We start from the raw sequence: 72,089 nt of genomic DNA on the forward strand, positions 1-72,089 counted from the left end.
AGCCTGGTTCTCCTGTTGCATCATCTTCTGAGTGATTCTCACTAGCTGGAATAAGGTTCGAAGAGCAGTTGCCTGTGCTCCTACTGACATTCTTGTTTGAGGTCCTCTGCTAGTGGCTGTCTGGTCCTCAAGAATGGCTTTCACTCTTTGATCCAAAACACCTTTGGCAGCTTGCAGTTGTACCAGAACTTCCTTGAGTTGGACCCTAACATCCTTCATGCAGCGGTAAGTTGGTTTGTTAACCAACAGAAGTTCTAGTTCTAGAGCTAAAGACCGACAATCTACAGTAGGCTGTCTTTGCTAGTGTGGGTTTGCCACTTTATCATCAGCATTAAGTATCCATACCGGAACTCGTTCCAACAACTGAACTGTACTGGGATGCGCAGGTAGTCTACAAATTTCTTTATCATGCAAAGCAGCGAATTTCCAATGGTCTACCATTTCCCTGGCTCCCACATATAGTCTTTGAAATCTTTCTAAATCAGTCCAGAGAGCATCATCCTCTAGATATTGTTTGGTGATGGAGGCTTGTTGATGTCTCAGCTGCTTATTCAAAGTAATGAGCTGCACTGAATGCTGATGATCAGTCTCACTGGTCCCTCATCCTGAACCTTCATTTTCCATTTAGCCTCTCTGCTGTGATGAGACTGATCAGTTGGCTGATTCCCAGTGTTACTGGGCTGCTGCTCTTCAGTCTGCTGATGACCCAACTGGTGCTCTTTATCCTGTCCTTCCTGCTGACCCGTAGTCTGGTCTAGCTGGTCTGGCTGTGACTGGCCTCCTTCATCTGGCCCTGTCCCACCAGTACCAGGTCCTGGAGGTGGAGATGGTGGTGGGGCATCATCATCATCCTTTGTATACCCAGTTTCTTGATCATCCTCCTCCTGATCAGCTCCATCTTCTTCATCTTCTCCATCCTCATCTGGGGAAGTCTGTTGCTCAATATAATCCATTATAACTTGGTTCATTATAGCTCTGCAAACTTTCCATCAAGGACTTTAAATTTTCTAAGTCAAAAACAACATTGCCTGCGGGGTTTAAAATTTCAGACAAGCTATTGTAGATGTATCTGTCAGTCAGCGAACTCTTCACAGCTGTATGGTGCAATAGCAGCTTTCTGAATTTTGCCCGCTTCATTCTGAGCATCGTTTCAGCTCGCTCGACAGCTCTCAGTGTTTCATTCCTTTGACTTTTCATGATCATAATTTCAGACTCAACTTTAGCTAACTTTTTGTTCAACAACTCCTGAGCCCTTTCTGATTGAGCTTCCAGTACTCTGTGTTGTATGTTCTGCACTTCCTGGGCTTTCTGGAGTGTTGCAATCTGATGTCGTGCTTCTGCCAAGTCAGCTTTAAGCTTTTTGACTTCGTCTTCTGATCCAGCAGCCTCCGCCAATTGTCCCATACAACTGACAATGGTATTCCAAGAAGACTGTATCAGAACTGAACATCTGTCTTTGACCGTGGTTGGATCAGAATCAACAGGTTCATATATTGCCACAGGAGCCACATAGGGTAGAGTAGCATAATCAGTTGTGCTGAGCGAAAGATGCCCTCTCAATTTCTGAGTTTGCATTTGCTGCAGCTTATCCTTTTTTACCAGTTGCTGAGGGTTCCCAGAAATGGAAAGAACTTCTCCAGAGAAAGTTGAGGACGCTGGACCTTTCCCTTTGTCCAGTTGACTCTTGCTTTGTCCACCGACTGGTCTGGTACCTTCTCCTCGTGAGACTGGCTTTACCTGATCTTTCCCAGAGCCAGTAGCAACTGTATGTTTGACAACTGATTGATCAGGCACAGTTTTCTGAGTAAATTGCTGCTCAGTTTTACTTTTCTCAGCTTTCTTAGTGCTCACTGCCTTAACCTGGCTTTCTATTTGCTTCAAGAACTCACTGCTTTTTGTCAATGTAATTCTTGGCTTCTTTGAACTGCCAGCTTCCTCTACAGTGGCTTTCCTTTTCAGGTCATTGGAAATCGTTTGACTGTCTGTGTCTTCGTCGTCCGAGGACAATTCAATCTTCTTTGGTTCAGAAATGGGCTGCTCACTCCAAGCTTGCTTTACCTGCTCATTAACATCTGCAGCAGTAGCCCAATACAAGAATTTCCAGACATACCATGCCTTGAAAACAGTTTGAGATTTCAGCTTGGCAGTCTGTTGAAGTACATTATGTGAGAGTATTTGACAAAGGTTGATATGGACTTGTGGATCCAGTATCTTGGCCAACAGCATAGCAAATAATTTCTCTGACACATACGTTGGGTTATTCTTAAGAATGACTGCTTCAACTACAAACCTATAAGCAGCGGAGGCTTCCAGACCTGCTACTGGAACTCCTTGAGCACTTGCCTTGCGCTTCTTTCTAGCTGTTTCATCCTCCTTTAGAGCAATACTTATTTGCTGCGCAGTCGCCACAGATGGTTTGGGCTCATTAGGCATCCGAAATGCAAATGCAATGGCTTCTGGTGTCACTGACACCTTCCTATTATTTATCATAGCACTGCTAGTGTCAGCATCAAAGGAATCGAGAACTTGCTTAATGATATCTGCATCAAAAGCAATCCTTGTAGCTTGCAACACAACTCGCAGATCCCAGAGTTGTAGCAGAGTCATTGTGTGATCAGTAAAGACATAGCGTTGGATTTTACTGTATGGAAGAACAGGAAGGCTTGCCTTTGCCTCAACAACTATAGCCTGGGTTTCTTCAAGAGTTTCCTGCATCTTCTCTGAGCGTTTCCTTCTACCCATACACTGTGAGGTCGACGACGATGAAACAGGTGAAGGTGAAGAGGACTTACTTGTGTCAAAGCCGTTCCCTGGTGTCGCTGGTAAGGCTGTCTGACCGTCAGCTGTCTCATCAGAGGTCGAAGTTTGCAGCTGTAGTGAAGAAACCTCGGAGCTCGGCGATGGCGAATGGTTGACAGGAGGAAAGCGTCGCGCAGGAGATTTATGAGGAAAAATGCTAACTCTCCTTATTGTTATACATGTTCGCGCCATAAAAGCTTCACCACTCGCCGCTCCTAGACTTGTGTGCGCCGTTGCTGTCGTGGCAAACATGCATTGGACAAGACTGCAACCCATCCTTGTAATAATTACCACTGGCATATCACTTGACTGTTGGCCACTTAAAATTTGGAAAGTGTGTCCATACTGGTTCTGAACTGACTCCCACTCTGGCTGGACTATACTGGTACTGGTTCTCATGTCAGCCTGATCTGGTTCTTCTGGTACTGGTTCTAAAGCTGGAACTGGTTGCACATGGAAAAGACCAAAAATGTCTGATTCCGGTATCTCTTGATCAACAACCTCCAGTTCCTTAGTACTTTGTTCCAATCCAATTTCTCTGGTCTCTGAATAATAAAGTTTGATCTTTGCTCCATTATATATTCCCGGCAACATCAGTCCAAATAAATCTTTCAATCTGACTGTGCCATTGGAGAAGACCCAATCGACCTCAAAAGGTCCTACCCAGGCAATCTTCAAATTTGGCTTCTTTGGACCCAATTTAGAGTGATATAGAAGCACTAAGTCTCCTTTCTGGAATTCTTGGACTTTAATTCGACGATCATGCCAGTGCTTCCTTCTTTGTTGAACAATCTCCTGTTCCAATATAGCTCTTTGCCTGAGTTCATCTAACTGCATTAGTTCATTCAATCTTTTCTTAAGATTATGGTTGAAGTCTAATCCATACTTCACAGCCATTCTTAGACTGGGAATTACGAACTCCATAGGAACCACAGCTTCAGTACCATACACCATTCTGAATGGTGTCATTCCAGAAGTCACCTTATAAGTTGTCCTATAAGCCCATAGAGCAGTTTGAAGCTTCAAATCCCATTGGTCTGGTTTCTTTTGCACCACCTTAGTAAGAATAGTCTTAATTGTCTTATTGCTACTTTCAGCCTGTCCATTGCATCTGGGATAGTAAGGAGTAGATTTGCGATGCTTGACTGAAAGCATATCCAATAGGATTTCCATAGTATCGTTGATAAAATGTGTCCCTTGATCGGTCACAACTTCTACTCGACATCCATATCGGCAAACAATATTCTCAAACAGAAACCTTGCACTTGACTTGGCTGTGTTGTCAGGAAGAGCCTTAGCTTCCACCCACTTGGTAACATAACAAGTAGCCATCACGATGTACTTGTTTTTCCTGGGAGTCACCTTCTTAAAAGATCCCATAAAATCCAGTCCCCATTTCATGAATACTCCCAGTGGTTGTATCGGCATTAAGGGAGTCATGTCTGCAGCTGTTGGTCGGCCCATTCTTTGGCATATGTCACAGGTTTTACAAAAGCTTCTGACATCAGCAATCATTGTTTGCCACCACAGACCTGCTTGCAGAATCTTCTTGTTGGTCACTTCGTTGGAAAAGTGTCCACCAGACTCGCCATTATGTGCTTTTGAAATAACTTGCATTCTTCCTTCCATAGGGACACATCTTCGAAGTATACCATCCACACCTAATCGATAAAGTACTCCTCTGATGATGGTAAATTTCAGGCTTTTTATGATCAGAGTTTTCTTCTGATTCTGTTTCCAATCCTCTGGAAAGGCACCTTGGGAAAGGAATTGATAAATATCATACCGTTCAGGATCCACTAATTCTTATGCTTCTAACTGAAATAAATCAGCATCCACTGGCTCATCTCTCAGAGGTGATTCTGAATATCCTTCTGTACTTCTGGAGAGAAAGTCAGCTCCACAGTGGTTTCGGCCAGGCTTATGGAAAATTCTGAATTCAAATTCCATAAGGAACATCATCCATCTTATCAGCCTGCCTTGAATAATAACTTTGTTAATCAGAAACAGAAGAGCTTGATGATCCACATAAAAATAGAATAACTTCCCCAGTAGGTAATGCCTGAACTTTGTAGCGCTAAAAACCATTCCGAGGGCCTCTCTTTCAGTAGTCGTATAGCCTTGTTCAGCCTGACTGAATCTCCGACTAGAAAAATAGACCGGATAGTCTGTTCTGCCATCTGGCTGAGCTAATATTGCCCCCATTGCCAATCCCGAAGCATCTACATGTACATGGAAAATAATATCCCAATTCGGCTGCCTGAGGATTGGTTTACTGGTAATGGCTTTTTTCAAATTCTGGAAACTCCCCTCACACTCAGCAGTCCAATTGAACTTACTAGTCTTCTTTGTAAGCTCATATAGTGGTACTGCTTGAGAAGCAAACTTGTGTACAAATCTTCTATAGAAATTCACATACCCCAAGAAAGAACTCAACTCAGAAGCAGTTTTGGGTGCTTTAGCTTGCTGGACACATTGTATTTTGTCATTGGCCATTTCTATTCCATTGCGGGAAACCACATGTCCCAGTAGCTGTCCCTTCCAAACCAGAAATACAGATTTGAATGAATTCAAACAAATCCTTTTCTCCTGACAGCGTTTAAAAACCATCTCTAGGAATAGAAGGTGTTGTTCCTCATGTGAATAGACAGTGAAGTCATCCATGAAAATGGCGAGGAACCGATGAAGAAATTCATTAAACATCTCCATCATACACCGCTGAAAAGTAGCTGGTGCATTGCACAGGCCAAAAGGCATCACCAGATACATGAATGCTCCCCACTCAGTGATGAAAGTGGTCTTAGCCCTATCTTCAAGAGCAATCTGTAACTGGTTATAGCCGCTATAACCATCCATGAAGCTATACATCTCATATCCTGCGATCTCATCAAGCAACATATCAGTAAAAGGTAAGGGAAATGGATCCTTAATGGTCTGGGCATTTAGTTTCCTATAGTCGACACACACTCTTAATTTCCCATTCTTCTTAGGAACGACGACTATGGGAAATAACCAATCACTGCTTGCTACTTCCATAATGAACCTAGCCTTGAGAAGATTGTCAATCTCCTCCTTGACCTTCTTTGCATAGTTGGGGTTCATCCGGTATCTTTGCAATCTGACTAGCCTAACATCCGGTTTCAGTGGTATTCGGTGCTGACAGACTTCAGGATCTACTCCCTTCAAATCTGTATGTTCCCAGGCAAATACATCTTTATAATTCTGGAACATTTTCCGTGCTTTTTCCTTCATTGCCGGTTTCAGGTGTTTGTTAACTTTGATCATTCTGGGATTCTCCTCTGATCCCAGGTTCCACTCCTCCACTTCCTGATCATCTGGAGCAACCAGTTTGGTCTACCTCCTTTTCGTTTGGTCGATTCTTCAGCGTAATCCTAAGAAGGTCCATTCATTTCTGAATCATTATGCTGATCCAGTGGGTACTCTTCAGAACATACTGGTTCTTCCATTATACCAGTATCAGCTGGTTCCTCCATTCTTCTAGTTAGCTGAACTGTTCTTTCCCCTGTATTGACTTCAGTAAACTAATCAGGGAATTCTCTTCTGCTTGTCAGCTTGCTGTTTGTTCGGCAGGATTGCATTCAAATCAATTTCTGCCAAAGGAAATATGTTCATAGCTGCTAGCATTCGCTCAATTTTCTTAGCTCGGTATTTCTGACACAACTCCTTCGGTCTCAGTTCCTTTTTCCAGATCCTGGTGCTGTTGGTCTGGATTTTGATTTTGCCACTAGCCCCTTCTATGGTTAAAGTTTGGTTTGCATAGTCATGAACAACATGTGCTGTTCTTAACCATGGGAGGCCTAGTGGCACTCCATATGCTCCCTGCACATCCAAGACTAGGAAACTGGTTTTGAATTTCTCCTTCCCAACTCTTATCTGCATGTTTTCAATCATACCCGTCGCTTGTACGACTCGATGATCTGCCATTCTTACTTTGAATGGTTCTGGTTTCATGTTAGTAATACCCATTCTTTGCTGAAGATGGGCTCCCATTATGTTGACTCCTGCTCCTCCATCCAGTATGACGCTTGAGAGAGGTTCCCATTGCTTCCTGAACTTATAGTCTACCTGAATAAGTGGAACTTCATCATCCCGGACAGAGCCGTCAGGTCCACTGTTTTGGCCTCTGCCTCAGTCTTCCTACGTTGTCTGATAAAGTTGGCCATCTCAGGTAAGGTCTTTCTTATATCCTCCAGCTCTACAGTCAGCTTCTGGATTATATCATAAATTTTTACGTGAATTTCCTCTCGCTCCTGGTCAGACTGATTGTTAGAGCCTGAAGAACTAGTGTCTTCACACTGCCATTCTTCTTCAGCAGTACTTCTACTCTTTCCTTCCACTCCCATTTCATCAACTAGTCCATGTACTACAGTCAGCATGGTCTCTGTCTTGGCCGGTACTGACTTATCTTTATCAGTCGATTGGGCTGGTATCTTCTGAATGACTCTAGCTTCGGAACTTTCTGGCTGCTCTGGCAGCTTCTTAGCTAAATCCTCTGTGATTTTAGCTACTAGTTCCCACTGCTCTTGCCACTCATCTACCACCTTTTCTTTACCTTTGGCCTTCCAAACTTACCTTTGTTGGGCCCACTTGCTGCTGTTAGAATTGACTGGTACTTCTGAAATATCTGGGATTTCTTCAATGATCACTCCCTTGCTCCTGGTAACTACCCTGACTAGGACTGGCTCTGGTGCCTTAGCCTCAGTAGCAGTCGTTACCGGTGCATCTGGACATTGGGCTGCAAAATGACCATACTTCCCACAGGTATAGCAATTCATGCTCCTGGTCTGGAAGTCGCCTCTTCCTCTTCCTCTGCCCATTCCTGGTTTGTATCCGCCACGTCCTTGACCAGTACCACTAGTACCTGGTCTCTCTTCTTGAGCTACTTTGATTGGTTCTGCCTTCACTGGTTCAGTGTAGGCAACCACTGATAGATCCTTTCCTTTCTTGAAATGGTGAATTCTGATGCCACAATTATTCCATAGGTGACCAAAGCCCTTGCAGTAGGTACATTGTGCACATTCAGTGCAGATGTGGTCCTTGGATTTGCATCTGGAACACCAAGTCTCCATCTTTCGGACCGGTTGTCTTGTGTGGCTCATTTCTATAATCTGCCTAGCCATTTCTTCAATTTTCTTGGTCCATGATCCCTTCTTTGATTTCTCCTTTGTCCGTTCATTGGAGCTGCTCTCGGAGCTGCTGGATGTTGTACTTGAATCAGAAGCTTCAGTAGCCGAACTACTGCTACTGGTCCTTCGCTTCTTGTGGCTCTTTTCTTTCTTAGCCTGCTGTTCCAGTTTTAATGCTCGCTGGACTAGATCATTGAATTTCTTTGTAGGGGCTGGTACTTCTTGTTCTCTAAGCTTTTTGCTTCTGAACCCATTCAGAAACCATGCCCTCAATCTCTTCTCAGACGACGATTCTTGCAGTGGGTGTTCTCCTAAGCGAGGAAATGCGAAGGAGAAGCACATGAGAATCATCAAGTGCTGCACTGTCAGTGGAAACAAGAGGAAGGCCTAAGGAGAGGTTCAAAAACCAAAAGGGTCGTGATCATCGCTCAAGACGGAGCAAGTCACGCACAAAGTCAGTTCTTGAATGTTGGAACTGCGTTAAGAAGGGCCACGTCAAGAAGGATTACTGGTCTAAGAAGAAGAAGGAGTTGGAGTCTCAAAACAACAAGCCAACATCAGAGCCAATGTGGCAGGTAAAGTAGAGCAAGATGCTGTAATTCTCTCATTAGATAATGTGTCTAATTCCTGGATAGTAGATTCCGGGGCTTCATTCCATGCGACACCACACAAGCAACATTTCCAAGGTTACACAAAGGTAATTTTGGGTATGTATACTTGGGAGATGATGAGCTTGTGAAATTGTCGGCAAAGGTACAATTTGTGTCAAAACTGCTAACGAAAATGAATGGAAGCTTAAAGATGTTAGGCATGTTTCTTCCCTTCGCAAAAAATTGATCTCTACAGGACAACTGGACGATGAAGGTCACAACATTGCACTCGGAAGCAAACAATGGAAGATATCAAAGGGATATTTGGTGGTTGCCAAAGGAGAAAAGGTTGGTACACTTTACTTGTGTATTGTTAGCACGCAACCTTCAGCTTGTGCAACAACTACAGAAGTCGACAGTGCGGTGTGGCACTACTAGCTTGAGCATATGAGTGCCAAAGGAATGCAAATCCTTCAAACAAAGAAGCTTCTACCAGGTTTGAAAGAAGTGGACTTAGAGTTCTGTGAAGATTGTGTTTATGGTAAACAAAAGAGGGTAAATTTTCAAAAATCTGGAAATGAAAGAAAAAATAAAAAACTTGAGCTGGTGGCTCATTGTACTATGTAACATTCATAGATGATGCAACTAGGAAAACATGAGTTTATGTAATGAAGAATAATTCCGATGTCTTTTTTACATTTCAAAGGTGGAAAGCCTTTTGGAGAATGAAACACGTACTAAGGTTAAAAGCCTTAGATCCGACAAGGGAGGCGAATATTGCAGCCAATCTTTTGAAAGCTTTTGTGTTAGCAATGGTATTTGGAGGCAAAGAACAATCCCAAGGACACCTCAACAAAATGGCATTTTTGAAAGGATGAATAGAAAAATCATGCAACGAACACAAAGCATGCAGCTACATGAAGGTCTACTGCTTGAGCTTTGGGCGGAAGCTGTAAGTACGTCTGTGTACTTAATCAATCGGTCACCCTCAACGGCATTGGATGGGGGAGTTCGAGAAGAGGCATGCATTCCTCAAAGTGTTTGGGTGTGAGGCTTTCATGACATAGATAGAAGCCTAAGATCAAAGCTAGATGCAAAGTCCAAAAAGTGTTTCTTCATTGGCTATGGAGAACGTGACTTTGGGTATCGCCTATGGAATCCTGAAGATGATAAAATCTTAAGGAGTAGGGATGTAATTTTTAACGAAGAAAATAAGTACAAAGATTACTTGGAAAGAAAACAAACAAAAGAAACAGGTGATGAGTACATGGAGCTTGAGGACGGTGAAAACTCAAGGACTACAAACAGTGACAATGTGCAACAACGTCAACCAAATGAGGAGCTTCAACCTATTCCCCAAAGATCTACAAGATCAAGTAGACCTCTAGAAAGGTTTGTTCCTTCCTTCAACCATCTCTTGAATCTCAGATTCTGGAGAGCCGAAATCATACGAAGAAGATATGCAACACGAATCCAAAGAAGAATGGATGAAGAGCATGCAAGTGGAGACGGACTCATCACATCACAACCAAACATGGGAGTTGCTTGAGTTGCTTAAAGGTAAGCGGGCACTTCAGAACAAATGGGTGTATAAGCTGAAGGAAGAAGAAGGTGGGAAGAAAAGGTACAGGTCTGGGCTTGTGGTAAAAGAGTTTTCTCAAAAGAAAGGTATTGACTTCAATGAAATATTTTAACCTATTGTAAAAATGAACTCAATTAGGATTGTCTTAAGCCTTGTGGCTGCTCATGATCTAAATCTTGAGCAAATAGATGTAAATACGGCATTCCCTCACGGTGACTTGGAGAGGAAATTTACATGCTTCAACAAAAGGGGTATGAAGTAAAAGGCAAGGAGAAAATGGTTTGCAGATTAAAGAAGAGCTTCTATGGTTTAAAGCAAGCATAAAGACAATGGTACTTGAAGTTGATGCAACAAGGTGGGTGTGAGGTGGTGAGAGTGAAGCAAGGCGGGAGCTCCAAAAGGGTATAATCCCTTTGTAACCTACTTCTTGTTTTGAAGTACTAAAGCCATTGAGTGGCTGCTTTCCCGTGGACGCTGCCCACATTGGGTGAACCACGTATATTGTGTGTAGTCTCTCTCTCTCTCTACTTTATAATCTCTTGTGTGTGTAAATTATCTCTCTCCATTAAGTAATCTACTCAATTATCTACTAAGCTACGTCATATTTCCTAACAATACACTCCTAATTGTCTCAAGCATTGATAAGTTTTTGTGGATGAGAAATGAAATTTTAAGTCCTGATTATGTGCTTCCAATAAGTAGGCATCATATTCCTTCGGAGATATGCATACTCGTAGGATACCGTCGGAGCCTAGATTATATAAACGTTTGCCAATCAACTGAAAGTTCTTAGCTTGCCGAATCGTTCGTAGTTTATGGTCTTGGTGAGTCATATTGAATTCTCCGCCGCGTGATAGTAGGCTTACTATCTCTTGGGACCACTTAGGTACCACTTCTACATTGAAGCGATATGCATCAGGGATATCATTGTCTACTCCCTCTGGAGCTTCTCCATTTGGCAATCTAGAAAGGTGATTTGCTTGCAGATGTGTCTTCCCCTTTTTAACCACTACAATAAATTCAAAATCAAGCAATATGATGAACCATCTTACAATTTTTCCTGTATTACATGGTTTGTTTACAAGGTATAAGAGGGCTTGATGGTCCGTGAAAAACACAAACTTATTTGCAAGGAGATAATGTCGAGTTTCTTAACATCATAAATGATTCCAAGCCCCTTTCTTTCGGTGGTGGTGTAGTTATTTTTAGCATTGTTGAGTTGTCGGTTGGCATAGTAGAATGGGAAATCCATAGTTTCGTCTTTTGGTTGAGCCAAAATACATTCTATAGCAAATGCAAACGCATCAATATGAACGTGAAAGATTTTTTTACAATCTGGTGCTTTTAGCATTGGAGCGGATATGAGAGTATCTTTTAATTTTTTAAATGATTCTTCACACTCATATGTCCATTAAAAGATCACTATAAGTCTATACAGAGGTTGGGTAATGATTGTATACATGTGTATAAACCTCCTGTAATAACCACAATGTCCCATAAAACACTATACTTGCTCTATATTGATGGGTTTAGGCATTTCAATAATCACTTTTATCTTATCCAAATCCGTGGATATGCCATTTTGTGAGACAATATGTCCTAAGATTTGTCCTTGTCTGACCTTAAAAACACACTTTTTCGAATTAAGACAGATCCTATACGTCCTGCACTTATTGAATACTTTTTTGAGGTGTTCTGTATATTCCTCTCTTAGGAGAGAGTGTACACATGGGTCATCCATATAGATTTCCAGGAAGATCCTCAAGTATTCTTTGAAAGCATGTGCCATCAATCTTTGGAATGTTGCAGGTGCATAGGTCATCCATGACCTATGTGTACACAAGAGAGAGTGTACACATAGGTCATCCATATAGATTTCCATGAAGATCCTCAAGTATTCTTTGAAAGCATGTGCCATCAATCTTTGGAATGTTACAGGTGTATTCGTCCAACCAAATGGCATGACTCAATATGCAAATATGCCCCATTATGTGGCAAATGACATTTTATATTGGTCCTCAGGTGCAATTGCAAGTTGGTTGTAGCTAGAGAGTCCATCCAAGAAGGAATATGCAGGCTTGCCCGTGACTCGTTTAAGGACATGATTATTGATCGGTAGGGGATAATTATCCCTTATCTTGGCTGCATTAACCTTTTTGGGATTGACACAGACTCGGAGTTTACCATTCTTTTTGGGCACCACAACGATTGGAGATACGCAGTTGGTGTGTTCTATCTCATAGATGAACTTTGCTTCCTTTAGCTTAGTGGTTTCTTCCTTGATGGCTTAGCAAAGGTGTCATTGTATGTGTATGGCCTTGTTTGCTAGGCTTCACATCAGGTTTTAAGGGGATAGTATGCTGGAATATTGTAGGATACACTCCCTTTAAATTCTTATATGACCATGCAAACACGTCCTTGTATTCTTGGAGAAGGCTTACGAGCTCCTCTTCCTCTTCTTGACTCAAATTGGTTGCTATATAGACTGGTTTCGGGTCCTCTCCAGGTCTTGCTAAGTCTATCTTCTTTGCATCCTCTAGTCTGTCATATGACTCATTCTCACATCGTTCTCGTCTGGGCAGTGTCAATAGTATCTTCTGTCTAGACTAGTGAATTTCCTATAGTGGGAGGGTACACTCATGTGGTTGTCACTTTTGTCTTTTTCATCTCCTCCACTTTCCAATTCAGTTGTACACACTTCCCTTAGAGTTTTCTTGAGCTCTCGATACTTTTTTTTGCGCTCAACTTTGGTCCATTTTGGTTCTCCTATTTCGTTCGGTTCTGTTTTTGCTTTCTTGGGTTTAGTTTCATTTTCAACTTCTGAGTTTATTTTCTCACATCTCTTGCTCTGTCTCCTGTCCTAGAGTCTCGATCCCGAGAGAATTGGCTTGAAATTTTGTTTCTAATACAATATTTGGCTTTCACCAAAGATTAAAAGTCTATTTTGTTCCTCAGGCAATGGGTTATCTCTTGCTTCATATGCCGTCTTGTTTTTCTTGTAGTGTGCCTAACTTCTAGGTTTTTGATTTAGAAAATCGTAACACCCCACCTTTGCTATCATTTCCTCTTGCTCACTAGAGTTGTTAGAGCACTCATTATCTGCATCGTCGTCTCGTTCAAGATGCTCTAGAGAGTTGTAGAACAACTCCCCATTCACCTCTTCCTTGTGTTTAATTTTTCATGGTTGTCTTGAGATTCATTCACCATCATCATCGTCTATTAAAGCAACCATATAGTATGGAACCACATCGTAACCATCCTTGTCACAAAACTTCGTCATCGGTTCCTCTGTAATAGCACACACATCTAATGTTGTTGGAATATGCATCCATTCTAAGGCTTCTAGGGACTCCTCTGGGAAAGGTTCCGGAGTGTATTCCTTATCCTTGATAACTCTTTTTAGAATACACTCTTCCCGCTTTAAGCTTCCACAATGGGATGCCCCACACATCCATCGTTCCTTAGGTTTACCTAACCAAGCTAGAAGCTCAGATCCTACTAGCTAGTAGAATCAAATTCCTCTATTGGGGTTCAGTTCACATCTTTTTAGCTATGGTCCTCAAGGTATATTCTCGTAGTGGTTTCCATGTGCCTAAGGTATATATGATTATAGCCCCAATCTTGGACCATATTTAATTGTTGCATGAATGGTAATCCAAGTATTATGTCGTAGTTATTATTCTTGCCACAATCCACTATTGCAAAGGTATGCTCATACTCAATTCCACAACACGTAACAACTACCTTTCTAGGAGCCCTATGGGTCTCTCCATATAACAATTTGCAAGTTGCAACTTCATTCTGGTGATTCTCAAAGCGGATTTTCCCCATTTCTTCCATACATCCTTGGTCTCAATTAATGGCTACACAAGCTCCACTGTTAAGAATTGCCATGGTTGTGACACCTTTGAACTTGACTGGAAGCGTGGTATTGCCATCTTCCCCTTCACAGTATTCTCCTAGTTTAAGGATACTGATTGCATGTTTAGTTGAGGCTTCTCTAATTCTCTGATCCCTTCCTACATTGGTGAAGTCAGATCCTTTACCGTAAATTTTTCTAGGCATTTTCCTATTGTAGTCCACGTGTGAGGTCTTATTTAAAGAAGCTCGGTGAGAGTAGCGGTACAAGCCACTAGAGTAGACAATCTGGTTATCAACCCTTGGGAGTCCACCACCTTCCTTGTGAAGAGTCTCTATGATGGTACAACTTTCACATTCGACTTTGCTTCATGCTCTCCCATAAGAGGGTAAAGTTCTCACAAATATAGGTTGACTATCCAAAGATCTCACAGATCCCTTGTCCCCCCAATACAAGTGCATCTCCAGGTCTGCTTGAGGTCCCGCCTCCAATTATTCAATAGGAGGAAGAAGGACATCTCTTCCCATACTGATTTGGTTAACCCTTTCACTCAATTTATTAGACTCATTGGCTTCTCTTATCTGCTTCCAAAGCTCATTCAAGCCATCGTCCCCTCTATACATTTCCGGTATGATAGGTTGAAAACCTTCAAACTCTTGATTTGTAGTGTTCATCACTATCCCAGGTCTTTTGATCGATTTCTCCAATTCCAGTTCAGTTTTTGGACTAATAACTGTCTTTTTAGATTCATGTGTTGGAGAGGTTTCTGGTATTGATACTGGAAGTTCTACCCACTTCTCTAGTTTTCTTGCCGTTGGCTCTAGCAAGGCTTGGGCTGTTTGGATCATCCTTTGACACATTTTCAGTCTTTATTTTTCTAGCTCTTCATAGGGGTGTCATCCATCTTTGTTCTTGTGTTTGGTTGATTTTAAGCCTTGCTTCATTGGCCTTCAAGTCTAGAGGTTTGTTTACTTTCTCAACTAATACAGATCCTCCCAATCCCGCACTTTTTGATTCCCTTTTCCTCTCAGGTTCTATGACTTTTGGAGTTTCTAGTTTCTGAATATTTTGACTCTCAAGCCTTTCCAATCTGTCTTTGGTTTGTTTTAATTCTTCCGCTATGGTCGTATGTTCTCTTTCCTAGCTTCCACCTATGCTTTCCTAGCCTTCCATACGTTTCGCTGGATTTTCTTTTCATTCTTGGTTCTTCAATTACGGGTTCCCTTGAGCTTGTGCTTGTGTGATAACCTGAATATGTACTATCGTTTTGTTTTTCAAACCACTGCTTGAAGGAATTGCCTCCAAGTTGTTCAAAGTTGTTTTAACTGCTTTGTTTAGATTTTTTGGACAATCGGTGATCAAATGATTGATACCATAGTCTGGACAATACTCATTGACTCAGACAATTTTTGTATGAGGATAGTCTTTCATGAGGTGGTCACCTCCACAGTTGCAGCATGGTCCCGATGGTTGTCGTGGTGCTCTTGGAAATCCCCTGTGTTGGTAATCAGGCATCAATCCACCTAATCCTTCATTGGCTATGAAAAAAATGCTTCATGGTTCTGGCGCTCTCAGCTCCATGGTTCAATCATGCTTAATGGTTTTGGCACTCTCAGTTCTTTCGGTGGGTAATATGCAGGACAAGCCATAGGTCCACTTGACTCTTCATAATATACAGGTACAGACACTAAGGCTTGTTCCTTTGGTTCTTCCACAGTGGGTGTATACCTCACACCTATCGGTGTTGCTCCTGGGAGTGGTGGTTGTTGCCCCAAAATTGGTTGTGGTCTTTCAACCCCTACTGGTCCTTGTAGATTCCTTGCCATATATCTAGGCATTGGTGGTACTACCCTTATTGTAGTAGCACTCTTCAATTGCATGATTCATCCATTTCTGTTCAATGGCACACCACTTTGGTTGCTAGCCTATGGCTTAGCAAATGGGCTAAGCCTCTTCAGAACCTCCTCTATGAGTTGCTCTTGATTTGCCAATGGATCACTTCTTTGTGCTGATTTTGTGGCCCTAGTTCCACTTTGTTGAGATGATGAATCATCATCTCTATCTTTTTGGTCTCCATCCTTGTAGATCACACAATTGTCTACCAAGAATAAAGCCTCCTTGGTTAACTCAGTCAGGGTGGGGCTTTTCTTCATATGCAAATTCTTTTGAAGGTTTGTATTTCTCAATCCCTAGATAAATATCAACATGAGTCTAGATTGAGTAGGTAATTCTTCCACCTCAGGCAGAATTTTACGTATTGTTTCAGCCGTAAGGCTGCTTTCCTGGCAAATTCGCCCTCTTTCTGCTTTGACTTTATGGATTTGTGAGACCATATTGTGGGCTATCCCTCTTTGAGACAATTCCTCCACAAATTCATCAAATACTTCTTGGATGGTCTCAAAACCCTGTCTTTCAATAGAATCAAACCAGGTGGTGATGGCTTCCTCTAAGGTGAGTCCAAATCTGGTAAACTGTGTATCAAAGTCCTTGACCTTGTCTGCTCGGATCACTCTCAAGAATGTTGCCACGTGGTCTCTAGGGTCTCTTTCCCTTGAATATTTCTTGTTAACCCATTTTGGACTTGAGAAGGTCTAACACGTATGTTATCTACTAGCCTTACTGTAGAATTTCCTGATCCCTCTCCTCTTACAGGTTCTCGTTCATGTCTTGATCTGACATCAAATGCTTCTTCCAACCCGTATCCTCTATAGGTTCTATCAGCAGGTGGTTCCACTGCAATCTTCTTTCCATCTAGATTCTCTCCATATAGGGGAATCATGCTGTGGTCGGCATCGTCGTCAGTCCTTTTCCCTCCTTGGGACAAGAGTAGAATAAGTGGGATTGGTGATACTATGGGGGTCACATATGATTTTGTTGTGAAAGGGATTTCTCCTCTATAGAATTCCTATTCCCTCGTCACTGTTGGACGCAACCATGATTGCAAAGTTTCAAGATTTGGGGTTAGATATGAAGGAAAAATTGGTGTTTCAACCACTCTAGCTTGACTAGATGGAAACCTGGCAGTATCCTTCACTTCTTCAAAGGGATTTCTAGACTTACTAGGGGTAGGGTTTGGGCCTTGAGTTGCCACTGGATCTATTGGAATTATTCCATTGCCTATCGATCATGCTACTTCCACTTTTTCTATCGGCGCATACTCTTGTCCATACTTGTCAACACATATTATGAGAATCCCTTCTCTTGATTTGTACGAAAACAAGAATAAAGTTTTTCTTGTGCTTAACTTAAAGGCATAGGGTCCTAGACACCAAAAATATATTTTGGCCCTACCATTCATGTACTCGTAGATTCCTATCACTCCTTGGTTTGTCACTACTTTAGTCACCTTCTTGTCAAACACCATGATGTCGTTAGGAAAATCTATCCGAGGAGGCATTTCTGTCATCTCAGAAACCATCTTCCCTTTCACAACATTGCTCCTGTATTTGCTATAATTCTCCGGGTCCTTAACAATGAGGTAATGTATTCCCTCATTATCACGGAATTTATTGACTGGTTTTTCCTCTATACATATGCTTTTACGTCCCCTTGCATTGGAATATACCAAAGCTCCGTGGGCATTTGGTCCTTCTAAGTAAAGGATTGTATACCTTGTTGTCCGAGTGGGGTTCCTAGAGGTGCTACCTCCTCCCACTTGGTTCTGTTGGTTAACAGTGATGTTTTGGTCAGCCATGACGTAAATAGACAGCTCTGAAGAGGTGTCAATCCCACTACCACCCTCTATAATTGGTGCTAGTGGATCGATTCTTTCTTGGGGTCACACTCTCCTCAGTAGACACTAAGCTGGTCTGGTCTCCTAGTGATCTCCGGTCTCTTTGGAGATTTCTACTTGATTTCAAATACATCAATTCTACTAAACATACAACTATCAATCCAAACCTTTTACCTCAAAAGTTTGCTCGTAGTCGTTCCTTGTTTAGGCTAGTCTTCATTGCTCTCTAATTTGTTGACTGTTTGTACTTCAGATTGCTCTCGACTTGTTGGACCTTGTTGATGGCTATTCATATAAAACTTTGGACTATTCAATGTTGATTAGGATGACCATGCGGGTAATTTCCGTTCAAAAATTGTTTTTTGGAGTATTGGCTCCCTATATATGTTCTTCACAATTATTTGAATTGACAAAGGGGGAGCTAGAGTTAGTTGGAAAACTCTGACAGACTCAATCCAACCACATAAGTCTTGAATTTGGCCCTTAGACATTATACATGTATGATGTCTATGTGCCAGATTCAGCTCAAATTCAAATATCAGGTTCTCCTTGATGTATTAAGCCTCAATCCAACTTCCTTCTGTGGTCTTAACACCTGGAATGTGGTTATATCCTCCTAAAACTGTCCGAACATTTCTCAATTCCTCAATAGGTTTTCTAAACCACAATATGACTCAAATTAGGTGAAACTAGGTCATTAAGTTTTCCTTAAGGTGTTAGACCCTAGTTCAACCCTAAAGTCAGCTTTGGTCTCTAAATATGCCCTTGAGACATCATACGTGTATGATGTCTATCTGGCCAAAATGAGAAGATTTTCACTCTAGAGGTTCTCTACCATGCAAGCAATTCTCATAAGCTTTTCAAACTCAGTTTCAACACTTTTTGTGCTAGATATGAACAATGCAGTCATACACTTGCCTCAAACCGTCTTTTGGCACTTTTTAGCTCCAATAGTTCTTCCCGCTTGATGAAATTGGTTCTCTGTGCTCATTATCTGCTATAGATCACAAGGGTATGCTCATATGCACAATTTGACTCAATTCTGACCAAAAAGACATTATACGTGTATGATGCCTTTTTGCCCTAAATGGAGTTTTGTTTCTACCACAACTTCCCCTTGATATGTGCAACATGCATATGTGATCACACCCAATTTTGGATATTAGAGTTGTACAATTTCACTACTTTTTACCCACTACGAACTTTCTGAAAAGAGTAATATGCACTAAATTCTTAACTTATTTGCCCAAATGAGATGAAACTTGGTGAATGTGCTCCACACAATATGCAGAATGTGAGATGAAGTCAAAGGTTCAATTTGATTGCTATATCACCCCTTGAGACATTATATGTGTATGATGTCTACTGATGGGTTTTTGTACAGATTTTACTCACAGGCTTCCACAAGTTCTTAGCAATGATTTTCAAACATTTGTACCAATTTTTATGCAAACAAATGTGCTCAGAATCACAAGCTCCCTAGTTTTCCATTTTTGACTTTTTGGCTTTTGTCTTTTGGGTATCAAGGGTTGGTCAAAGCCTTGGTCTCAAGTTGCAATTAGGGTAAAAAACCCCTCTACAACACTCTGGTGTAATCTGTGTTGCCAAATTTGGTCTACTGTTATGCCCTAAGACATCATACATGTATGATGTCTGTTGATGAAAAATTACAGTTTTCTCACCCAGATCTCTTGCAGATGTATTCTTTTATGCCCAGCACCACCCAACCATGTTCAATCAACCACCGGTGCTTGTTTATTGCATTTCTCTTCCTAAAATTCACTTCTTAAGATTACAAATGCAAACAAGCAAATTTATTCTATGATGGTGAGCTCTAGATCTCAATCACAAGTTCTACTTACCCTACGCCTACACATCCTATGGGGTTTTTGTATTCATGAGTAGAAAAACGCTGATGGGGCTCGAGCAAACACACCCAGACACAACACTCGCTCTCTTTCCCGTAGCCTAAGCGGGCACACTGGGTGGTTCTTATAGAAGAAAACCCCTTACAACAAATGAGCTATCACTCTTGAGCACACAAAGATGGGACTCCCTCTCTCTCTCTCTCTCTCTCTCTCTCTCTCTCTCTCTCTGTGTGGACACACCCACAGGCTACAGACCAAGATGGACCTCATGCTCAAGCTTTATACAAAACAACATTTGTGCTTAAACCGAACGCATACTACGAGGCATATTGAGACCAGAAATGATCAGAATCTACATAGAAACATTAACTCGTGTGGAAGGAACTTTAAGCTGAATGCTTGATTGCATGGGCGCTCTTTGATGACGAGCCTTGGACATGTCCTTCTACCAAACGTCTAGCCTTTGATCTGGCATTGCAGCCTGCTTTCCTCAATTGAAACTTCTCCTGAATAGCTTCTCGATGGTTCCTCAGCTTCTTGCGGCGCTATGAGGTCCCCCCCTTGTAACGTGATGAGAGCCCCTTCTCAGTCTCGACTGAACTTGCCCCTTTGTAATTGCCTCTTGTGAGCCCACGGCAAAGCCCTTCTCACGATTTTTTACTGCTCCTCGAGCTTCCTCCCTTTGAGGATTATACTCCAACTGAAGCTCTCAACCACTGATCACCTTCTACCTTCTCTCAAGCTCTCTGCTCCACCTTGCGAGCTGCCCCCTTCTCGGTATGTAATGAGAGCCGCCCTTCGACCTTGCCCTCCCAGTAGTAATTGCTCTTCGTGAGTCCGTCGCTCAAGAGAGCTCCCTTCTTTACTTCAAGCTGGCCAAGCACCTGCAGCTTCTGGCCCAGAAGTGTTCTCAGAGCCCACCGTTTTCCCTTTGAAACTCTCGGCCACCTCACTCTGCAACTCCAGGCCAGTCCTTTTATAACTGCAATTGGCAAACCCTCCTACAACCCGTTTTCAGCCCTTTTAATTGGCGAGCCCTCCTCTCTGTCTGCAGCTCCAGATAGCTCGCCCTCCTTTCTTCGCCTTCTTTCAAATTGGCCACCCTGCAGTGCTACCAAGGGGCCCTCCCGCGCCTCTTAACCCATGCGGGACAAGCTTCCCACTCTCGGTGACGCTCCACCTCACCGCTCTCTGATGGCGGCTCTCCTTGACTAATAATATGCAGCCCATGCGCCAACAGATGACGCCCCTGCAAGCCGGTCACCTTCTCTGGTCGGCCCTTCTTATGCAATCACTGGTGGGACCTTGCAATCACTGGTGGGCCCCTCTATTCTTTGCAATCACCCCTGAGAGCTTCCTACTCATGAGCTCGTCAGATGGCTTCCCCGCCTTCCTGTCTGCAGCTCGAATCCGGCCTCTCTCTATATATGGTGCTCCCTCCAGAATTTCTCAGGATGGCCGCTTCCTGCTGCTCCTTGTGAGCTCGCTTCAGAGCTTGGCCTGCAGCTCGATGGTCCACGGCCACCCCCTTCTTCGATTCAGGTACCAGGCCTGGCGTCGACCCTCTGTAGCTCCTCCTAAGATGGTCCCCCCTAGCTCTAGTGCAACTCCTTTTTTTGGCAAGCTTGTGCAGGCCTTGAGAGCCTTCTCCCATGCCCATGATTACCTCGCCCTCGAACCTTCCTTACTTCACGTGGCTGGAGCATGGCTCGCCTGCTCAATTTGACCGCTGGAAACGTTGACAGATTAGAAAGTAAACCACCAAGGCCTTGTTCTCACAAAACCTTATCAGCTTCCATTAATTTCAGCCCTCTCCTCAAGGTGCATGGAGAGTGGTGACTTTGACTTGAACCTTCAATCCGACCATCAAGGGTTAGCCAATATTTTTATGATGATTCTCCGTGCCACAAGGCAACTTTTGATTCCAAAGTAGGAGGACTCAATCCCCGATAAAGTAGCCTTTGGGATTATATCTTCAAAAGCTCGCACAAAGATGTGACATATACATGCTACGATGCCTGTTTGTCTTACTGGTTGGAGACTGTCTTGCATGACGGTTAGCTTTAAGCTTCGAAATAGGTTGATCTTAGCAAAGACAGGTCCTAATGAGCTCAACGTTTTGAAGCTTTCACTCAAATACACCTCAAACCTGCTTTAGCACTTGGAGAGTCATTATGGAAGCCGCCAACCGCGGGGTTGTCCTGCTCTTGGATGCGTTCTCTGAGGAAAATCCGGAAACCATCATCTTTGCCCAACCCCTTAGTTGAGCATTGATGCTCAACTCAAGCTTCACTAGAAAACTATATACACCTGTCGGCAAGAAACCTGTACAGTATTTTGAAAATTCTGAAAACTTGAAAAAAACCAAATTTACATTGTCGGCAGCTCTGATATCACTTCTTCCGCTGCTTCCACCTGCTAGATACTTGAAAAAGAAACTCTCCCTCGATCAAAGGGAAGGTTTTGAGCCTTCCAACCTGAAGACCGACTCCCTCCCGGATCAAAGAGGTAGCTCTCTGCTTCCCTACTGAAATATTGGCTTCCACCATTTATTTGCAACTCGGGTGCAGTAGCTGCCACACCACCGTAAGACCATTCAAAATTGCCACCCTCCTGTGTAAGAGAGGCATCTATTTGATTGAACTCCTCTGCTTCAGGAGCATTGAGAGAGGTTTCTTGTAGCATTGGATGCTGCATCTCTCGCTCTTCTGACTCTCGAACACCACTAAGGGTTTTCATAGCTTTGATCCTGTTAAGAGCCTTGTTGACATACACAGCCTGCGAGGGGTTCATCGGAACATCCGGGTCGTCAAAACCCCAATCATCATCTGCATACACCTCTTCTCCGTCATCGAGCATATCCAATGTCTGGGAAACACTTGTCACATTATCACTACCAAGAGCATTTACCTTCAAGAGGCACTGCAACGCATACTTTTCTACAAAGAGGCATACGAAGCCCTTAAAGATATTAGAGGCATCAGTAGAAGGTGAAAACTCCCTTGGAGCACATGTGACCACTTTAAGAGTCACGTCCTCATCAAGCAAACGATCTAGGTACTCACAGGTAACCTCTTCCAGCGTATCGGTATCAAAGGGAGAAGATGTATGCTCATAATCACCTTCTTCTGATAAGAGAATATAAAAAAATCCATATCATCATCTCCATCATCAAAAGAACTCCCTACCTGCACCATATCTTCACACATACTGCCGCCTTCCTTGATGGGCAGAGCCTCCTCACCATTGAGCACATTCAGAGCTTTGAAGTCTGCAATGGGAGCGACAAAGTCTTCCTGTGCAAGCCCATGCACTGACACTTCATCCTCTTCATCAGGGATCTCTTCCACCTTGGCCTCGATCTCAATCACCACTTGTTCTTGGATATTGGACGATTGCCCAACCCCTTGCTCTGGCAGCGCCTCTATCAGCTGGCAGACCACTGTTGCCTCTTCTAAGTGCACCTGCTCAATAGTTATGTCATCAACCAAGCAAGACATATTGGATTCAGCCCATACCTTCTAGGACTCCAAGTCTGCATCACCATTAGGCACAGGGAAAATTTCCTGGTCCTTGACACATGATGGCCTGCACTCCAGGGCTGCATATGCATCAGTTCCTACAGAGCGTGCTATCGGAGACAACTCTCCATGGCCGCACATCGACTCTGGAACGAGACGCACCTCCACATGCTGCTGATCATGCTCAGGCTGCCCACCCTCTTGCTTTGACAGACTAGTTTCTAATATCCCTTGGAAGCCTTCAGTTGAACTGGGTGTACAACCAGAATATGCACCATCCTCCTCACTGTCTTGCTCTTCTACAGTATGCACTCCACTAGGCACTGCATCCAAAATCCTGCTTGAGATTCCCACATATTCAGCACTATTTGAACTTCTGCCACTACCATTGTGCTCATACTCGCCCATATATCCGCTATCGGTAGATGTCGATGATTCTTCATCATTAGTGACTACCTCTGCTATGGCTGCGGAACCCATGAACCTCTTTTGATATTCACAAAAGGCCATAAGCAGCGCGAGCTTCATCTGATACCAGCTCTTTTGCTCTGTTTCTGAAAGGTTGCAGTAGATTCTCCATGCAGCTCCGCTAAGCCCTTGCCAAGCATAGTCGGCCATCTCTCGATCCTCGTAGATCTGCAACTCCTCCATTTCTAGCTCCACAAGCCATATCCACGGTCGAATTCTCTGCCCTGGCGCTCCACTAAACCACCTGTCGATCTTGGATTGCGCCATTTGCATCCACTTGGCAGCTTTAAGGCTTTAAAACAACTGAAAGTATCTCTACATTGTCCTCAAAGACTTATATGGGAGATTTTCAACACAAAAACACCCGTTCCCCAGCGGGATTGCCAAAAGAGGATGGGGCTCGAGCAAACACACCCAGACACAACACTCACTCTCTTTCTCGTAGCCTAAGCGGGCACACTGGGCGGCTCTTATAGAAGAAAACCCTTACAAAAAATGAGCTATCACTCTTGAGCACACAAAGATGGGACTCCCTCCCTCCCCCTCTCTCTCTCTCTCTCTCTCTCTCTCTCTCTCTCTCTCTCTCTCTGTGTGTGTGTGCACAAACCCACAGGCTACAGACCCAGATGGACCTCATGCTCAAGCTTTATACAAAACAACATTTGTGCTTAAACCAAAAGCATATTTCGAGGCATATTGAGACCAGATGATCTACATAGAAACATTAACTCGTGTGGAAGGAACTTTAAGCTGAATGCTTGATTGCATGGGCGCTCATTGATGACGAGCCTTGGACATGTCCTTCTACCAAATGCCTAGCCTTTGATCTGGCATTGCAGCCTGCTTTCCTCAATTGAAACTTCTCTTGAATAGCTTCTCGATGGTTCCTCAGCTTCTTGCGGTGCTATGAGGCCCCCCCCTTGTAACGTGATGAGAGCCCCTAATTCTCAGTCTCGACTGAACTTGCCCCTTTGTAATTGCCTCTTGTGAGCCCACGGTAAAGCCCTTCTCACGGTTTTTTACTGCTCCTCGAGCCTCCTCCCTTTGAGGATTATACTCCAACTGAAGCTCTCAACCACTGATCACCTTCTACCTTTTCTCAAGCTCTCTGCTCCACCTTGTTAGCTGCCCCCTTCTCGGTATGTAATGAGAGCCGCCCTTCGACCTTGCCCTCCCAGTAGTAATTGCTCTTCGTGAGTCGGTCGCTCAAGAGAGCTCCCTTCTTTACTTCAAGCTGGCCAAGCACCTGCAGCTTCTGGCCCAGAAGTGTTCTCAGAGCCCACCGTTTTCCCTTTGAAACTCTCGGCCACCTCACTCTGCAACTCCAGGCCAGTCCTTTTATAACTGCAATTGGCAAACCCTCCTACAACCCGTTTTCAGCCCTTTTAATTGGCGAGCCCTCCTCTCTGTCTGCAGCTCCAGATAGCTCGCCGTCCTTTCTTCGCCTTCTTTCAAATTGGTCACCCTGCAGTGCTACCAAGGGGCCCTGCCGCGCCTCTTAACCCATGCGGGACAAGCTTCCCAGTCTCGGTGGCGCTCCACCTAACCGCTCTCTGATGGCGGCTCTCCTTGACTAATAATATGCAGCCCATGTGCCACCAGATGACGCCCCTGCAAGCCGGTCACCTTCTCTGATCGGCCCTTCTTATGCAATCACTGGTGGACCCCTCTATTCTTTGCAATCACCCTTGAGAGCCTCCTACTCATGAGTTCGTCAGATGGCTTCCCCGCCTTCCTGTCTGTAGCTTGAATCCGGCCTCTCTCTATGTATGGTGCTCCCTCTAGAATTTCTCAGGATGGCCGCTTCCTGCTGCTCCTTGTGAGCTCGCTTCAGAGCTTGGCCTGCAGCTCGATGGTCCACGGCCACCCCCTTATTCGATTCAGGTACCAGGCCTGGCGTCGACCCTCTGTAGCTCCTCCTAAGATGGTCCCCCCTAGCTCTAGTGCAACTCCTTTTTTTGGCAAGCTTGTGCAGGCCTTGAGAGCCTTCTCCCATGCCCATGATTACCTCGCCCTCGAACCTTCCTTACTTCACGTGGCTGGAGCATGGCTCGCCTGCTCAATTTGACCGCTGGAAACGTTGACAGATTAGAAAATAAACCACCAAGGCCTTGTTCTCACAAAACCTTATCAGCTTCCATTAATTTCAGCCCTCTCCTCAAGGTGCATGGAGAGTTGTGACTTTGACTTGAACCTTCGTCCCGACCATCAAGGGTTAGCCAATATTTTTATGATGATTCTCCGTGCCACAAGGCAACTTTTGATTCCAAAGTAGGAGGACTCAATCCCCAATAAAGTAGCCTTTGGGATTATATCTTCAAAAGCTTGCACAAACATGTGACATATACATGCTACGATGCCTGTTTGTCTTACTGGTTGGAGAGTGTCTTGCATGACGGTTAGCTTTAAGCTTCGAAATAGGTTGATCTTAGCACAGACAGGTCCCAATGAGCTCAACGTTTTGAAGCTTTCACTCAAATACACCTCAAACCTGCTTTAGCACTTGGAGAGTCATTACGGAAGCCGCCAACCATGGGGTTGTCCTGCTCTTGGATGCACTCTCTGAGGAAAATCCAAAAACCATCAACGCTTTACTACCACACACGGACTAGTTTATGCTTTTAACACCACAAAAATCACTCACCCCCAATTACACTAAATGCAACATAACTGTCAAAGGTCGATGACCTAGACAAGCCATATGCCCACTCACACCTCCCTAAGATCTCGAAAGTCCTACCGTTTGATTCTACCTTAAGTTAAGTAGTAAAATTTTGGCGAACCAGAGAGACTTTGACCTTGTAGGATTGGTCTAAGGTCATTACCTAGGGCTCTCATCCTCGGCAACGTCACCAATGTTGCCGGATACGCCGCGAGCAAATGCTAGCATAGCGAGAACAAAACCAACAACTCTATGTCAGCCAAGGACGAAGCTGAACCCGTATGCGCATGGAAACAAGGAGATGGGTGTCAATCACCTACTCGACCTTCTAAGACAATCTCTACTCAAGGAAACCAAATATAGACGTCTTATGTGCTTGTGAATGCAACTCTACCTACAATGCTCATGCTATTCGAAACTAAACCAAACGCACTCAAAAAGTCACGAAACTCATAGAAAATACTCTTCTCATCGAGAGGTCATTACCCTATGGCCTCTGACTCGATATCCTACCTAGAACCACCCTGTGCGACAATCGCGTATAAGGACAGGCATCAAAATACAGGTCACCACTTTGTGGTTTGTATGATCCTAATATGTAGCTCTACTCACCATGAACCCACAGGTATAAAGAAATCACCAACCGGACACATGGTTTGCCACAAAACTCACCCGGAAGCTTGTAGAATCTTGCTTCGCCGCCGACGACACCGGAATCGTGTAAGCTTGGCATTGGATTGAAGCCCTCGCTGTTGCTAATGCATTGGTGGTGCACACTGCAATGGAAGGTCCGTAGAGTGTGTAGGGAAGAGAAGAATCCTCTCTCTCTCTCTCTCTCTCTCTCTCTCTCTCTCTCTCTCTCACACACACACACACACACACACACACACACACACAGAGTAAACGTGAGATTATATTAATTCAAAATTCAGTCTTAGGGTTGGCAAAAATTGGCTTACATACAATTCCTCTTTAGAGGCTCGTTCTCACAAAGAATATTAGAGGCTTAACCCATTTGAAAATGTCATGTTGTTTCTAAAAAATAAGCGATACAAAAAAGTTGGGAAGGGCTTCTTCTATGTTCAGCCGTCAACACTCTCCCCCTCCGCATCCATGTCGTCCCTGACATGACGGTTCTTCTTCTTGCAGGCCGTCTGGTTGATTTGTCTCTAGTGGAAACCGGGTGGCGTGATCATCTTTAAGTATGACTCATACCTAATCTTGTTGATGCTGATTGTTGGGCCAAAATTTTTTCTGTCATAGGTATAACAACCATTAATGTAGAAAGCTTCTTTGAAATATTGGCATGTGTTAACTTGTAGTGATGGTTGAGTGGATAGATCATAAGAGAGCTTGGTGATAGTGTCACCCGTTGACAACATACCCAAACACTTTGATGCAAGCTAATAAGGTCTTGCAGATTTTTTTGAGCATCAACACATGTCAGGTCAAGAGAGCCACTGAAAAGCTTAACGGAGCCCATTAGGGTTTTCACCATATAAGTTCCACTTATTCTCTCATGCCTTAGGTGCTAGAAGTTGGGGGTAATTTAGCCATGTAGGATGTTTCTGTACTAACTTGGCATGTTCTCACCATCTTCTAATTCTACGTACTGTGCACGACCAAATCACACGATGCTCCTCTATGTGGGAGAATTGGGAGATGGAAAGGGGGAATAGATGTCACATACCCAACACAAACAATTGCCTCCATATAGCCCAAGGTATCCCCAAAACCCCAATCCCCTAGCAAATAAACAACAATTCTGTAATTTTTTCTCGCAAACACTCACTACCCAAGCACTCCAACCTACACACACACACACACACACACACACACACACACACACACACACACACACACACATGCACACCTCTAGATTCACATCCCCATAGCCATGATTCCATGCTCTCTCTCTCTCTCTCTCTCTCTCTCTCTCTTTGCATACACAACCCAAGATGGTACACACACACACACACACACACACACACACACACACACACACACACTTTGGCTCAAGTGCAAGAGGCAATAGATGGAATTAAGAAGATTTATAGTAGAGAAGATGATCAAGAAGACCCAAATGATGGCATGCTTCATTAATATTGTAGAGATGTACAGTGGGGTGATGATTTTCTTAGCTTTGGTTAGACTTAACACGTGAGAGCCTCCTCTTGCTTGGAGCTTCTCTCCCTTTCTTCCCTTCTTCTTCCCAAAAAGCCCCTTCTCTACCTGCACTAGCTTGTCAAAAAAACCCCCCTCATGAGTTTCTTACCACCTACTTTCCCATACAAACTAGCCCTTTCTCAACCACTTGACCATAGTCGCCACTAGCCCAGATCAAACACCTGACAACACTGCCATCCAACAACCAACATCGGCCAACACCCCATGCCCGTGAAGAAGGAGAGCAGTTCGCCATAGTGAGTGCTTCCAAGCTCAAGGTGGAGGGGCACCCCCTCCTCTTGGATACGAAAGGGGTGTGTGTGTGTGTGTGTGTGTGTGTGTGTGTGTGTGTGTATACATATATTAGTGATGTTTTGACTCAAAAAACCCCATGTGAGATTTTTGTGTGACAGGTGGCATGTCAAAGGGAACTCCCCTTTGAAACCCTTCAACATCACTTGAAAATGTATAGAAAACTTCTACGCTTCCATTTGATGGCTCACATCTTTTTGGTAGTTGATCCGATCAACAAGCCATAAAATATGGCTACCATCTTGCACATTGACCTCCGGGTTCAAGCACTTATCCCACTTTTTGAGGTCTTGAAGGACACGTAGAGGGCTCCAAATTTTATTTTTTAAATCAAAATTTTCCGACTGCTCGCGTCCAGTGCTAACTCCAACAAGTGATATCTTCTTGTAGAACACTCTGAATGACAAGCCAAAAATCCCATCTCAAAGTTTCCAAAAGTACTACTATTTGAAACCCTAGCAAGCTGAAAGAAATCTTTGATGTGTGCATTCCAATGTGGACTAATGTGCTACAAAGTTGATCCTTGGAAAAACTTCAACTTCCTTGTTTGATCTCCAACTTGGAATCAATAAAGTCCGGCTCAAAGAGCATGTTTTGCACTTCAAGGCCATAAATTCAACCAGTCTTGGGCTGCTCATACATCAGCACAGTCACTGCATAGATTTGCAAACTATTGAAATTTCAACCTAGCATAACTTGTTGTCGATAGCTCCTTTTGATGAGTTGTAAAGACAAGCTTGTAGAACCCATTGAGACTTCAAATACCAACAATAAACCTACAAAATTCTAGGTCTAAAACATCTTAATTAACAAGCCTAATAAACATAAAAAATGTTCTAGAAACCACATTTTGCATAACATCTTGCTCCCCATGCTTTCACTAGCATCTAAGAGTTGCACAATTCCAATAAATTGCTTTGGATTGTAGCCATAACCACCTTTTGCACCTATTGTAGCACTGGCAACCTTTGGCTGCACCATCTTCGACATGAGATTGTGGCAATAAGTAGTAGATCTTCCAGGGTTCAGACATCAGATGTCAAAATAATCGGGTAAAAATCTTGCTACGAGAAGGCATTAATATGGTACGGGATTGTATGATAGAGTAACTATACACAATGAGGCTTTGAGAGTAAGCCTCTAGGGATCACATGGCTTGGATGATTTTCAATGTTTCCATTAAAGCTATATCGATTAGGAATCATGATTACTAAATATTGTGCAATCTAGGATGAAAAATCGAGTAAATAAATGTGTTTGGTCATACTTGAAGAGGTAAGAATGGTTAATCTTTGTTAAAATAATCATTTTTGCAAATATTAGGGTTGGATATAATCAATTATGCAAACAGACTACATTTATTCATGAATTGTTTGAGAATTAATTGATGAAATCTCCTTATCTTTATGCATTGTAAAGGTCGTATCTCCCTGAAAAATCGGAGCTTAAGTAAACCCTTTCAGGGCCGTATGACCTTCTATTATAGCAACATGATTCATGTTTGAACCTTTGTAAAATTCCATCTAATAAACAAAGATCTTTATGCATTGTAAAGGTCATATCTCCTTGAAAAGGAGGAGTTTAAGTAAACCCTTTCAGGGCCATATTTCCCACTATTATATTGGCATGATTCATGTTTGAACCTTGGCCAAATTCCATCTAATTACATGGTTATTATCGAATTTCTTGTTTGGTGTTATTTTTTGCAAAAAAACCAATAGAAGTAAATAAAATGCCTGATTAAGGAGTAATTCACTCTTAGTTGAAACATAGTTAAAGAGAACTAGTATGGTAAGGTTAAAGGAGGGTTGAAGCCTATAACATAGGCTTTTAGGCAATGTAAAGAAGACCCATAAAAACTACAAGGCCATGTCAAAGATGTCACGGGAACCGAATAATAGAGATCGATAGCAAAAGATAGAGAAAGAGATCTTTGTATTGATGAATCTTTGTAGAGTTTTGATACAACAGAGGAGCAAAATATATGGGCGCACTCCGTTGTACAGAGCTCGAACCTCCCGACCACCCCCGAGCTTCAGTTTGCTTGCATGCAGCGTCTCACTCGCACTCGCACTCGCACTCTCACTCTCACTCTCACTCTCACTCTCACTCGCACTCGCACTTGCACTCGCAGAAGAGAGAATGGTGAATGATCCCCAAACGCACCACCCGTCATGCTTTTATTCTTCTTTTCCTCGAAAAGCCTGCACGATTTTCGTACCAAGTATACCTGCGAGAATAATATAAGAACGTGATCGCTAAGCGATCCGTAAAGGTTAGATTTCTATCATGACACTTCGCACAGATCCTGTTTCACACATTGATTTCTGCATCGCCTACAAAATAGCCAAAAGAACATACTCGTGCAACCAATTCAACATGATAATCAAAGTAAAAAAACATAAATATATACCTTCATAATCTCAATTGTCATACTCTACCATGAAGAAACAATCCACTTCTTGGTTGATAGCAGGGAGAACTGTATGATGTTGTATGTCTGTCTGTCCCTGTGTACACTACACTGCTGCTGCCTTCTGTTTGTTTTCATCATAACTTTTACAAACAAACTCAAAACAGAGCAATCCAGGTACTCAAAACGACGGGAATAGGTCTGGTCTACAAGGCAACGCGGACAGAATTGCGAAAAACATCTCTGTTTGGCTAAAAACGCAACTTTTAGGTCGCGACTCATAAAACCTCTATTTTTGGGTCTCCACTACTTTTACAACTTATTTTAAGCCTACCCATGCATTTTAAGTTAAAACACATAAATATAAAACATTGATATTAATAAAAATCTCAATTTTACTGTTCATAGACAGACTATCTGTTATTCATTAATCTTTATCAAATCCGTCTTTAGTGTATTATTTTTTAAAAAAAGAATATATGTTCTCTCTTAATATCTCAACTCATTCGTATAAGCTCTATTTAATAGACTATTCAACAATCTTTCAAATCGTACTAACGAAAGATATGCCCTGCTACATTCTTTTCGACTTTACGAACTTCAAAGACTAATCCTATTACATTCTCCCCTTATCAAAATTAACTCTGTCCTCAGAGTTGGTCTAAAGAGAGAAAAATTCTCTTTCCAAAACACTAAGATCAACCCATGATGCATCCTCTACTGGATAGTTCTACCACTTAGCCAAAACTTCCACAATGTCTCTATTTCTCAGATGTTTAAAACGCCTATCTAGTACTAAGTCTGGTTCTATAGTCAATGGTCCGTCATCTTTCAACTTAGAGTTGTCCTCTAAAACATGATGCACATTAGGAACATACTTTTTCAATAAACTCACGTAGAATACATGATGCACTTTAACATGAGAAGGCAATTCCAATTTGTAACCTAATGAACCAATGCGCTTCAAAATTTTAAATGGACCAACAAATCGTGGAGACAATCTTCTATCATTTCCAAGAATCAAACAAGACTTCTCAGGAATAACCTTTAAAAAACCATATCACCAGTTTCATACTCCACAACACGATGTTTCTTGTCATAATACAGTTTATGTCTCTTTTGAGATTCTCTAATATTCCCCCTGATTTTGGCCAACTCGCTATCCATTTTCTCAAGCATCTCACGTGACAGTTCTACCTTATTCCTCGAATTAAGAAAATAAATAGGTGTAGGATAGTTATAGCCATACATTGTCTCAAACGGAGTCATCCTAATAGATGAATGATATGAACTGTTATATGCAAATTCAACCACCAAAGGCAGATATTCATTCCAATTAGATTGGTTTTCATTGAGTACATACATTTGTAACATATCTTCTAGAATACGATTCACTCTCTCCGTTTCCCCATCTTTTTGAGGATGAAAAGCAGTAGACATGCGTAACTGGGTACCTATAGAGTCAAAAGTCGCTCTCCAGAAATGAGAAGTGAACTTAGAATCTCTGTTAGACACTATGCTCTTGGGCATGCCATGCAAACGAAATATCTCTTTCATAAACAAGTATACAATGGTCAATGCAGTATAAGTTATTTTTACAGGAAAGAAGTGAGCTTGTGTTGTGAGTCTATCTACCACCAGAAAGATCGAATCATACCCTCCACGAGTAGTAGGAAGTCTAATGATAAAGTCCATGGATATACACTCCCACTTCTATAAAGGAATGTCTAAGGGTTGAAGATCACCAAGTATCCTCTTATGTTCAATCTTAACTTGTTGACATTGAAAGGATTCACGCACATAATTCTTAACATCCAATTTCATACGCGGAAAAAGAATGAACTTTTAATCTTTTCATGTGCCTTATTCAATCCAGGATGACCAGAAAAAGTTGAATTATGACACTCATGCAAAATTTGACTCTTGAAAGCAGAATTTGTAGGAATACACAAGCGGTCATAATAATACAGATTTTCCTTATACAAGTGATATCTGTTCTCATACCTCTCACCAATATTCTCACGCAAGAATTTCAAAATAGGCATATAAAAAGAATCATTTTCAACTTCAGCATGCATATCATCAATCAAATTGGATCGCACAACAGTCAACAAATTACCCATGGACGTACGACTCAATGCATCTGCAACTTTATTTTCTTTTTCACACAAATACTTCAAATCAAAGTCATACTCAGCCAGCAATTCAATCCATCTTCTTTGTCTGTTATTTAACAATGGCTGAGTGAAAATATACTTCAAGTTTTGATGATCAGTATGTAATTCAAATTTTACACCAAGCAAGAGATGACGCCAATGCTTCAATGCATGAACAACAACAAGCAATTCTAGATCATGTGTTGCATAGTTCAATTCATGTCGTCTTAATTTCCTAAACTCATATGCAACCACTCTTCCTTCTTGTGTCAAAACACAACCTAATTGTTAACCACTAGAGTCACAGGACACAACAAATGGTTTGCCCATCTCAGGAACTTTTAAAACATAATTTTCCGCTATTTTAGCCTTCAAGGTCTCAAAAGCAGTCTCACAGCTAGAAGTCCACACAAAACCCTTGTCTTTCTTGGTCAATTCGGTCAAAAGACTTGCTATCTTAGAGAAATCTTTAATGTGTGCTCTCTCATATTGTGCTAGACCCATAAAGCTTCTTACATCTCTTACTAACATAGTCTTAACTTTATCAAGATCAATGTGAATCCCCTCTTTATAAATCACTCTTCCCAAATACACAATCTGATCCTTTGCAAAAGAATACTTACTTGCTTTGGCATACAATTTATGTTCACGCAAAACCTCAAATGTTTTCTTTAAGTGCAATGCATTATCTTCTTTATTCGTAGAATACACAAAAATATTATCCAAGAATACCAGAATGAAGTCATCAAGATACGGGTGAAAAATATTATTCATTAAGCACATGAAAGTTGTTGGTACATTAGTCAAACCAAAAGCAAGAACTCTAAATCCATAATGTTCATAACGTGTACGAAAAGAAATCTTTGGAATGTCCTCGACCTTAATGCGGATTTAATGGTAGCCAGAACGAAGATCAACCTTTGAAAATATTGTGGCACCACTCAAATGACTAATCAATTCATCTATGTGAGGAAGAGGATATTTGTTCTTAATGGTCTTTTTGTTTAATCCCCTATAGTCGATGCATAACCTATATGTACCATCCTTTTTCTTTTGGAATAACACAGGACTACCCCAAGGAGATACACTAGGTTTAATGAAACCCTTTTTCAAAAGATCATCAAGTTGTATCTTGAGCTCTTTAAGCTCATCAATATTGAACCTGTATGGAGATCTGGAATAAGGTGTCGCTCCTGGATATAGATCTATGGCATGGTCTATCGCTCTAGGCGGAGGTATACCAGGAAGATCGTCCGGAACACATCCTTAACTTCATGTAAGAGATCCTCTATAAATTCTCGATTTGTCTCTTTATGTTTATCCCCAGATTCTTCTTTAATCTCATTAGCAAACACAAGCAACGTCTCACACAAGCAAACACAAACAACGTCTCACACTCTTATCTAAGTCACCTTATCAATTCCATTGCCAAAACTAGATTTAGAATCTCTTTCTTTCCACAAAGAGTGTGACTTATCATCATCAAATGATTAAAAATATATTTTTCTTTCTTAACAATCAATCAAAACATGATTTTCAATGATCTAATTGATATTAATGATAACATCATGCATATCAATGTTTATGTTATAGAAATCACCTTTATGATTTTGACTCTTCACAGAAAAAAAAACAAATTTTCTACTAACTCTTTCGTGAAACTATTATTACCACTAGTTAAGTCCACAAGTCTTTTAACTTCTCGATTTAATTTCAAGTTTAATTTCTCAATCAATTTAGACGATAAGAAGCAATGAATACTATCCAAATCAATTAAGAAATTCAAATTTTAATCTCAACTTCTATGCATAAATTCGATCTCACAGAAGCTTTCAAAGGACGTATCAAAGACATAAAACATCACAAAGAAGGGGTAGATGACTTACCTTTATCGTACGCATCACCAAAAGTCTCCAATTGAGCCATCTTGGTACGTATTGTCTTATCGGTCACCTTGCTCCAGCATTCGAAAGTCTCGTGGTCGTGTTCTCGATATTGAAAGTATAATCCAAATCTTTGAGTTCTTCAATCCACGCTTCTAAATCTTCGCATATCTTTCTTATGCCATCAAACTCTTTAAGCTTAGCCTTCGTTAAGAATGATTTGGTTGTCGCTTCTCCCATATCGTCATCGTTTCTTTTGGCGGTACCCTAGTGTCACCACGATGATTATTGTTTCCAGGTGGATTAGTATGGTTTTCACCTTCATGTTGGCCATCAAGGTCTACATAGATATCAAGCTCTCGTGCTGCTTTGCCCCGCAGAGCCTCAGCACGCTCTCGATTTGCAATTTTCAGATCTTCTCATAGTCGCCGAATCAGGTCTTCTTGCTCCTTCATCCTCCTCTCGTATCCTTCCATGTCCAGAATCAACCGCTTGCTCTGATACCAATTGTCACGGGAACCGAATAATAGAGATCGATAGCAAAAGATAGAGAAAGAGATCTTTGTATTGATGAATCTTTGTAGAGTTTTGATACAACAGAGGAGCAAAATATATGGGCGCACTCCGTTGTACAGAGCTCGAACCTCCCGACCACCCCCGAGCTTCAGTTCGCTTGCATGCAGCGTCTCACTCGCACTCGCACTCGCACTCTCACTCTCACTCTCACTCTCACTCGCACTCGCACTCGCACTCTTAAGAGCTCCAAAATGAGAAAAAAGGGAAAATTACCAAAATACCCTGTAAATTATGAAAATTCCCAATGTACCCTTTGGGATGGATTGGCCCCAATTTTTGCATATTCTAATATTTATGACAAGGGGGAGTTATTTTTAAGTGTCTTAGACAAAACCATTCACGAATGAGCTCACAAATAGAGGCATCTCTGCGTAAAAATGATGAACAATTTCATCTTAAGATCCCACAATACCATGCAAAAGTCTAGTGCTATCATCTTCTATTGAGGGAGAACCAATTTTCCTATGAAAAGTTGCAAAAAGAGTTTTCAAAGATGTTTGCGAGATTAATGAGGGGTATTTGGGGAATTTTAGAGAAATAAGGAATATTTTGGGAAACTTTGGCAAATATGAGGGGTATATTGGGAATTTTTAAAGTTTGAGGGATATTTTGGGAATCTCCGAAAACTTCAAAGGTATTTTGGTACTTTTCTCAAGAAAATAAATTTCAGCATTTTGCTATATTTATAAAGTACCAAATCACTTACAAATTGGGCATAGTCTTAAAGTTAACTTGTTTTAGTGCATAGGAATGGTCATGAAAACTATTTAATCTTTCATTTACACTCATAAAATTGGTGTGTGTATATTTTCCCCAAGTGTGAGAATTAAGCATGGTTTTCACGCATAATTGGTTCACTTCATGTACAAGAGAAGAGGGAACGTTGAATAAGTTTGGGAGAATTGTTGAACCCCAAGTTGTGGCGAAGCTATGGCTATGGTTTTGATTTAATGACAATTTGTCCTGCCATTATGCCACCAAAATTTTGGGAGGGAATCATATGGTTTGTCTACAAATGTTTGTGGTGCAAGGAAAAGTTAAAAATGTTTTGGTTGGTATTTAGAGTTATAATGTGGTGATGTCTTATGAGAATCTTTACATTTTGAGTTATGGTTTTTCTATCTCGTTGTTTGATATTAAGAAAGATTCTTAGCATTATGACCATGGTGTTGGAATTAGGGTTGCAAGAAAACACACACAGCTTGGAAAAGACGAAGGAAGCTCAAGGCACACAATAGAGAGTGTATTACTTAGTGTGCAATGTAAAGATAGATAGCCCTAGAGTGATGGGCGTATATATAATGCGCGGGGGAAAAAACCTCCTAAAGAGGGAAAAAATGCCCCGGCGGTCCTAGTGTGTTCACACACTAGGACCGCCATGTGGTAGTAATGTGTTCACACACATCACTAACACACGTATATGGTAAAAAATCCACCCTGGAGTGATGTGGTGAATGAGAGTTGGCACATGAGTAAAGGGAAGTGCCATGCCCTGAGGACATGATCAGTCCACAAAGGGGAGTAAGCCCAAAGCTTTGCGGAAAGCTTCAAGCTTCTCACAAGACAATGCCTTTGTGAAAAGATCTGCAAGGTTGTCCTATGTTGGCATATAAGCCAAGCTAATCTCTCCTTCTGAGAGTACAGTGTTGGTAGTGTCATGTCCAACACCCAAATCAGCCATAAGGCATCTGAGCCATACACACTCAACCGTAGCTGTGAAGACTGTCCTATACTCAGCCTCACAACTAGAAGTGGCCACAGTAGGTTGCTTCTTGCTCAACCATGATATACATGAACTGCCAAGCATGAAACAAAAACCACTTGTGGACACTCGTGTGTAAAAACAACCAGCCCAATCTGAGTCTGAAAAAGCATGTAAGTCAGGCGGCAATGATCCCCCCTTGGGATGAAACAGTCCAAGATGTAAAGTGCCACTAAGGTAGGGAAAAATCCTTTTGACAGCCTGCCAATGCTTAGACCCTGGGCTATGCATAAATCTGCTGACCTGTGAGACTGAAAATTGAATATTCGATCTCATGTTGCATACATAAATGAGGCATCCAATAGCAGTTTGGTAAAGAGTGGCATCTGCAAGATGATCAGCATCATGACGACTCAATTTTAAACCTGTTTTTATGGGAGTGGCAATAGGTTTGCAATCCTCAAGTTCAAACTTACATAGCAATGTCTCTATGTAACTTTTCTGACACAGGGCAATACCACAATCACTCTGCTTAAACAGTATGCCCGAGTAATGATGCAACAACCCCAAATATATAATCTTGAAAGTAGCATTCAAATCAGCCTTAAATTCAGCAATATGTCTCTCATTTGGTCCAATGATCAGCAAATCATCTACATAAAGAACCACAATGAGAAGTACATCACCCTCACGCTTTACATACAATGTGCTTTTTGTTGGACTATTATAAAAGCCTTGTTTGACCAAATGAGTGTCAGGTTTCTCATACCAAGCATGAGGAGATTGCTTCAACCCATACAAAGCCTTCTTACATTTGCACATTTTGTCCTCTTGTCCTTTCTTGACAAAATTGCGAGACTGCGTTACATAAACTTCCTCAAATATGTCACCATTCAAGAAAGTAGTAACAATGTCTGATTGATGTACATCCCAACCAAAATGAGCTGCCAATGCACATAGAAAATGCACAGTAGTCATACAATAAGTGGGAGAAAAAGACTCTTCATAGTCTATGTCTTTTTGTTTTGTGTAACCCTTTGCAACTAGTCGGGCTTGCGTTTCAACTTGTAAACCCACTTTGTACCAATGGCCTTTTTGCCAGGAGGCAAATCACATAAAGTCCATGTATCATTTTCTATAAGTGCATCATATTCTGACTGCATGACAGCCATCCAATTTTTTGAATTCTATGCTTCATCAAAAGACAGAGGTTCCTCAACATCATGTAAGCTAGACACAGCCAAAGCATAACAATCTGATGCATAAGATGCATGGCTAGAGCCTAAACGAATATGACTAGACAAAGGTGCATCCAATTTACTGTCACGCAATGTATGCACCAGCCATTTTGGCATACCTCTAGCTTGCTCATTTTCAGCCCTTTTCTCATCAAGTACATCATGTACATATGCATCAGCCATAGGCTAATCTGTAACATTTTTGGAAACCCCCATAGGCTGTACATTGGCCTCATTGGAATTTACATTCGAACTTCACCATTGAAAAGAGGCAAAAAAGTGTCATAAATATCCTGTGAGCTTACATTGTTGTCTCTAGTACATGACAGCAAGTGCTGAACACAATCTTCCACAAACACTCCATCCTGTGAAACAAAAATACACTTTGTTTGCAGATGATACAACTTGTAACCTTTGCTTTCAGCACTATAACCAACAAAAATACATTTGACAGCCTTATCATCCAATTTTTTGTGCTGTGTTTGTGGCACCAAACAATATGCCAAACAGCCAAAAACATGCATGTGCTCAATAGAAGGCTTTCTATCATGCTATGCTTCATATGGAGTAATAGATTGTAAAGCTTTCATAGGACACTTGTTAAATACATAAGTGGCACACATGATGGCCTCAAGCCAAAAAGAATGCGACAAAGCTTGGCTTTTGACTATACATCGTGCCATTTTCGCAAGTGACCTGTTTTTCCTCTCAGCAACACCATTTTGCTAGGTGTATAAGGCACTGTACATTGGTGTTTTATCCCATGACTAGCCAAAAATGCATTAAATTCATGAGACATATACTCCCCCCCTAGATCGGAACAGAGGGTGACCATAGTACATTTTGGTACATTTTCAGCCATAGCCAGAAATTGTTCGAAGCACATAAAAACTTCAGACTTCGCTTTAAGTGGAAATACCCATGCATGCCTAGAGTAATCATCAATGAAAGTCATGAAGTAAAGGTAATTGCCCAAGGACGGAGTTTGCATGGGCCCACAAACATCACTATGCACAAGCTGCAACCTGCATGTGGCCCTAACTGAACCATCCTTTGGAAACTTAGAACGCTGCATCTTACCCAAAATACAGCCTTCACAAACATGTTTGACAGGTGCTTCAAGAGGCGGCAAAGAAGCAACCTATCAGATTTTTGCAAACGCAGCAAACTGGCAAAGTTCAGATGCCCAAAACGTGCATGCCACAATTTTGCTTCTGAAATAGCCCTTGAATCTGCAATTGCATTTGCAAAATTTTATCCACGCTTGTCATACAAAGTGAACTTATACAACCCACAGCACAAAAGGCAAGATGCAACAATTTCATCACCAAAACTGAGATCATGAACTGTACATCTGTCATCTACAAATTTGACTACAAGTCCAAGTCTAGCAAGTGCACATACATACAAAAGATTCTTCTTGATCCAAGGTACATAAAGTGCATCCACAAGTGTGAAAGAACTGCCATTTGTAGCCAGTAAGCACAATCTTTCCAACCCCTTGAATATGTCTCCTCAACCTCTTCAATATCAACACCCTCCAAACACTTCCTAATCACCTTTTCTGCATCCTATACTTGGTAAAAAGATTGGTTATGTTATTCTTGAGAAAAATGGTATTCTGTTGTCCCTATGCAAAAATAGAGCATCTGAATGTATGGGTGATCTAATTTTGCATAGGGACGACATATGAGGATTGTGGATAATATTGTTGCTATGCCAAATAAAGTGAATCATAATGACAATGGTGTCATTGCTATGCAAACATAGAGCACCCAGACATGTGTCTAGGTGCTCTACTTTCTCATACTTGATTGTGTCGTTGCTATGCAAAAATAGAGCATCCAAATGAACTTTCGGATGCTCTATTTTTTCATAGAGATGACATTAGCAAAAAACTTTATGTTTACTTGATTGTGTCGTTGCTATGCAAAAATAGAGCACTCAAAGGCATTGCCAAGTGTTCTATTTTCACATAGCAACGACGCATTAGAAACAAAACCCTTTTTGGATATAATGACAAGGATGTGTCATTGCTATGCAAAAATAGAGCATCCGGATGAATGTTCGAATGCTCTATTTTTGCATAGAGACAACATTAGTAAAACCTTCATGTCTACTTGATTGTGTCGTTGCTATGCAAAAATAGAGCACTTGGAGGTATGCCCGAGTATTCTATTTTTGCGTAGCAGACGACGCATTTAAAAAAAAACACCTTTTGCATATAATGACAAGGATATATTGTTGCTATGCAATATATGTGTATTTGACAAGGTATCCATGTACATTATGCTTGTGTAGGGATGGCACACTTTAGATTTGCATTGAAAAAATTGTTCTACAAAAAAAAATTCCAATGAAAATATGTACCTTTGTGCTTTCTCAACAACATTTTGAGCTTTCTTGAGATTTATGTTCTATACAAAATTTTGAACAAATTACAAAGGATGAATAAAAAATGACATATATAAGCGTTTTGAGAGCTATAAATAGTTTGTCAATCATGCACCTCAAAACACATGCACAACAATCAGGTCCATGCATCGTAAATTGTGTCAATTCAAATTTTACCTAGATAATTGTGCACTATTATATATAGATACGTTTGCACCCAAACAATATTTTCCACAATTTTTTTTTGTCAACTCCATTATTCTATTGCTCCACACTACTTCTCAATGTCGATTTCAACCGGACCTTCTACTCATTTTCTATACTAAAATCTTTGGATGCTCATTGTAAGGTGAAATTTTGTAATCTTAACACTTTCTTTGTAAATTTTGCAACACAAGTTTTTCTCGATCCATGTTGTTGCTACGCAAAAATAGTGTAGTTAAATGCATGTCCGACTGCACTGTTTTTGTGTAGGGATGACACAAAGGCTTTGTATAATTTTTTGGGATGGTGTCCTCCTTATGCGAAAATAGTGTAGCTACACAAAGGCTTCTATATAATTTTTTTGATGGTGTCTTCCTTATGCTAAAATAGTGTAGCCACGGATGCATCTCCAACTACACTCTTTTCACATAGGGACGACACAAAGGCTTTCGTATAGATTTTTTGATGGGGTCCTCCTTAGGTGAAAATGGAAAGTCACCCATATACATAGTTTTAGTACAAGGAGGATACCATCAAGAAAATTTTGATTTTAGAACTCAAAATATAGTGATTTTGACCCCGTAAGTGCATCCAGAAGGCCCAAAAACCCTAGGATTGACTCCTAAGTCGCTTCTTTTGGACATTTGGAGAGGGAAAAACGGCATAAAAAGCCTCTAAAAATGTTGTGTCCTCTCTGTGCAAATTTAGTGTCTGTGGAGGCCCCTCCACATACACTATATTTGCACAGAGAGGACACAACGGGCCTCCACAGACACTAAATTTGCACAGAGAGGACACAACACATTTGAAGGCTTTTGTTGCCGTTTTCCCTCTCTGGGTGTCAAAAAGAGGTGACTTAGAAGTCGATCCTAGGGTTTTTTATTTTTTCAAATGCACAACAGGGTCAAAATCACCATATTTTGAGTCACATTCTTAGTTTTTTTTGTTGTTGTTAATTTTAGTACCTTGTTTAAAGATTTTAAGGGTACTCTAATTTTGTGCGTAAGGGACACCCTTTGGTAAAAAACAATCTTTACCTTGATAATAAACTTGGATGATATTCACCATCTTTTATATTTGTATATGAAAGAAAAGTATTCTTCTAAATTATATGCTTCTTTTTACTTATACTATGGTTGATGATATAGGGAAGGAAAGTCATTAATGGCAAGGACCAAGCAACTACTAGGAAGGTTCCTAAAGAGGAGAGGAAGAAGGAGAAGCTACATGATGACTCAAAAGCAAACCAAGTAGAGAACTCAAAGAAAGAAGAAAAGCTTGCACCTAAAAACCTATCTCTTGAGGAAGGAATTGATACCAAGATTCCACTTAATTCTCTTTCACAGAAGAGAAAATTTCTTCAAAGAGTGATATGCTTCAGAGAGAGTAAGAGAGCACATAAGGCACTCATTGTGGCAATTCTTAGGCTTCCTTTCTAGAAACTTTGAAGGCATGTTGCATAATAACTCAAAACAGATATAAGGTGGAACATTTTGTAAAGAGCACATAACATTTTGTAAAGAATTTACAATATCTCTTTGTGAAAATCAAAACTTTTTATAGCTATAAACCCCTTGTAAAAACAAACGTTTTGATTATAAATTAAGTAAATGCAAGTAAATCTAATCACAGGCTTCCATTTTTATAATTTCATTGTCTCTAAGTCGCGTGTGACTTCCAATATAGTCTTTCAATTTTTGTTGCAATTGTGGCAGTCCTTGGATATGTCTCTGCATGTTCAATCCCATCTAATTTTGTTGAAATTAGCATGTCAAGTCCCAAAGCATAATCCATACCATCTTCTAGATCTACACCTAGAGGGCCTAAGAGTTGAGATGATGAAAATTGGCTCAAAGTATGCCTCTACCTTCTCTTCTACTTCCTCCTCCTCCTCTATGGTCTTCTACTTATCCTCTTTTCTCTTTTTCTTCTTCTTATTGTTCTTGCTCATAGTAGGAAATGAGGAAGAGGAGCATGTATCCTTACCCATACTCGTATCTGTATTGCCCATTGTAAGTGTATATGGGTGATTTTTTAAAATTGGCTTGAGCTACTTATTGTGTTATAAAGCAAGGGCATGATAAGACTGTGGTATGATAGCACTTTCTTTTTTTAACATACAAAAACCATACAACATTGAGGGCATGACATTGACACAACTTTTTCCATCTAACCACAAAAAAGCCTTACAAAATGAAAACCAACAATATGAGACATTCGCACCAAACAAGTAACTGCCAAAGTTAATTGTCATTGATATCAAAATATTTTGTACAAAATGCCAATTGTAGGGAAAAATTGACATAAGTTTCCAACAACACCAGCAGTTTAGCTTGGTAGTAGATGGAAAATCCCTTCTGGCACTTCTTGGCATAGAAATTTAGTTAAGGAGTAGCTATGCCTCATAGAACAAAACAATGGTAGAAAGAAAGATATCATTATCTACACACCTTTCCATCTATTTTCAAAGAAAAAGCTATAGAAAAATCTAACTATGCATTGTGTAGATCTTGCCTCATTTAGTGCAATGTGCACATGGATCTTATCTTCAAGGTGGCCATGTGTTCACTATTCATCCACATTTCAATGTCCTGGAACATGGAAGAATACCCCCTTCTTTGCCAAAGACCCATGAGTTTTTTTCAAGGTGGCCATGTGTTCACTATTCACCCACATATCAATGTCCTGGAACATGGAAGAATACCCCCTTCTCTGCCAAAGACCCATGAGTTTTCCCTTTGAAAATATCCTCCTCAATGGAGCCAATGCTAGACATCCAAACTTTAAGATCAAAGTACCACAAGCAACCTAAAGTAAACTAGAAATAATAGTCACCATATGAATCACTTACAATTATCTCTGTGCAGAGGAAGATTAGAGCTGTTGGGATGGAGATGAAGCTCCTTATGCATGTAAACATGTTCTTGGATCCAAAAAGCCTAAAAACTTTCACTCTTTCTTTCCAACATGACAAGAATTGGTTTTCTTAGGAGTTTGTTCTTCTCTTGCTTTGCTACATTATAATCTAGCTAACCTTGGCTATGGATGTTGGGATCCATTATTTGTTCTCCTTTAATGTGGCATAGGTGGTAATGGTTTCAATCAATGTGCTAGGGTGTTAGGACCAAGTGGACTCCATTGCTTGAGGAAGATGACACACAGAAGATGAGTGAAGAGATGATACTAGGAAGAGGAGAGAGAAGAAGATGGTGGAATGAGGAGAGAGGTGGGAATAGCAGGGAAAAGAAGGCCGTAAGAAGATCACCTTTTGGTGGGTGATGGAGACCTTTTTGAGGTAAAAGGACAACGTGATGGAAAGTTACCTTATATTTTCTTTCCAAAAAAAATTTCATTTTTGAAGTTTAAAAGCATTTTTAAAAGGGAAGGCTCCGTAATGGAAGCCCTCCTCTCATTGGCCTAGAGCACTCTCTCTCTCTCTCTCTCTCTCTCTCTCTCTCTCTCTCTCTCTAAACGTTAAAAGGCAAAAAAGAGACCTCAAACTTTCCCTATTTCCATCTAGTGTATTCATATAGTGTGTCATAGGTGGTGATAGAAGGGATGGAAAGAGGAGGAAAGAAGAAGATGGGAATAGGAGGGAAAAGAAGGCCATGGGAAGATTTAAAATCCCTTTTTGCCAGTGAAAGAGACTTTCTTGAGGTAAAAGCATCATGTGATTGAAACTTACCTCAAATTATCTCTCAAAAAACTCAATTTAGAAGTCCAAAAGTAAATTTCCCTCATTGATGTAGAACATTCTCTCTCTAGTTACTACAATGCAAAAATAACCTCAAACTTCTCCTAATTTTGACATTATGTTTGACTATGATAGAATAAAATGGTTCACTATCACAAATCAAACTAAGTTGAAGGGTTGAAAGACTAGGTGGCCTAAGATTTTTTTATAGAATGATGCTCAGCTACGATATCACCAATGTCAATATAATGTAGTAGCAGATGCTCTCAATAGAGTACCAAAGATTGTCTCTCTTTTGTCATAGAGAAACAAGGTGAGTTGTTATCCTCCTTCAAGGGCCGATGTGAGCATGAAAAGGCATACAACAAGGTGAAAAGCCATGTCAAAATGAGGGATGTTTTTCACTCCAATGTTGGTAGTGCTCCATACATAGTTCTCCTCTATTGAGTGTTGAATTGAGTTGATGGAAGAATTTCTCCATCCAAGGTTAGTACCTATTCCACATGGGAAGTTGATATTACAAGGGGAGAGTATGTGTACCGAATGAATGTTGATATTTGGTGCCAAATAATTTTATGAATGTTATGACAATCCAATTGCAGGGCATCTACGCATAAGGAAGACTCGTGCACTTGTGCAATGATAGTTTAGATGACCGATTTTACATCAACATGTTTCAAGAATATGTCTTGCAGTGTTGTTGGAAATGGCAAGTTAATAAAGCAAAACACCTCAAATTAGGTGGAATTTGTATCTCCTTGAGATCCCCGATGGTAAATAGGAAAGTATTTATATGGGCTTTATAGTAGGCCTTCCTACTACACTTTAAGGACATGACTCAATCTAGGTTATTTTCAATAGGTTGACCAACTTGTGTAAGTTTATTCCCACCAAGTCTACTCCCAAGATGCCCAAATTAGCATGACTATTTGTGGAACATATTTATAGGCTTTATAATTTGCATAGAGGCATAGTAAGTGATCACAATCTAAAGCTTAATACACATGTGGAGGGATATTTTTAAGAATTGGGTACAAACTCAATCTTTGATCATCCCAAGATAGATGGCCAAACACAAAAGTTTAATTGAGTGCTAGAAGAAATTCTACAAGTGTATGTCAGCAAAAAGCAAATCAACATGAAAAATTATCTCTCTATTCTTGAGTTTGCTTACAATACTACAAAACATGTGACTACCAAGTTTAGTCATTTATGTTTATGTATGGCTTTCAACCTAAGTCACCAATTTTGGTGGGGTTAGCCACATAGAAACTTCAAAATATCAAGGACTTTCTTTAGGACCATATGGATGTGTATATACGGTTCACCAAAATGTTTTGCAAGCTTACAACCATTATAGAAAATATATAGAAAAAAAGGAACATCATGTTACTTTTAAGGAAGGTGTCAAGATCTTCTTAAAGGTTCTAAAGTACTCAAATTTTTTGAAAATTGGACCCACTCTAAGATATTGTGGATTGTTTAAAGTACTCAAAAAAGTAGGGCAAAGAGCCAATAGGTTAGCTCTTCCATCACACTCTTGCATCCATCTAGTATTTCATGTAAGTCATTTACACCAATTCTTCCATCCGGATGACAGTTGTTACCATATACATGTGGTAGTCATGTGTGTGAACACACTAGGACCCTCGGGGCACATTTTGCCTCTTTAGGAGGTTTTTTCCCCCGTGCATTGTATATACGCCCATCACTCTAGGGCTATCTATCTTTCCATTGCACACTAAGTAACACACTCTCTATTGTGTGCCTTGAGCTTCCTTCGTCTTCTCCAAGCTCTGTGTGTTTCTCTACAGCCCTAATTCCAACAATTGGTATTAGAGCAGTTTACGTCCTCCCGGGCTTAGTCGCCAGTTGCTCCAGCACACACCTGCTGACTTTCTCTAATTTCAGTGAGCTTTGGCAAGCATTCGCGGTCTCCTCAGATTTTTGATTCGGGCTCATTTCGGCCTCCATTTCCACTATAGGCAGGTTTGCAAAGGCAATTTCTTCATTTTGTGCAGAATTTTTGTCAGTGTCGTTTTCTGCATAACAGGTGCCTTACAATCTTCTACGGTTTGTGCTATATAGCACGTTTTGTTTCCGCTCCGTTTATCCTATTTTTGGGCAGTTTTCACATCAGGTGTAGCATTTACCATGGCTGACAACAACACATATGTATTCAAGATGGTTGCTGAGGATAGGTTGGATGGGGACAATTACCCTATGTGGGCTTACATGATGCAACATGTTCTTGTGGCAAAGGGCGTCTGGAACATTGTGCAAGGCATTGATGTATGTCCCGGTTCTGAGGATGCAGGCGATGTTGAGGATGTTGCAAGTCTTGCTGCTATTAGAGTTGTTTTGCCTACGGCAGAACAAGCTTGTTGGGATGTAAAGGATGCGTAGGCTCATGCATTGATTGCATTGTCTATGAAGCCCACTATTGTTCCTCACATCCGTTCAACAAAATCTGCAAAACAGGCTTGGGATATTCTAATAGGTCTTCATGCAAGCCGCAATGAGGCTAAAATTGCTTTGCTGAGTAAAGAGCTGGAGTAGAAGATTATGCCTGAGGAAGATGATATGGACACTTTTCTTGTTGGAGTCAAGGATATCAATGAGCAACTTATTTCTGTAGGTGAAGTCATTTCAGACAGTTCCCTTGTGCAGACTGTTCTTGATGCCTTACCAGATTCTTACCAGACTTTTGCTAGTACTTGGAGACTTATGACCCAAGGAAATCCAGAAGTTGTCAAGTTTGATGCATTATGCACATTGTTGTTGCAAGAGTCACTTTCAATAAAAAACAGGACTACATAGCGTGCAATTGAACAGGCTTTTATTGCTTCTCAAAGAAAGGGTGGTAACAACAATGCAGCCACTTCTTATGGTTCTGTTGCGAGTGGCAAAACTTCTGTTCCTAATGCTTCTGCTAGCAGCAATTCGTCTGAAAATTCTGGTGATAAGGGCAAAAAGAAGACGCGCTGCCAGTATTGTAAAGTTAATGATCACTTGATCAAGCAGTGTCCTAAGTTGAAGGCCAAAGAGGCTAAGAAGAAAGAGGGTGGTTCCACTGCAAATGCTGGTTCCACTACAAATGCAACCATTGTTGAGTCTTCTGTGAAAGGAGACTGTGTTGCTGATGTTGATGCAGAATGGGCTTTTAGTGCATAGTGCACGTACAATCCTGTTGTCCAAGATGCATGCTTGTTAGTTGCTGCAGATTCACATGTGGTATTTTGATAGTGGTGCTACAAAGCACATTACCTCACATCGTGAATTTTTCACCTCTCTCGAGTTTGTCCCTCATGGGAATTCAGTCACTTGTGCCAACAATGCCTCTTATCTGGTTCAGGGAGTTGGAACAATTGTGCTTATTGCTGCTAATGGCAGTTCTTTCACACTTGTTGATGCACTTTATGTACCTGGGATCAAGAAGAATCTTTTGTCTATATTCGCACTTGCCAGACTTGAACTTTTAGTCAAATTTGTGGATGACAGATGTACAGTTCATGATCTCAGTTTTGGTGATGAAATTATTGCATCTGGCTTTTGTGCCGTGGGCTGTATAATCTCACTTTGTATGACAAGTGTGGACAAAATTTTCCAAATGCAGTTGCAGATTCAAGGGCTATTTAGGATGCAAAACTTTGGCATGCACGTTTTGGTCATCTGAATTTTGCCAGTTTCCTGCGTTTGCAGAAATATGATATGGTTGCTTCTTTGCCGCCTCTTGAAGCACCTGTCAAACATGTTTGTGAAGGCTGTATTTTGGGCAAGATGCAGTGTTCTAAGTTTCCAAAGGATGGTTTAATTCGGGCCACATGCAGGTTGCAGCTTGTGCATAGTGATGTTTGCGGACCCATGCAAACTCTGTCCTTGGGCAATTACCTGTACTTCGTGACTTTCATTGATGATTAATCCAGGCATGCATGGGTATTTCTGCTTAAAGCGAAGTTCAAAGTTTTTATGTGCTTCAAACAATTTTTGGCTCTAACTGAAAATGTCTCGAAATGTACTATGGGCACCCTCCATTCCGATCGAGGGGGGGAGTATATGTCTCATGAATTCAATGCATTTTTGGTTAGTCGTGGGAAAAAATACCAATGTACAATGCCTTATACACCTCAGCAAAATGGTGTTGCTGAGAGGAAAAACAGGTCACTTACAAAAATGGCACAATGTATGGTCAAAAGTCAAGCTTTGCCGCATTCTTTTTGGCTTGAGGCCATCATGTGTGCCACTTATGTACTAAACCGGTGTCTACAAAAGATTTGCACTCTATTACTCCATATGAAGCATGGCATGATAGAAAGCCTTCTATTAAGCACATGCGTGTTTTTGGCTATTTGGAATATGCTTTAGTGCCTCAAACACAACGCAGAAAATTGGATGATAAGGATGTCAAATGTATTTTTGTTGGTTATAGTGCTAAAAGCAAAGGTTACAGGTTGTATCATCCACAAACAAAACGTATTCTGGGTTCATGGGATGTAGTGTTTGTGGAAGATTCTGTTCAGCCCTTGTTGTCATGTACTAGAGATAGTAATTTAAGCTCACAGGACATTTATGACACTTTGTTGCCTCTTTTCAGTGGTGGAAATACAAATGTAAGTTCGAATGAGGCAAATGTACAGCCTATGGGGGTTTCTGAAAATGTTACAGATCAGCCTATTACTGATGCAGATATACATGATGTACTTGATGAGGAAAGGGCTGAAAATGAGCAGGCTAGAGGTATGCAAAAATGGTTGGTGCACACTTTACGTGACAGTAAATTGGATCCACCTTTGTCTAGTCGTACTCATTCAGGCTCTTGCCATGCATCTTATGCATCAAATTGTTATGCTTTGGATGTGTCTAGCTTACATGATGTTGAGGAATCTCTATCTATTGATAAAGCATAGAATTCAGAAAATTGGATGGCTGCCATGCAATCAGAATATGATGCACTTTTAGAAAATGACACATGGACTTTATGTGATTTGCCTCCTGGCAAAAAGGCCATTGGTACAAAGTGGGTTTACAAGTTGAAACACAAGCCAAATGGTGAGATCGATCGTCATAAGGATGGAATTGTTGCAAAGGGTTATGCACAGCAAAAAGGCATAGATTATGAAGAGACCTTTGCTCCCACTTGTCGTATGACTACTATGCGTTTTCTATGTGCATTGGCCCATTTTGTTTGGGATGTACATCAATCAGACATTGTTACTACTTTCTTGAATGGTGACATATTTGATGAAGTTTATGTAACGCAGCCTCGCGGTTATGTCAAGAAAGGACAAGAGGACCGCTTTGTATGGGTTGAAGCAATCTCCTCGTGCTTGGTATGAGAAAGCTGACACTCATTTGGTCAAACAAGGCTTTCGTAACAGTCCAACAAAAAGCACATTGTATGTAAAGTGTGAGGGTGATGTACTTCTCATTGTGGTCCTATTTGTCGATGATTTGTTGATCACAGGACCAAATGAGAGACATATGGCTGCATTTAAGGCTGATTTGAATGCTACTTTCAAGATGAAAGATTTGGGGCTGTTGCATCATTACTTGGGTATACAGTTTAAGCAGTGTGATGGTGGTATTGCCTTGTGTCAGAAAAGTTACATAGAGACATTGCTAAGTAAGTTTGGACTTGAGGATTGCAAACCTATTGCTACTCCCATGGAAACATGTTTGAAGTTGAGTCTACATGATGCTGGCGATCTTGCTGATTTCACTCTTTATCAAACTGTTGTTGGGTGCCTCATTTATGTATGCAACATGAGGCTAGATATTCAGTTTGCAGTCTCACAGGCCAGCAGATTTATGCATAGCCCACGGTCTAAGCATTGGCAGGTTGTCAAGAGGATTTTTTGCTACGTTAGTGGCACTTTACATCTTGGCTTGTTTTATCCCAAGAGGGATCATTTCTGCCAGACTTACATGCTTTTTCGGACTCAGATTGGGCTGGTTGTTTTGACACGCGAGTGTCCACAAGTGGTTTTTGTTTAATGCTTGGCAGTTCATGTATATCATGGTTTAGCAAGAAGCAACCTAATGTGGCCACTTACATGCTTTTTCGGACTCAAATTGGGCTGGTTGTTTTGACACGTGAGTGTCCACAAGTGGTTTTTGTTTAATGCTTGGCAGTTCATGTATATCATGGTTTAGCAACCTAATGTGGCCACTTCGAGTTGTGAGGCTAAGTATAGGGCAGTCTTCATAGCTACGGTTGAGTGTGTATGGCTTAGATGCCTTATGGCTGATTTGGTGTTGGACAGGACACTGCCAACACTATCTACACTGACAGTCAGAGTGCATTGGCAGTTGTGAGGAACCCACTCTTTCATGCTCGCACAAAGCACATTGAGGTGCATTACCACTATGGCAGGGAGAGGCTCTCAGCAAGAGAGATCATCTTGGCTTATGTGCCAAGACAGGACAACCTTGCATATCTTTTCACAAAGGCATTGTCTCATGAGAAGCTCGAAGCTTTCTGCAAAACTTTGGGCTTACTCCCCTTTGTGGACTCATCATGTCCTTAGGGCATTGCACTTCCCTTTACTCATGTGCCAGCTCTCGTTCACCACATCGCTCCAGGGGGGATTCGTTACCATATACATGTGGTAGTGATGTGTGTGAACACATTAGGACCACCAGGGCATTTTTTCCCTCTTTAGGAGGTTTTTTCCCCCATGCATTGTGTATACGCCCATCACTCTAGAGCATCTATATTTCCATTGCACACTAAGTAACACACTTTCTATTGTGTGCCTTAAGCTTCCTTCGTCTTCTCCAAGCTACATGCGTTTCTCTGCAACCTTAATTCCAACAACCATGGTTTTGATCAAGATATCTTAGTTGATTGCATTGAACCTCCCATTTACGACATAACCTAAACAATTCATGGATTTCCATGAGTGAGGGACATATACTAGTCAAGTGGAAAGACGAACTTGAAGGGCCACTTGGGAAAACATTGGCGTTCTTAAGAAAAAAAAATCCCACCTTGTTTTTGAGGAGAAATTTTTTTTCCCAAGGGGGACAAATGTGAGTTAAGATCTCTCCCCAAGGTTCCATGAGGAAACGGGTGATGGATTTCCTACCCCTTCTTATCCAAAGGACTCTCGTGCCCAGTTAGATGGGTTAGAATGACCCAAACTACATTACACTTAAAGGCACCTAGCATCTAGTGCTACCTTTAAGCGATATGAGAGAGAGAGAGAGAGAGAGAGAGAGAGAGAGAGAGAGAGAGAGAGAGAGTTTGTAGTGCCACCGCAAAACCCTCTTCTAGTCCAAATTCATCTTGTCATTACTAGATTATGTAAAAATACCAAAGAGCTCTCAGGTTTAGTTGTAATTTTAATCCTTCTCTCATTGTTGTAACTGTAATAGTGATGAAACAAGGTTGTGTCACTTGGTAGATTCTAGGACTAGCTAGATCTTTCATTTGATAGCAAGAGTGTTTGTGATTAAGTGAATTCAAAGCATTTCCTTCACCAAAATTCTCATTGCTAGTAGAGTGTTGTGCACACCACCACCATAAGGTTTTTTTTCAAGTTCTTTTCATCTTATTGTATTCTGTCATTTCAAGTTCATAAGAGTAGGTTAATTACTCAAAATACCATCACTTTGGGTTGTAAAAGTTAGAGAGAAACTAGGTGGAAGCCATATTTGGACAAGATATACTATAAATGCTTGAAATTTGAAGGTGTTGGGAAATAGGGTGTAAACTAAAAACCAAACTGCAAAAGATCAAGGGATTAGCTTTCAAATATCTTGTAGAGCAAATTTGAAAAGTTTGAATGCAAACAAAGAGGAAACATGGGTCACAATCCATGTACCTAAGAGCAAAAACGGGTGAAATTGGTCATGCTCTAAAGCCCAATAACTTATTGACACAATACTATCTATTTGAGTGCAAAAAGACCCATAACTCCTCGACAAACCGAGAATCAAAAGAGATGTATTGAAATCCACCAGATCATACCAAAATAGAAGGGAAAAGTGAAACTAAGAGATAACTTGAAATCCACCAGATCATACCAAAATACAAGGGGAAGTGAAATTTTGACATCCAAACTGGAAACCATGTGAAATACATGCCCTTGACGTCTTCTACAAGTGGAAAAAATATGGAAGTCAGATCCTACACACCATGGATCGTGAGTCATGTGTCCTACATTGAAATCCTACCTGAGAGATGTCCTTTGCACAGAATTAGCATAGAGAGGCTTAGCTAAGGGGCTTGATTATCAAGAAAATTCAAAAATTCAAGAATAAGTGTCAAAATTAGAGAGCAAGAAAAAAACCACATTGCAAATAATGGAACATGGGCTTGACTCATCAAAAGAGACTGAAATTGGAAAAACTATGGGAGTAGCTTGTAGATATACAACGTAAGTAGTTGCCAAGAGATCGTGTAGATGATGGGGGAAAATGGATCATGATCTATGGTTGACAACAAATTAACAAAAGAGTTGCTTCATCAGTATCCATACATGAAGTATAGTCACTGGGCAAAGTTTCAAGTGACACTCACACAAAAGGTGGATCATGTGGTCCATCATTTTTATCCAATTAACCCAGGATTGATACCATAGGTTTCCCTAATGATAAGGAACTTATTGTAGATGGCGGGAATGACCTCCTAGAAGCTTTTAAATCTATTCCATACACGCCAATGACAACACCTATAAGTAGGGCCTTCTACTCCCATTTTTAGATCTTTGAGATGATAACCTCTAGACTTTGGGATCTTAGACTTCTTAAGCTTAGTTGATCATTTATGATCTTGCATTATTCTGAGTTAAAACCACTTCCAAGCTCTTAGAGCCTTCAATTCATTGTATTTCTAAGCCTTATATCTGAAGCTGATTCTAAACCATTTGTATCTAGCTATATTGTGAATACATTTTGACTTGTCTCTTATTTAGAGTTCCTATTATCTTAACTTTTTCATTTATTCAATGCATTTCAATTATTTTGTTCTAATATTAGAAGTTTGTTTCATTCATCTATGTCTATTGCTAGTCATTTGAATTTTCTTTGTCTGATATCTATATCATATGCTTAGTTGATATCTAAAGCTCCAAACTACTAATCAAATTTGACCTATTCATTTGATACTTAGATTCCTTGCCCAATAGCTCTGAGTCTAACTATGTACGACTTGTGTGTGGCAACCCATCCTTGGATCACAACCTTGGCATTGAAGATGAAAGAACTAGAAGGGTAGCTTGGATAGTGTGAACCAAAAACAAAGAGACAACGTCTTTTGATAGGCCAAGAAGGCCCATCTCAAGGACCATTTGAATCATCCATGAAGAAGTAGAAGATTGATCCAAAAGACCTCTGGCAAATGATTACATGAACACCAAAGAATACATCTTTGAAGTATGCATACAAACAACCTAGAGAAACAAGTGAGCTAGTAGCAAGTTTACCAGATAGCACTACCCTAGTTCCACTACCAGACAAAAGTTTGAAAATGGCCATTGAGCTATATCAGGAACCCAAGTCAAACCAAAGCAATAAAGCAAGATGAACCAACTGCACCCTAGTGTAAGAAATGCGTAACACAATAGGATCTTGTAGTAAGGAGAGTAGAGAGGGATGCAATGCAAAGTAGATTAGTGGAAATCAAAAATTTAGATAACCACTATTACAAAGGGATGGCATCATCTGAAGGGTGCGCGTGTGTGCAAGGAAGGGGGAAGAAGAAGAAGAAGAGTAGGCACAAGCTTTGGGAAACACACCACCTATTAGAAGGAGCATAATGTGTCTCGTTATTGTTTTATGTATAAGGTTTACAAAGGGGTTAATGGGCTAGGTTAGTTTCACATGGGTCGGTCACTGTGGCCTTTATCCAAAAATTTCTCACTTAAAGGCCAATGTGGCCATAAGGGGTGACTAAAACTAGTATGTACAACCATGAAGCATGACATCTTCCCTGTTGTACAAATGTGTTCACACCCATTAACTCGATGCAATGTGCAAATCTCTCCATATCTAAGCTCAATTTATGAGCATCTGCATCAGTGTGGACCTTGACAAGCTCCAAGTGCTTATCCGTCAACGCATCCCAAATGAGACGATACCTCACCTCAATGTGTTTTGGCTTGGAATGAAACACAGGATTCCTTGCCAAAGCAATGGAACTCTGACTATCACAATGCAAAACTGGGACCTGCTATCTATGTCTAATCTCTCACTAAATGTGCCAACCATATAGCTTTCTTGCTGACATCTGATGCTGCAACATACTCAGCCTCTGTAGTGAAAGAAGATGAACAATCTAGGAGAGATCTCCAATAAATGGCTCTTCTTGCAAATAGGAAAATTTAGCCAGACATAGATCTCCTACTATCTCTACAACCCACATAATCTACATCCATGTAACCAACAATAGCTGCATCACTATTATTGAAGCGTAAATACCTGCTTGTGTACCCTTCAAGTATCCATGTAACCAACAATCTTAGATGCATCATTGTTACCAAAGCGTAAACACCTACTTGTTGTACCCTTCAAGTATCGGAGGATGTGTTTCACCGCTATCCAATGTTGCTTGTCAGGATTAACCATATATCAACTAACCACTCCCACTGTAAATGCAATGTCTAGCCTTGTAGCTACCATAGCATACATGAGACTGCCTATAACCAAAGAGTATGGCACACTTGCCATTTCTGATCTCTTAGCATCTGACTTGGGAGAATCTCCCCTGCTAAGTTTCAAATATGACGGTAGTGGGGTGCTTTGCTGACTTCCCTCCTAGCATATTGAAATGCTGCAAGACTTTGTGGATATAGGATTCCTGAGATAACTCAAGAATGCCTCTTTTCCTGTCTCTCTTGATACACATATCAAAAAAATGATTTTCTTTGCCCAAATCTTTCATAGCAAAGTTTTTGCTCAACATTTGCTTCAATTTGGAAATATCCTAAGTGGACTTTACTGCAATGAGCATGTCATCTACATATAAAATGAGAATGACCAAAGAATTGTATACAAGCAGTGATCCTTTTGACGCCTTCTAAAACCTTGGGACCACATAAAAGCATCAAAATTTTTGATACCATTGCCTTGATCCCTACTTCAAGACATAAAGTTCTTTCTTGAATTTGCATACAAGCTCCTCCTTGTTAGGTTGTTCAAGACCTTCAGGCTGCTTAATGTAAACATCATTTTCTACATCCCCGTGAAGAAAAGCTATCTTCACATCCATTTGGACAAGCTCCATGTTCTCTATGGCTACTAGGCCAAGCACTGTATGCAATGTAGTCATCTTGACCACTGGTGATAAGATTTTGTCAAAATCAACTCCTTTTTGCTACTTGAATCCCTTAGCAAGCCAGTGATAGCCGTTTTTCGGCTTTCCGTAATTGCCATAGTGAGTTAACCCACCCTACCAAAATCATCCAAACACTGTGGCTATCCCTACCATTTCACTGTATATAGGTGTGTGTGAGTTAGGGGACTTTTCCCATATCTTCTTAAAAACCCTTAATTAGCTAGTCACTGGTTTAGTTGAGCCAAAAAAATAAAAAATATAAGTATATTATGGCCCATTTGTGTGTAAATATTTCATTGTATATAGGGCCTAAATAAAAGGATTTTTCATAATTATTTTGGTATTTATTTAAATATTACCTATGGTGTGTTATTTATGCTATGTACATTGACTCACCATTACCATATTTTTTCTTACCATTTTGCATACTCTTTATTCCATATAAAAATAATTTCATGCAAGCTTCTCTTATTTTTGGTGTAACTCCATCCCAACAAAAATCCAAAAAAAAAACTAGTTTTATTTATGTGTATATTTTTTCACTATTGTGATTTTTTCCTTCCTACATCTATTCTCTTTTACTCTCATAAATTAGAACACCAAAAATATTCATCTTTTTATGGTAGACTTATAATGAGAGAGATTTATTTTGATCCCTTTATATTTTTTCCACCTATATTATTTATATTTGACATGTATATATATTTTTAGACCCCTCAATATTTGATTTTCTTAGTTGTACTATTCATTTATATCATGATCTCAACAATATCTTCAATTATAGGCCTACCAAATAAGTTCAAGGGTATGTGGAATGCATGCATGCACCATGGGGAGCTCACTCTTGAAGGTATTCAAAAGAATCATCCAAAGAAAGACCTCACAAGGACTTTGTGCAGTGGAAAAAACAGTCGGTTTTGCTGAATTTTTAAAGATCACATGCTCCCCGAATTTGAAAAGGTGATACAAACAAAAGTTGTAGCTCGTGAGCTGAACTTTCACCTCAAATTTTTTCATATTTTTTTGAGCTACGAGCTGTGAGCTATGATTTTATTGGTGGATCCCAGTTTGCCCATGCTATGCAGCAACACTCCCTCTTCCACTTTATCATTTTCCTCTTTCACACACACTCCTCCCTCTCCTTCCCACTCCCAAACTTGCAACTCCCATGTCCTAATTCACCCTCTTCACCATTGCCATATCTCTCACACCTCCATAGCCTTCATCCTCCATTTCTACACCCTAGGTGTCCCCCTTTCTCTCTACATATATGTCCATATTACCATACTCTCTTCAACTTTGTAAAGAACTTCAAAAAATCAGCCAAAATCCAAGGTTAACCTATGCAAATGAAGGCTTTATCATGAATTTTTCAAGGTTTTAAGATAACATAGCTTCATCGACACGCGTTACTTCGCCATGCTGACCGGTTCTTCTACCGGTGCTGTAAAGAGGTGAATGTCAACTTCTCCAAGCTTCAACCTTGCTTTACAAGCTTATCCCTTCTCTAACTTTTCTCATCATATATCTCACCATTTGGTGAATGATTTTGTAAATATTTTTTAGTGATAATTACTAACTACTAACCACTAACCTTATTGTAAAATGCACCCTCTATTAGAGTAGGCACTCCCCAATTATTCACTCAATCCTCTCTCCTTTCATCCTCAATAATTCTCTTCTCTTGAGCCCACATCCATGTGACTCAAAGGACAAGAGAGACCCACCCTCATTAAAAATAAATAAAAATATGCATAATCTTTTATTCCTTCAAATAAACTTGATTAGGCCTAATCCTAATCGGGGCTTCTAAAACCTATAAATAGAGCCTTTCTCTCCCTTGTAAATGATCACATGATCACACTACACCACACCATTCTCAACACATAACACACCACTCTTCAAGCCTAGTTGTGTAGAGTGTGTGCATTGTGAGTGCTCTATTCCATCACTACACATAGGTGCATGGAGAAGCTTGAAGTTAGTTATGCCATCTAGAGGAGTGGAGTGTATGCCATACTCTTGACCACACTTGTAGCCTACTCTTGTGCATAGATAAAATTTATAGTTTTGGGTGCAATTGTATGCTGCAACTACGACTCTTCTCTCCAAATTGACTTGATAAGTTGGCTCATCAGGTGGTTGAAGGTATATTGTCCTTGAAGTTTGTTGTGCCATTTCATGCTTGGTGGTTTGAGGGCTTGTTGAATTGTTTGCCTAAAAGGTCAATTGTAAGAGGGTGCTCGGTGAGAGGGCTCCCGTGACCCTAAGACAATTTGTGTATTGGCAATAAGGTCAAGGTCTGTGTTGTCTCTCTATTTCTCATCAAGCTTTGTGTGCATCTAGTCTTTAAGGCTAAGACTGAGTTGCTCAAGTTGATTTGTGCGCTTTACCTCTCTCTGGCGTGGTGAATGTTTGTGTTTGGTGTGTGTGGCTATCTTGCATTCCCCTCTCTTTGTGCGTTTGAGTACAAGGAGATATCACGTGCGTCCTACTTCGCATCTACAACTAGGTGGTGCCCCTTTTCTTGTTTGGTTTCTGGCTGTGAGTTGTTGTTGTCTCTGATTGTGCTTGCCTCAGCCCCAATTGAGCAGCACGGGAGCCTCGAAGGGTGTTTAGAGGCCGCTCTTCTTGTTGCCCGCCCCGGACCGCCTCAAATTGGTGCCCCCACGGAGGACGGTTTGTGTATTTTTGTGAAGGCTCAACCTTTAGCATAATCAAGTAGCTTGCATGAATCACGAGAATTTGTATGATCCCTTAATTCCCATTGCAAGGCAAAAGGTACACATAATTGTTAGTACTAAGTTGCAATTTCAACGTGTAATTCGTAGAATTTTAGGTCCTCTTAGGTTGGCAGAGATAAACGCATCAGTAAATCCTTTTATTTTGCCTCTCATTAGGTACGACCTTAGTTTGGACGTCTATATTTTTGTTTTGTTTTAAGAATTAGGTCATGCATAGACCATGGATAATGGCCCAAGAATAGAGGTTTTCCCCTTTCATTTCACTCCACACATTAGAATAAACATTACAATTAGTAGAAAAATCCATTTTCAACAACGTATGGTGTTCATGTTTGGTGCCCAAAGAGTAGGAGAAATTCTCGCATCACCAAACCCTGTCATCCGCCTCTTATTGATTATCATAGGTCATTTGATGTGAATATTTTTATTTTGTTGTAGAATAGATTGCAATTTAGAAAACATTATTCTGTAAATTTTTTAAGAAAGAAAAACAAAAACGTGTTGTCACTTTGAAACTGATTCAATGGAGGCCCAACGCCAAATGTCCAGATATCCTCTTTTCTTTGGAGAGCCTGGAGAGGATGCAGAATTTTTTTTAGCAAATTTCAAGATGTCTTGTCGTATCAAGAGGATAGTAACTGATCAAGAACATGTAGAGATGTTTGAGGTGGTCCTTAGGAAAGATGCTAGCACTTGGTTTGACTCTTTGCCTGAGGAAGTTAAAGGGAATTACACGGAAGTTGTGAATCCTTTCAAGAGATACTTCTTTGATCCCCAAAACACTCAAAAGCTATGGCAAGACATTGTTTCTCATAAGCAAAAAGACTTAGATGACTACTACTTGTACAAGCAAGAGTTTCTACGTCTTTGGGCTCTATGGGTGAGAAATGTTGCTAACCCTGGTGATGGTGCAGAGTTCCTAAAGAAGGAGAGGTTCATAGCCGAACTCTTTTCTGACCCTAAGATAAAAGTTAAGGCCGGTGCACCTCCTACCTTTGAAGCAGCTGAAACTAGGGCTGCTGAGAAATATAGGAAACTCAAGTGCTTAAGGGGGGAGGTTCCAATAGAAGGTCTTAGACCCAAAGGTAAGTCACAAGCATCAACATCTAGAGAGCTTCCTGAGGTAACGGTGGAAGTGATTGAGAAGTTAAATGAATCTTTAAGCAACTTGTCAATTCACCTTGCACAAGTTGTAGGTCCAAAGGGACAAGCAAAGAAGTCTGAAGAGCGAGATTCACGACCTAGGAGAGTCTTGCAATGTTGGAATTGCGGTGAGTCTCGACATTGGATGTATAATTGTCCTTGGCCCCGTGGGGAGCTAGGGAGACCTAAGTTGAATTACCCAGTGATGAATGCAGGTGAAGGAACTGGTCAACAACCATGGCTTCTACAAAGAACAAATGGAGCAAGACCACCTCCACAAGGAGTGGAAGGAGTTCCACCTTTGCCATACCCAAATGTGCATGTGGTAGAGGTGACAAATTCAAGAGAGGTTGACATGGAAGCAAATGGCATTAAGCGTGGCCGAGGAAAAGGGAAGGAGAAAGAAGGAGTCACGTCACAAAGTGACCATGGACGAGAAAAGAAGGCAAAGGAGACCAAGGAAGCTAAGAAGACTCGATGACGTATCAACCTCCAAGACTTCCCTCTTGGACATGGAACAGCTCCATACAACTTGTTGGAAGACATGAGAGGTAAGAGTCCTGATATCTCATGGCCTCAGTTTCTTGCATTATGCCCACAAGTTAGGAGAGATTTAACAAAGGCAGTTAGCACTAGGAGAAAGGTAAAAGAGAGTGTGCCTGTTGTAAAAATTGCACATGTTGAAATGAATGAGGATATTACACCTGTGTTAGATTGTTACATCAAAGGAAGATTGGTTAGGAAATGTCTATTGGATGGGGGTGCATAAATTTGCATCATGATAGAGGAACTCATGCAAAAACTAGGCATGCACATCCATGACACACCTGAAATTAAAGTCAAGATGGCAAACAATAGCAAAGCTAGGTGTGTAGGCATTTGTAAAAATGTTTTTGTAGAGGCCTGTGGCATTAAGAAGGCGGTGGATTTTTATGTTATGTCGTTCAAGGGAAGTGGTTATCCATTTATCCTAGGAAGACCATGGCTAATGAAAATGAGAGCTTTGCAGGATTGGGAGAGTGGAAAGCTAATTTGCAGGAATGACAATCATAAGAAGGTTGTCTTTGACATGAAGGAGCAACGCCAAGAGGAGCTCCATGAAGAATCATCTCAAAGTGAGACGGAGGAAGGCTGGACCGATAGCACTTAAGAAGGAGAAAGTAGCGGCAGCATTACTGAAGAGGAGTCTTCCATCGAAGTCATGGGGGTAAGGTTTAAGCCAAACAACCAAGAGACCTCTTGCCCAGGTTTGGAAGAGGTAGGTTCCCAAGAAAACCAAAAAGTGGAAGATGAAAGAATGCTAGAAGGTATGTTATCTACAACACTTACAAAGGATGAAAGAGAGGAGCTCAAAGGTGTGTTAAGGAAATTTCCTAGGCTTTTTGCTAAAGACTACACCGATGTGCGTGGAGTAGATGCTATTCAACACAAAATTGAGTTGAAGCCAGAGGCCACACCTAAGGCTCAGAAGCTACGAAGGCTAGGAGTCATCAAGGAGCAAGCTTTACTCAAGGAGGTAAGAAAGCTTCTAGCAGCAGGTTTCATTTATCTAGTGGAGAATTCAGAGCGGGTCTCTCCCGTTGTTGTCACTCCCAAGAAGAACGGCAAGTGGAGGGTGTGTGTGGATTACCGTCCACTCAATGAGGCAACAAAAAGAGATCACTTTACCCTCCCATTTCAGGATGAGATACTAAATGAGGTAGTTGGTCATGAAAAGTACACTGTGTGTGATGGCTACTCGGGTTACTTTCAAATAGGTATCGCATTGGAAGATCAGTTGAAAATAACCTTCATCACTCCTTGGGGTTGTTATGCTTTTAGAGTCATGCCATTTGGACTGACAAATGCTCCTGCAACTTTCCAACGCTTCATGAACATAGTGTTTCAAGCATTCTTTGGAAAGTCCATTAGGGTTTTTATTGATGATTTTTGCATTTATAGCTCAAAATCATTGCATCTACAAAGGGTAGAAGAAGGTTTAAAGAAGCTCTACAACATGGGAGGTCAACTCAACCCCGACAAGTGTCACATAGGTGAGGATGAAGTGATCTTGCTTGGTCACAAGGTTTCCTATAAAGGCATTGAGGTGGATCCTTCAAAGGCAAAGGCTCTTATTGAGCTCCCATCACCCAAGAATCTCAAAGAGGTCATCTCATTCATTCAAAAGGTGAAGTATATGTCACGCTTTATTCACTTAGCTTCGGAGTTGCTTCATCCTTTGCAAAAGTTGACACAACAAGTAGAATTTGCATGGTCTGATGAGCTTGAAGAGTACTTTTGTAACATTAAAGTCATCCTGTCAGAGCTACCAACACTCATGCCTCCTTGTTGGGAGTACACATTCTTTGTTAGCTCTAGTGTTGGGAAGGAAACAATTGGTGCGGTTTTATTACGACAAGATCCCCACAGTACCAGGATGCGACCCATCACTTTGCTAGTAGGGTCATGAATGCTTTGGAGAGAGGCTACATGGAGGCAGAACTCATGATGCTTTCTCTCATGTTTGCGGTGAGAAAGTTTAGATCCTACTTGCTACCAAAACCTTTTGTAATTCTCACTGCAGAAAATTTGTTTCCTTGGGTGTCATCTCAAATGAATCTTAGCACTAGGATCTCAAAGTGGATTATGGAATTTCAAGAGTTCCAATACTCTTTCAAGGTAGAAGATAGTGTGTGTGCACAATTGGCAGGGATCCTTACTTATAGGGTACATGAGAAGGAGATTAAGGTGCCTCAAGTAAAGACCCTACCATTGCCACCACCTAAAAGTTTTCCTGATGCTTTTACCTTGTTCTTTGATGGAGCTTTTAGACGAGTCACAGGAAAAGCAGGGGGAGGGCTAGTATTGCTCAACCCAAGTGGGGAGGTGGTCATGAAAGAGAAGGTCAATCTACCAGGTTCAACTAGCAACAATGAATCAGAATACGACACACTACTTCATGGTTTAAAAATGTGCATTGGCCAAGGTATACGATGTCTCATGGTAAAGGGAGATGCACTTCTCATCGTGAAGCAAATTTTAGGCATTTGGGCATGCAAGAATGAAAGCCTAAGGACAAAAGTTCATGCCATTCATAGATTGTTTAATCAATTTGAAGAAGTGCAACTATATCATATTCCTAGGAAACAGAATGAAGATGCCGATTTACTTGCACAACAAGCAGTTACATGTGGTAAGAAAGAAGTGCAGGTCATCATGGTGGCAGCAACTGTCAAGCAACCGATATACCGGGGATTGGAGTCATTGACTCCCATTATTAGCTACATTTTGGAGGGTGAGTTTCCACAAGACTTCACGAAGGCTCAGAAGAGAAGACTCATGAAAAAGGCAAGCGTGTATCTCTTTCTAGAAGGATCCCTTTATCAAAGAGGGAAGGATCAAGTGTGTAGAAGAGTACCAACTATTGAGGAAATCCCAGCCATTCTAAAAGGTTTGCATGAGGAAACGTGTGGTGGTCATTTTGCACAGGAACTCACTGCAAAAAAGATTTTGCTTGCCGGATATGTTTGGCCAAGCTTGCACATTGATGTTCAACATTGGTGTAAAAGCTGTCACAACTGTTAGATTAATGGAAACAAGCGTATGTTATATGGTCCACGTCAGTTAGTCCTTGCAAATGGTCCATTTGAAAAATGGGGCATTGATGTTATGGGTCCATTGCCTAGGACTAAAAATGGGAAATCGTATATCTTGGTGGCCAGAGACTACATGACAAGATGGGTAGAAGCACAAAGTGTGGCAAAGGTAAATGAGAGGACAGTGAGTAAATTTGTCTACACTCACATTTGTTGTAGATTTGGCACACCTTTGGAGATTGTTTCTGATAATGGTCCAGGGTTTAGAAAGGGCTTGCTCACAGAAGTCTGTGAAGAACTTCAAATTCTACATCATCATAGTACACCCTACTATCCCCAATCAAATGGTTTGGTAGAAAAAGCTAATGGTGTCATTGCAGGCATCATTAGAAAGATGGTGAAAAACAAGACAAAGTTGTGGGATGACTTCTTGGATGGTGCCTTGTGGGCGTATCGAACCACATATAGGGAAGCCACGGAGTTCACACCATTTCACTTGGTCTATGGTCAAGAGGTTTTACAACCAATTGAGCTTAACATTCCAACAATGCGACTTCATGGCAAAGAAACACAAGATGATCAAGAAGCATGGATGGATCGACTTCTTACCTTAGCTGAGCTTGAATGGAAAAGAGAAGCAACATACGAGTGCTACAAGAGGAGCTACGCAGGTGAAAGAAAAGCTCGACAAGAAACTGAAGGACAAAGGCATCAATGAAGGAGATCTTGTGCTAAGGCATGACAATCGACTCGATAATCGTTTTGATGCCAAATTTGAAACTAGATGGCAGGGGCCATACATAGTTAAGAAGGCTTTCAATTCAAGTTACTATCAACTTATGGGGTACATGAATATACCATCATCCTGGGGGAGGGCTAATGATAGCTATTTTTCGGCTTTCCGTAATTGCCATATTGAGTTAACCCACCCTACCAAAATCATCCAAACACTGTGGCTATCCCTACCATTTCACTGTATATAGGTGTGTGTGAGTTAGTGGACTTTTCCCATATCTTCTTAAAAACCCTTAATTAGCTAGTCACTGGTTTAGTTGAGCCAAAAAAATAAAAAATATAAGTATATTATGGCCCATTTGTGTGTAAATATTTCATTGTATATAGGGCCTAAATAAAAGGATTTTTCATAATTATTTTGGTATTTATTTAAATATTTCTACCAATGGTGTGTTATTTATGCTATGTACATTGACTCACCATTACCATATTTTTTCTTACCATTTTGCATACTCTTTATTCCATATAAAAATAATTTCATGCAAGCTTCTCTTATTTTTGGTGTAACTCCATCCCAACAAAAATCCAAAAAAAGCTAGTTTTATTTATGTGTATATTTTTTCACTATTGTGATTTTTTCCTTCCTACATCTATTCTCTTTTACTCTCATAAATTAGAACACCAAAAATATTCATCTTTTTATGGTAGACTTATAATGAGAGAGATTTATTTTGACCCCTTTATATTTTTTCCACCTATATTATTTATATTTGACATGTATATATTTTTTTAGACCCTTCAATATTTGATTTTCTTAGTTGTACTATTCATTTATATCATGATCTCAACAATATCTTCAATTATAGGCCTACCAAATAAGTTCAAGGGTATGTGGAATGCATGCATGCACCATGGGGAGCTCACTCTTGAAGGTATTCAAAAGAATCATCCAAAGAAAGACCTCACAAGGACTTTGTGCAGTGGAAAAAACAGTCGGTTTTGCTGAATTTTTAAAGATCACATGCTCCCCGAATTTGAAAAGGTGATACAAACAAAAGTTGTAGCTCGTGAGCTGAACTTTCACCTCAAATTTTTTCATATTTTTTTGAGCTACGAGCTGTGAGCTATGATTTTATTGGTGGATCCCAGTTTGCCCATGCTATGCAGCAACACTCCCTCTTCCACTTTATCATTTTCCTCTTTCACACACACTCCTCCCTCTCCTTCCCACTCCCAAACCTGCAACTCCCATGTCCTAATTCACCCTCTTCACCATTGCCACATCTCTCACACCTCCATAGCCTTCATCCTCCATTTCTACACCCTAGGTGTCCCCCTTTCTCTCTACATATATGTCCATATTGCCATACTCTCTTCAACTTTGTAAAGAACTTCAAAAAATCAGCCAAAATCCAAGGTTAACCTCTGCAAATGAAGGCTTTATCATGAATTTTTCAAGGTTTTAAGATAACATAGCTTCATCGACACGCGTTACTTCTCCATGCTGATCGCTTCTTCTAACGGTGCTGTAAAGAGGTGAATGTCAACTTCTCCAAGCTTCAACCTTGCTTTACAAGCTTATCCCTTCTCTAACTTTTCTCATCATATATCTCACCATTTGGTGAATGATTTTGTAAATATTTTTTAGTGATAATTACTAACTACTAACCACTAACCTTATTGTAAAATGCACCCTCTACTAGAGTAGGCACTCCCCAATTATTCACTCAATCCTCTCTCCTTTCATCCTCAATAATTATCTTCTTTTGAGCCCACATCCATGTGACTCAAACGACAAGAGAGACCCACCCTCATTAAAAATAAATAAAAATATGCATAATCTTTTATTCCTTCAAATAAACTTGATTAGGCCTAATCCTAATCGAGGCTTCTAAAACCTATAAATAAAGCCCTTCTCTCCCTTGTAAATGATCACATCATCACACTACACCACACCACTCTCAACACATAACACACCACTCTTCAAGCCTAGTTGTGTAGAGTGTGTGCATTTTTAGTGCTCTATTCCATCACTACACATAGGTGCATGGAGAAGCTTGAAGTTAGTTATGCCATCTAGAGGAGTGGAGTGTATGCCACACTCTTCACCACACTTGTAGCCTACTCTTGTGCATAAATAAGATTTATAGTTTTGGGTGCAATTGTATGCTGCAACTACGACTCTTCTCTCCAAATTGACTTGATAAGTTGGCTCATCAGGTGGTTGAAGGTATATTGTCCTTGAAGTTTGTTGTGCCATTTCATGCTTGGTGGTTTGAGGGCTTGTTGAATTGTTTGCCTAAAAGGTCAATTGTAAGAGGGTGCTCGGTGAGAGGGCTCCCGTGACCCTAAGACAATTTGTGTATTGGCAATAAGGTCAAGTTTTGTGTTGTCTCTCTATTTCTCATCAAGCTTTGTGTGCATCTAGTCTTTAAGGCTAAGACTGAGTTGCTCAAGTTGAGTTGTGCGCTTTATCTCTCTTTGGCGTGGTGAATGTTTGTGTTTGGTGTGTGTGGCTATCTTGCATTCCCCTCTCTTTGTGCGTTTGAGTACAAGGAGATATCACGTGCGTCCTAGTTCGCATCTACAACTAGGTGGTGCCCCTTTTCTTGTTTGGTTTCTGGCTGTGAGTTGTTGTTGTCTCTGATTGTGCTTGCCCCAGCCCCAATTGAGCAGCACGGGAGCCTGGAAGGGTGTTTAGAGGCCGCTCTTCTTGTTGCCCGCCCCGGACCGCCTCACCAGCTAGCCTTGTACTTAGGCTTAGGATCATCAGATGTAAACTTCTTCTTGTAAACCCATTTATAAGGTAAGGCTTGCTTGCTTTCTAGCAATTCAACCAAGTCCCATGTATTATTATTCGCAATCAAGTTTTACTTAGATTGCATGGCCTACTCCCACTTGACCTTGTCATCCATTTGCATGGCTTCTTGATAACAAGATGGCTTACCATAGTCAGTCAACATGGCATAGTCCAACCCTGGCTGAAACCGATCAGGTGGATGTGAGGATCTAGTATTTTGTCTCAAAGTGTGACTATTGCTCTTTGGCCTATCAATTGGAGCACTGCTAGTGGAAGGTACATCAATAGACTTTTGAGTTCTCACAGATTCTAAGGCAATGTCCTCAAATGTGATCTTTCTATATTTCAACCTCTTTAATAGGTTTCTTATGCATCTTTGATTCATTGAAGATTACATGTGAACTGAAAATTAATTTGTTTGCTTTTGGGTGCTAGATACAATAGCCCATCTCTTCATCTCAACCATAACCAAGGAAAATGCACTTATATGACTTTAGGTCTAGCTTTTTGAAGCTCTTTGGTCACATGTGCATATGCCTCACATCTAGAGACATGTAAGTGATCATAATGACGATTCTTGCGAGACCGCAATTAATTTGATATCTTATAATCCAATGGTGTGCTAGGTGACATGTTGATAGTGTGTACCTCTATGAGTAGCACTTTTGCCCAAAAACCTTGAGTGAGATTCTGCATGGAAAGCATGGTTGTGATTCGCTCCTAAATTGTTCGATTCATCCTTTTTGCAATTCCAATTTGATTAGGTGTGTAAGGTGCAGTAAGGTGACTCTTGATACCTCTCTTATTGTTAAAATTCTCAAACTCCTTGGGAACATATTCTCCACCATTATTAGTCCTCAAGCATTTGAACTTCTTGCTAGATTGATTCTCTACCAATGCTAAGAATGTTTGGAAAGTAGAGAAAACCTGATTCTTATGTCATAAAGGATAAACCATCACCTTCTTTGTGGAATCATCTATGAAAGTCACAAAATAGCTAGCTCCCCCTAGACACTTGGTCAGCATAGGATTGCAAATGTCACTATGGACAAGCTCTAGTGGCTACAAACGCTTCCTATTTAGTGGCGATGAGGTCCTCCAAGTTTGCTTACCATAGATGCAATGTTCAACATAGAAAAATTGGAATAACTCAACACAATAAAGTACCCAAAAATAAATAGTGTTTTCATTCCCTTCTGGCTCATATGGCCTAGCCAACTATGCCACAACTCAATAGACGGCAGCTCGGCTATGGATATACAATCCTCTTTACACACCAGACAAACATAGAGTAAAGAGTTCCATGTTTTTGAACCCTGAGAATCACAAGATTTTCCTTGCGTATAGACCATGAACAGTTCCCAAAGGTTGTCGTGTAACCCAAATTGTCAAGCTAACCAGCAGTTATATAACTTTTTGCTAACTTGGAAACATGTTTGAAATTTTTGACTATGAATTCCATGCCATTTTGCATGAATAGCTTGATGTCTCCAGCACCATGTATCTCAAGCTCATAGGTATCACCAAGCTTGACTTTTCCACTAGTATGTGCGTACATAGAGAACCATTCTCTATGAGGTGTCACCTGGAAACTGGCTCCAAAGACCCAAATTTGATCAAAGCTAGCATCTTGTGTAAGAAGGGCATCTCGACTAAGACCTACTATAAAAATGAGAACATATGAGGAATTATGGACCTCGGGCACATCTGCAATTTTGGGAGACTCTAGCACACTGAGCTCCTCAAGCTTAGCTTTGCCCTTATTGTCACTATCAGACTTCTTGTTTTCTTGAAACTTATTTTTTTATTTTTTCCATATGCGAATTTTTTTTTTTTACATGTCCCTTTTTATGGCAATGGTAGCACTCCACATTGCGCAAAGAACCTCTAGATTTGCTGCAAGAGTTCCCACGATCCTTACTTTTGGCACAATATTGAGTGTGACCTCTATGACTCTTGCCACTAGCAACAGATGCATCACCTTTCTTTGCAGGTTCCATAGACTTCCTATGTATCTCTTCGCTGAGTAAAGTGGAAATTACCACATTGTAGGCCAACTTGCCCTCAAGTGCAAAGTTGCTAATTATTGTGCAAAATATGTCCCATGATGAGTGTGACCTCTATGACTCTTGCCACTAGCAACATATGCATCACCTTTCTTTGCAGGTTCCATAGACTTCCTATGTATCTCTTCGCTGAGTAAAGTGGAAATTACCACATTGTAGGCCAACTTGCCCTCAAGTGCAAAGTTGCTAATTATTGTGCAAAAAATATGTCCCATGAAGAGGGTAGAGAGCATAGTAAGAAGATAGACCGCACTTCATTGTCAAATTTCAGTCCCTGGGATGTCACATGACTAAAAAGTACATTAAAAGCATTCAAGTGATCAGAAACTATTTCAGCTTCTTTCATACAAAGCTCAAAAATGTTCTTCATCAAGTACACTTTGTTACTTGCACTCTTGCTCTCTTACATGTTACACGGCTTTTCCCACAAGGATTTGGCAAAAGGTTCATTGACTATTGTAAAATAGACCGACTCAGCTAAGTGTTGCTTTTGCATCAACCATTTTCCACTACGCTTCGGTATAGCCAACTTCCTCTGCACATTCAAAGATTGGCTCTAATTGACCTATGTGAGTCAACACATCTTGGATTTTCTGTTTCCATATAGAAAAAATTGTGCTGTCAAATTTTTTGATATTGTAAATGTATTTCTCAACAAAAGATTCCATGTTTGCAAGACTTGAGTACTATGTTAATGAGACCAAAATTTATGGCGAAAAAACCTGGCGAGATTTTGACAAAGTTTCCTTCTTAACGAGGATAAAATCTCAAGCCAAAAGAGTGTTGAAAGACGCATGAAATTCATAAGTGAACTCGAAAAAAAAAAATTGACAGAGTCTCTTTTGTTTGGGGAGTGAAAACTCAACCCACGTGATGCATAAAACGCATAAAAGCTGGCTTAAAAGAGTGAATTTGGGCATATACTATCAACACTCACTCTCAAAACGACCGCCATACATGGTGTCAAGAAAAATATCTGACCAAATACATAAGCTATGGCGAGGGTACCATAATGGGGAACTCCAGCAACCTGTATCATCGAAGGTTTCTCAACATTCAAGAATACCCCAGCTCAAGAAAACCTCACACGCGACCCTCCAAAGGCTAAAGCAAACACAAAGGACTAGCCACAGTCTTAGAAAGGGCTCTTCTAGTTTGAGTCTTAGAAACAGTTGGGAAAATTACCAAGGACGCCAAAAAATGGCTCCACTCAATGTACAATGGTCAGTGTCTATGACTCAATGTACATGAGTAAGCGCTCACAAACAAGAGCCAAAAAATTACTGCATGTAGTAAACAAATCCCTGCAAGGATGTCCACTCTCAAAAGAGCTCAATAACACTATGTTTGCTTAAGAAAGTATGCATCTGTCAATGCATAGCCATCTACAAAGAAACTGCCACCAAAATGAATGCGAGGAATGCCTGAAAGGCACTGTACCTAGGCGTGTCTAAAAACTTGGAGAAACTGGGTGTATGTGGGCTCAAAAGCCCCCCTGTGAACCTGCATGTCGGTGTAGACTACGAAGTCAATGCTGATTTCCAATGCCGGATGAAAATACACTAGCCGAATAGCCACCAAATCAGTCAAAACTGAAACTATGCCAAAAAATGCAATTGATGTGCTTGATGCCAATGCCGAGTGTCACTCCTCTATGATAGAGGTACCTCATCCACGCATGGCATGAGCATTGTCCTCCGTGGGAATGCCAGTCTCGAGGCTCGCGAAAATCATCGATGTCGACGTTGGATGTCGAAAATCCGCCACGTAAATGTGAGATGTCAAGAAAAAATGCCCGAGGGTAGTAACCAATGTCGGTGTCCGGATGCTGTTGATATTGGAGAGTGTGAGCGTGTATGTGAATGCCGAATGCTCTCTCTCACTTTTGTTTATCAACAGCCAAAGGGGGTGTGTGTGAACACGACCTTACACTCAATTTTTTTTAAAAAATAGCTCTCTGTCAAAAAACTTGCTCTCATATTGCCATCGCTATCAAAAATTTGGGACCGTGAGGTGCTGCCATGAAGATCTTGCTCCTTGTGTTGTGTGTGTGTGTGTGTGTGTGTGTGTGTGTGTGTGTGTGTGTGTGTGTGTGTGTGTGTGTGTGTGTGTGTGCACGTGTGCGCACGCAACACACCACACCACACAATAGCACTACCTTCGATTTCTCACTTGCTTTGTTCCCAGTGCTACTATGTCGAAATCCCCCCCCCGATTTCTTTTATTGTCGGGACCTGCCGAGACCCACACAGTGTGCCTTGCTTACTACTGGGTACATGTAGCCAATTCTAAATTTCCTGCGCGCTCAATTCTTGGTGCCCTTGTGCGTGTTGCTCACAATTTTCAGCCCATGGCCTACTACTGCCCACAATTTGTGCTCAATTCCCTTGCTAGGCTTGCTACAAGGCTTCAACTCCTCCTAATTCACATAATTCCCTGCCAAGCTTGGTTATGCCTGATTTCCTATAGGGATTTACTGCTCACCAATCTTTATTCTTTGCTCAATCTACAAATTATTTCCATTTTTCCCTACAAGCTTTCGATTTGCTTGATGAGCTGGCCACGAGTCCCACACAAGGTGTTGCTTCTATCAAACTGCCCGTGAGCTAAAATCTGTGCTCTCCAGACGTGCTCCAATTTTCCCTATTGCTCAACAAAGCCTTGCTTGATCTGCTATGTAGATCCCTCAAGATTCCATCTCTCACTTGGGAGGGATGCACACGCATGGCTCGTGGAGTGGTCGATTCCGGTTCTGATACCAATTGAAGGGCACGGAGCCCA

General features: G+C 40.9%; 1 protein-coding gene across 1 annotated transcript; it reads right to left on the reverse strand.

Annotated features, from left to right (window-relative positions):
* Positions 1 to 23,084: 23,084 nt before the first annotated feature.
* On the reverse strand, positions 23,085 to 25,711 carry LOC147435181 (uncharacterized). The gene has a single exon (XM_086488291.1). The coding sequence runs from the start codon at positions 23,838 to 23,840 to the stop codon at positions 23,100 to 23,102; it is 741 nt and encodes a 246-aa protein (XP_086344417.1). The 5' UTR covers positions 23,841 to 25,711; the 3' UTR covers positions 23,085 to 23,099.
* Between the last annotated feature and the right edge of the window lie 46,378 nt (positions 25,712 to 72,089).

This window comes from Adiantum capillus-veneris, chromosome 18 (genome assembly GCF_014529385.1).
Source record: "Adiantum capillus-veneris isolate H3 chromosome 18, ASM1452938v2, whole genome shotgun sequence".
NCBI classification, from domain to species: Eukaryota; Viridiplantae; Streptophyta; class Polypodiopsida; order Polypodiales; family Pteridaceae; genus Adiantum; species Adiantum capillus-veneris.

What these genes read in the sequence shown, in the direction of transcription:
- LOC147435181 (XM_086488291.1), bottom strand. Translation starts at nt 23,840, where the DNA reads ATGCAAATGGCGCAATCCAAGATCGACAGGTGGTTTAGTGGAGCGCCA.